We start from the raw sequence: 57,782 nt of genomic DNA, 5'->3' as shown, positions 1-57,782 counted from the left end.
CGCCGGACAGGCTGTTGGGAGAGCCCCGCTCCAGCGCCGCGCCAGCCAGCATATGCCTGGGAAGTCACGGAGACCTTTTCAGCTGAACATATGCTGGCCTGGAGCAATTCTGCATTATCCTCGTGACTTTTGCTTCTGTTGACATAGGAAGAAAGTCACTGGTGATCTGTCGCTGGGGCATCATGCGAGTCCATCTGCTCCATCTGACCTTAGGGAACCGGGCTGTGAGTTCCAGCACGGCTGAGGTGCCGACGGCAAACGGCAGCAGCAGACACGGCACGGAGGGGATGGCAGTCGTGTGTCTGCTTCACGTGAGGCCTCCTAAAGGAGCTCGGCTGTAATTCCTTTCTCCCCATGCTCTCCAACAGATTATCGGGAGTAATGCCAACGAAACGTTTCACATCAGTCTGTAGCTCAAGGAAAGGGAGTGATTTCTGATGCCAGATTAGAAGCCAGTCATGGGCCTGCCTGCTAGCAAGCAGAGCTGTCACGCTGAGTTAGTTTAGAAGGCAAGCAGTTCTGCTGCCAGATGACGACAGACTGTGCATTAACATTATCATAACAAACTGCCTGATGGAGGGGGGCCCATGAGCCTCAGCGTGCTGTGCAGAGCAACAGGGATCTCGTCACCGCCTCTGAAACGCGGCTGCTTTTAGGCAGAGGCAAAGTCAAACCCCCCTCCCAAGTTCCAGCAGCCAGAACGAAGCAGTTCCAAATTATTTCAAAACAAACCAAACCAAAACACAACAGTTTACTAGATTGTGCTGCATATTTTGCATATTTAAACTGCTGACTGAATTATTTAGACCCAGCTGAGCAGGGTCCAGAGTCACTGTCAGGAGCAAGCACCCAGCCATCGCCGAGCAGGCTGTCAGTTCTCTAGAGGCAGGAGGTGCTGCCTGTTGAGGGTGCATGTGGCACCCAGTGCCTTCCAGTACCCTCAGCAGGGACTTCGAAAAAATACCTCCAGAAGGTAAAAGAGTGCTCACAGCAGAGCAAAAGAGGAGAGTCCGTGCAGCATCGCTGACAGTGGGATTTCTGTGGCTGGATCTGTGGAGTCCTAAAGCTGATGGCATCACCCTTGGCCTTAGTTTTCTGATGTCTTTTGATAACCTGGCTGTGTTTTTTATCTTTTTATTTGCTTTAATTTATTGCTTCCCTTGAAAACAACATGGGACCTCACTTTTGATGACTAGCTTCTGACTGGAAAAGAAATGGAGCCAGGGAGAACGTCTCCCACATGGGCGGGGTGAGCAGAGAAGGGAAGAAAGGGAAAGCACTCAGTGGGGTAGGGAGGAAGTAGAGACATGTCCATCACCTGGCATCGCTGTGCATGGCTGAGCAGATTGTAGAGCAGATTGTAGAGCAGAGGGAGGGAGGGTGGGTGCTCAGTGAGGAACCCCCAGGAGGTGCAGGTTGTGCTGGGAAGGAGGGTTGTGGAGCCGCCTCTCCTTCCCTGCTGCCTGACTGTGTATCTGCCCTTGACTTCCCCTGGCGTCTTTGGCAGCTCTACCCAGCTGCCTGCTTCTCTTTGCCTCCTGCCAAGGGACATGTGTTGAAAGCAGCAGCTGGGTTTGGTGCCATTAAAAGCAGGGGGAGGAGGAAGTGACCAGCCCAGCTTCGTCCTTGGCCATGTCCTGGCACGCATGTCTGTGGCTTGTGAGCCCTCCCAGGAAGGGCTGGTAGTGTGGGCAGCACGAACCCCAGATTGCTCAAGGTCCTGCACAGTAACCCTTGCTGCAAAGCAGTCTTGATTGTCAGGGACTTGTGGACAGTAAAGTGATCCACACATCTGATCTAACTTTTTCCACCTCTGTCAATCTGTCCATCCATCTGTCCATCCATCCACTGATCCACCTTCTTCCCTCTTTACCTCTCAACTAGCAGCTGGCTTTGCCAGATGTCTTGGAGCCTGGTATCACTGAGTCACCCCTGTGCAGCTCAGGGCACAGCACCACGACACAGATGCCACATCTTGCTCCCACACAGGCAGAGGTATAGAGTGGGAACCTGGACAGTCTTAGCATCAGTAAGCAAGGCTGTCTGCCCTAAGAGCTAACGCCAGTAAGATGGCATCACTGAAATGTTCTTCTGAAAGTGTTGCTTTGGCAAAGACTGTGCCTCTGCCTGGCCTGGATCTACTGCTGTGCACAGCAGGGCCCACTGCAGGCTGCTCAGCGAGGCAGGGATGGTGTCTCAGAGCAGTTTGTGCAAAGGATGTGGATGAATCCCGTTTCCATCTCACTTGTTTCAGCCTAAAAGGGCACCAGTGAATGGGAGGTGAAGCCCTCCTGCCCCTCCTCCTGTGCATGGCATGGAAGCTGCTGGCAGAGCCCACGCTTGCACAGGCAGAGCCTCAGACTGCTCCCCAGCTGCTGCGCTGGCTGCCCCGTGGCCACATCCCCTTCAGTTGCTGTGCTTGTTAAGTAAGAACACGTCAGTGCCCTTGGGACAAGAGAGCAAACACTTGGGGAGGAACCAGGCTGTTGACTCAGCGTGGTTTGAATGGGAGCGCTGCACTTACAGGACTACGTAACAGGGTTGCACAAAAACCAGAAGCATGAGATTGCTAAACTGCCCTGGTGCTGGGACTCTGTGCTCAGCCTCCACCAGTCACTGGAAAGATCCTGATGGAGTTTGACTCCAGGAACAAGAAGGAAACGTATTGCAAAAGTATATTAGATAACCAGAGCCTTCCTTCCTGTAACCTTTACTCACCTGCAAATAACTCTCTTCAGAAAGTAACTGCATTACCTGCTCAGAGGTTTGCTCCAGCCAGCTGTGGCTTGATGGTCCCGTTCCTCAGGTTCTCAAGCACTTTGCAGGTTTCAGGCCCCACGCAGCCTCTGCCCCCCCTGCAGGAAACATCCCTGTGGTCTGTAGGTGCCTCGGGACACCCAGCCCTGCCCCTCCTCACACATCCAAACCCATTCCTCAGCTGTGCTTTTTAAAGACCTGCTTTCTCTGAGCTTGTCTTACCTCTTCCTTGAAAAACTGAGCCAATTATTTAAGCCCACATAAGACACAAGGCTGATTTGGCATGATCCTTATCTGCATGAGGAGCACCACACAACCAGCCTGTTGAGTGCCAGGGCCTTCTTCTCCAGCTTCCTAAGGGAAAATGGGCTCCAGCATCTGCACTGGCACTTGCTGGGGCTGAGCACAGGAGCTGCTTGGAGAAGAAAAACGGGTGTTTCCACCACAGAGCAATGGAAATGTACTGACAGTGCTGGGGCAGGGCAGGAGGGAGCGGTGCAGCCTAGAGTGCTTTGAGCACAAAGATCGTTTCTCTTGCAAACAACTCCATTCTTGCCCAAGGGATGAGGTCCCGGTCTTGCCTACAGCAGCAGCATGACGGGCAGAGCCAGCAGGCAGGGGCTGAGCTCAGCCAGGGGGCTGGATCCATGAGCGAGCTGCCAGGAGCAGGATGTGAAACCAGTACCCAGCTCTTTGGACACGTGCAATTAATACCCAGTACTCTGGGTGTGTGAAATCAGTACCCAGCTTTTTCTTCCTGGGTTACCTGTGTGGGAATGGAGGGTCTGGGTGGTTTGGGGTGCTGGGGAGGATGCTGAAGTATCTGGAATTGCAGGATGCTGGGGTACCTGGAATCAGGTGCCATGAACTCCCCAGCTCATCCCCTCTCATTGCACAGCCTGGCTGGAGCTGCCAGCATGTTGCAACCAGCTCGGGATCTCCTCCAAGTACCAGAGTCCAGCAAAAGGTGAATTCTTTTCTTGGCAGGCCTCACTGGCCACTGGAAAGAAAACATGCCCACCTCAGCAGGCTAAAACCCACACGGGGAATATGTCTCCATGAAATAAACAGTTTCTCTCTCTCTGTTTCTTCCACTATTGATTAATGCCTCTTAATGACTCCAGCTAACAAAAAAAACTTGTAGTTGCTGCCTGACACAGAAGATCAATGGAGCAACATTAGAGAGAGATATAGAGGCAAACTGTCCCGGGTGAGTTCTCTGCAAAAGCCAACTCTGGGAGCAGCCCCACCGCCTGCTCAATCAATAGTTCATCATGACCTGTCTCTCTTGCTTGCTTTTTTTCCCCTTGAGCTAGCTGGGCAGCAAAGGCTGCTCCAAGCTTTCACAAGGACTAGATTATAACTATCCTGATTGATCTGATATGTAAAGAATAAAGGGGCCTCTTAAGCCAGCTGTCTGCACTGGAAAAACTCAAGTGGCTGCGCAGACAGGGTCAGACCCTCATTAATTCCTGGATGTTCAGGACCTCGCTCACGCGACGCATGGAACCTGTACAGCAGCACTGGAGGGAGTCGATTAGTCATGACAAATCCAATCTGACTTGGCCCCGGAGTTTTTCCATCCAGATGCCTGTGCTGCCTGGGCCTTTCCACCCCACCTGCACACCTTGGTCTCCTCCACGGCCAGCTGAGCCCTGTGCCTGCTTCCATGGGACAGCCCCCCAGCCAAACCTGATTTTGGGAGCCAAATGCCCAGGGAGAAAGCTGTGTCAGGGCTACCACAGCAAGGGGAGGGCTCTGGCTCGGGGTGGGGAGCTGTGTGGAGGGGCTGGGACTGGCAGGGACTGTGGGCAGCGGTGAGGGAGGATTCCCCTGGGTTTTGTCTGCTAGCACAAGCTGTGAGGTTGACTAACTCTGTAACCAGTTAAGCCTGTGCAGGGATCTGCTTGCTCAGCCTTCTTGTCCGTGCTCCTTTGCAAGCTCCTTTTCCTCCTTGGCTGGGAAGAGCCCATGGTTGGCACATGACAGAAATCCTAATGAGAGCAGCTCCGCTTCCAGAGCTGCTGGGCTGGCAGAGCCACAGGCTTCCAGCCACAGCCACCACCCTTTGCCTTTAACCCTGCTGCTGCCTCCACCCTCTTCCACCCCACTGTTTAGTGCTCAGGCTCTTTGCCCAATCGAGGGCAAGACCCCCAGACCATCCCCAACAAGGCAGGAGCTCTGTGGGGGCTGCACGCCTGGCAGCCCCACCTTTTAACCACCCCCTAATTCCGTGGTGCTTAATTACAAGTAGCAGAGATTTGGAGAGGAAGAGGATGGGGTGAGCACAGGACAGACTGGAGGGAAGATTTTGCTGGGCGTGGCAGGGCCATCAAGCCAGAAACACCGGGGCTAATTAGCTTTTCTATTTATAACTGCTGCATTCAGCCCCAGCAGGTCCCTCAGGCAGCTGCTGGTGCTGTGCAGAGCCAGCTGTGGGTGCCATGCAGGAAGTGCAGGCAAGCAGCCTCACATCCTTAAAGGATGGACAGAAAATAGCATTAGAGCCCAGATCCATCATCTCCTGAGCTGCAGCAGTGCCTGGGAATGCCAAGTGCCAGCACAGCATTCGGGGCAGAAATCCTTCTGGATTTGTGGCCATGGGGCTGATCCTGATGGCATTGCTGGGAGAGTGGAGGGTGTGGGGAAGCATGTGCCTCTCCTTTGGTGCTGGGTCCTGGGCACTGCAGGCCATGACATCAGGCCATGCTGTCCCCAGCTGCCACCCGCCACTGACATTCCCCCCAAAGGCAGGTGGGTGCCAGAGGGTGCTCTGGAGGGGACAAAGGGACGGGTGGGTGGAGGTCCTGGCTCACAAGTCAGCGCTGCTCTGTCCTTTGCTGTTAGCATTAGCTGCCCAGATAATTTATGCAGGATCGAATAACGTTATCGTGTAATTGGGTAAATATTATGGGCCAGCGAATGACCTACTACGGGGCTGCGGGTGCCCTGAGAGCTCCCGTGTCCCCAGGGCACAGCGCTCCAGGGGATGTGCCCACAGAGCCACCGCATGGTTGGGAAGTGGTCAGAGGCGAGTGCGCCTCAGGCTGCGGCTTTGGTGGAGATTAGCAGGGCTTTTGTGGGCTGAGTGAGCTGGGAGGAACTGAAGCAACTTAATCAAGGGAACGGTTCCTAGGGAGGAGATCAACATCGGCTGCTTGCAGCATCTTCTGGATACTGACAGCTCCTGAGGGACCACCTTCCCCATTTCCTTGCCACACAGAGCAGCTCTGGATGCCTGGCTGCTGCTCGGAGCCTGGTTTGGCAGTGCTGGGAGGGGCATCCCTCATCTAACATTCTGCGATTCTGGGAGAGACCCTTTGGACAGGGGTGGGAGCAAGAGCAGCAACATGAAGATCTCTGATACCAGGTCCTCCGTGTGCCTGGGATATAAATGGGAGACAGGCACCAGGGGGAAGAGATCTTGCTGCCCTTGCGCATTGCATATAAGATTTAATCACACCTGCAGAATTTTTATTACTCTTTTGATTGGGTTAATTAATCATTCAGTGATAACTGCTCATTAAGCATTCCAACGATCAATAATAATCACTTAATTACTTGGCATATTACAGCTCGGGAAGGTCTGCTTATTCCTAATTAAATTCTCTGGACAATCCACCCCTGAATGTTGCAGAGCCCTGCAACAGAGATCTGTGGCATTTCAAGCCTCTCTCAGCATTGGCCCGGGCGTGTAATTTCCCATCTCCGATGAGGGTCTCATTCTGCCTGCATGCACCCTGCTTCTCCCCCAGAATAGGGGCTCAAGGTGCAGGAGGGTGAGCTGGGGAGCGCTCGTGGGTGGCATGAGGTGCTGCTGAGCAGAGGGAGCAACTTCATGCCACAGGCACAGCGGGGACTTCACTGCAGGCAGCCACCTTGCCAGGATACATCCCAAAAGGCATCGTTGTGCTTAATCCTGTTGAGCCACAGCAGGCAGGATCAGAATGGAGGTGAGGGGCCTGGGCAGGCAGGGCAGGAAAGCTGCTCAGCCCCCTGAGATGGTACCAGGGGTGGTGGGAGAGAAATCCTGCTGAGGAAGGCTCAGGTGAGTGTGAAAAATCACCTTTGAAAATCACCTGGGAGGGAAATAAGGAATTTATTGGTGCTTGAGTAGAGGAGATATTTCAGCTGTGAAGGAAAGCAGCATGTCACACAGCACCCAGATCCTCCTCATCCTCACAGCAGGCTCAGCTACACAGTGATGCATCTTCCTGTCCCCACTGTTTCCCAGATTACCAGCCCTATCGCAAAAAAAACCCAAAACCAACAAACCCCAAATCACAGAGGCTCTTCCTTTTACTGGGCTAATTAAAACTAAAAATAAGCAGTGTAAGCCCCAGAGAACCATCCCAGCTTCAGCAGGATGTAAAAGCCTGCAGGAACATGAGCTGCAGGCAGAGCAGGTGAGGAGAACCCGCCGGTTACTGAAGTGATGCTGTGGGCAGTGTCTGCTGGGAGGGGAGCGTGGAGGTCACTGCTCTGCTCTGGCTCTGCACAGCCTGAGAGCAGCAGGGAGCTCCTCCGTCTGAAAAGAAGGCAGCAAACAAGCAGCAGGATTCGGGCTGTTTTGGTTCCGTGTTGTTGTGATGCTCGTTATTCATCACCACTGGTCAGACGAGGCCAGCACAGGGTTTTGCTTCATTAGTCCCTGCGCACCCGGTGCTTGACACCACAGAATCATATAATTCCTCAGGTTGGAAAAGACCCTTGGGATCACTGAGTCCAACCATCATCCCTACTCTACAAAGTTCTCTAACCAGGAGCCAAGTGACCAGCTTGTTTTCAAAGGTCATTCTGAGCCAAACTCAAGTGGAAGGAAGCAATTTGAACCATGAAAAGGAGGCAAATGGATAATCTGAAGAGTTACTAATGAGGAATTGTCTTAACAACGGCCTCATGACTGACTCTCCCAGACTATTTGCATCATATTTTTGTCTCCCATTCCCCCTTGCCTATGCTCGCTGCACCCCCCTGGCTGAGGGGCTGGCCCTGCCTGCCTGACACAAAGCAGCCCCTGTCTTGCCTTGAGGTTTCCCTGCCCAGACACAAATGCAAACAGGGAGGACAGACACTGCTGCTGCTGCTCGGGTTTAACATTCAGATGGGAGACAGCGAGGGGACGAGTGACCAGGAGCCATGGCTGGTCTCAGACCTTGGTGGGGGGGATGCAGCCCCCGGGCTGTGCTCATACCTGCTGCAGACCCACGGGCTCTTCCAGGCAGCCACCTGAAATAGCTTTAAATAAAACTCGAGCTGCAGTGAGCGCTGCGGGCCAGGGGCATCACAGCATCCCCATGAACTCCCCCTCATAGAAAGGCCAGGGACAAACCAGCCCCAGGGCTCCCCATCTCGGGATCCCCAGGATCCCACCCCACAGCTCCAGTGCTGGGAAACCCCTGCGTAGGACCCCCCCTCCCGTGGGGTGAACCTGAGGATGGGATCACCGGGAGGGTGAGACCCCTGGGCTGTGGGGTAAGCCTGGGGGTGGGCTTCCCGGGCGGGTGGGATTCCCGGGTGGACGGGACCCCAGCTGGGATGCCGAGATGGGGATCCCCGGGATTTGGTTGGCCGGGGGTGGGTGGGATGATGATGGGTGGGGGCTGACGCCGCGGGGCCGAGCCGGGCCGAGCCAAGCCGAGCCGAGCCGAGCCGAGCCGAGCCGAGCCGAGCCGAGCCGAGCCGGGCCGGGCCGGGCCGGGCGGCCGCCCCCCGCCTCCCCCAGCTGCGGCGGAGCTGCGTGCGCCGAGCCGGGCGGAGCCGCGCTCAGCCCCGCCGGGCCGGGCACGCTGCGGCGGAGCGAGCGGGCGGTGAGCCTCGGCCCCCGGCCCCCCGGGCTCCCCCCGGGCCACTCCCCGGCCCCCCGGGAGCCGCGGCCGCCCCGGCCATGCCCCCCGGAGCCTGAGGCCCGCGGCCGCGGGGCGCCCGCAGCATGCGGAGGATCCGGCGGCTGGTGCATCTGGTGCTGTTCTGCCCCTTCTCCAAGGGCCTGCAGGTACCGGGGGGGGGGATGCACCGGGCTGGTGGGGGGGATTCGGTCGTGCCCGTCTTCGCATCCCCGCACCGGCCGCGCACAAAGGGACGCGCCGCAGCCGCTGCCCGGTGGAATGGGCTGGGGGGGAGAAGACGGGCCGGCACCGGGGGGACCTGGACCGGCACCGGGGGGGACCTGGGCCGGCACGGGAGCCGCGGGCGGTTGCATAAGCCGCTGCGCGGTGCGCGGTGCGGAGGGAGCCGCACCGGCCGGGAAGCTCCAGGGCAGCCCATCCGTCTGCCCGCAGCGGGGAATGAAGAAGCCGATGCAGCAGTGCCGGGCAGGGATGACTCCTGCCATCTCTTCATTTCTTTTATTCTTTTTTTTTTTTTCTTCCCCTCCCCCTCTTCCCATCCCTGAGCTGCCGGGAGGTGACTGGGGACCTGTCTCCCCGTGCTCCGGGGACGTGGCAGAGATGGAGCCGGGGATGCTGTGAGATGGGGCGGGGGGATGCTGGCCTGGGTGTTTCCTCTGCAGCCATGGGATGAGAAACCCTGACTCTGGTGAAGGTCCTGGACCAGAGAGGTTATCCTGCCAGAGGGGAAGAGGGGGGGACACAGAGGAGGGTATCTGGTGAGCAGAGGATGCTGGCAGGAGGTGGGTGCAGAGCAAGGGCAAAGCCGGGTGCTGCACAGCCAAGGGGAGTGTGGAGATGGGGGGCTCTGTGCATCCCCAGGGCAGCTGAGAGCTGGATGGGTGCTGCAGCTCTGCTCCCAGGGGAGACGGGCCTGAGGCTGCTGAGCCACCCCTGTAGGCTGTCTTCTTCTGAGACAAAAGGCCTGAGGAGCAGTTGTGCGGGGCCACGGCAGTGGGCAGGGGCTGGGGATTGGGATTGGGTCTGGCAGGGAGGTAGGGAGTGAAGGTGGATGGGAGCTGCCAGTGTGGATACCCCATGGGAGGGGGTGGTGACAGCCACGCCAAGCTGTCCCTGGAAACACGTCAGCCCTGGCACTGTCCCCACTGCCAGACCCACCTTGAAGCAACCTCCATGTTCCCAAGGCATTGCAGGGGAACTGTGGGGATGGAGCAGGATTTTGTCCATTTTGCCTTTGAACAGCTCCAACCCAAAGTCACTGCCAGGTCCCCCAGGTCACCCTAAAACTAACACAAGCCAAGGGCAGCACCCTGTGTTGCAGACTGCTGGCTGAGGCAGCAGGCAGGGAAGGCAGCAGGCAGGGAAGCCCCTGTGCCTTGAGACTCAGTCCCTGGAGGAATCCTTAGCTCCAGCGACGAATCCAGCGTATTACCAGTGGAACCTCTTGTTGCAGTGCATCCCCCACCTCCTTGTTTCTTTCCACCATTTAGGGGATGGTGAAGCTGGTGCTTCCCATTCTCAGGTCACAGTCCTGCCCCCCTTCTGCCCTGGGAGCCTGATGGATTCTAGGTCTGGATAAGAAAAAAGGAACATTTTGGCCATTCCAGGGCTTTGCTGCCTCACAATGTATCTCTGGAGTGGCAAGTCCATGGAAAGGCCCCCTTTGCTGGGGGCAGGGGGCCTGATGGGTCGTGTACCCACTACTGGGCAATTTTGGGGGGCTGCTGTGCCGGGAGGCTCCACTGCCTCCAGGTCCTGCTGTGGGACAGAGCTCAGCAAGTGGCCAGGGAGGAGGTATATGGGTGGTGGAAGCAGCCTTGGGATACAAGACCCAAGTGAGGATCTCAGGCAGGCTGTAATGTTGCCACATCCTCTCAGATTCAGCCCTATCCCCACAGCAGGTCATGGTCTCACTGTCTGATGTGGTGCAAGGGGAGAGGAGGGTTTGGAGGTGGCCACTGGCCGAGGGCTCTCTTGGCCTGGCGTGAAGCAGGAATTGTCTATAGGAGCTGGAGGGAATGTGATGTTTGCTGCAAAGATCAATTCCCTGCCCTTAGGAACTGCTGGGGATCCATGCTGTGTTATATGGGTCAGGTAAACAACCTATATTGCAGGGAGGCCAGATGGCAGCAGCGCTGCAGTTACAGGGTCAGAAGGGAAGAAACGAAGCCAGGGAAAGAAAATCACGCTGTGAGCCGCCGAGATGTTTGCACGGAGTATTATCCATGTGCTTCCAGGCTCATTACTCGCCCGCTCCCACGCGGGAGCTGGTGGCAGCAGTTGTGGAGCTTTGCAAGGGGGGTTCTGCTGAGGAGGGCCACCCCAAGGCAGAAGCAGATCATCATCTCACAGCCCTGGTGGTGAACCCTGAGGTTCCTGCACTGGCAGAAGAGCGGGTGTACATAGACATGGCTCCTGGGCACAGGGATGCACAGCAGCCCACTCTTCACAGCCCAGCGCTGTAATCTCCCTGCTTTTAGGGAATTTTAAGTGACCTACTTGCAGCAGGAGTTTGCATAATGGACTGGTGAATATATATATATATTTATAAAAGGCTGAAGGTTTCATCAACGCTCGGGTTGGTTTGTATAGAAGAAGTCATCCTTGTCCAGCCTCTGCTGACCCGTGCAGAGCCCCGGCCTTCACCAGTGTTTTCTCTTCCTTCCAGGGTCGCCTCCCAGGCATCAAGGTGAAATACCTGCTGGTGGTGTGGCTGGGCATCTTCGTGGGCAGCTGGGTGGCATACATGCATTACTCCTCCTACTCCGAGCTCTGCCGTGGCCACGTCTGCCGGATGATCATTGTGAGTGGTGGCCAGCAGCCCTGCTGGTGCTGGGTTGGGGTATGGGGGGGGCAGCAGGACCCCCATTTCCAGCCCCTCTGCAGTGCTTTGCAGCCGGGCAGGCGACATCCAGGGAGCCCTCCTGGCAGCTGCTTCCCCAGCATCACACAGAGCTCAGAGCAGGAGAGGTGACCTTATCCTGCCAGAGCGATGGTGGAACAATTTAATGAGATGTTGGAGGGAAGCAAGCCAGGCAGACGTGGGCAGATTAATGTCTGTGGAGACGAAGTTGCAATGTCAGGGCAGAGATGAGGATCTGTGGGTAGACACAGCATCACACCAGTCCCCCCCCGAGCTCCGCAGAGGCAGAGAACAAAAGGGGAGCTGTGGGTACCTGTCTGTGACAGCTGGTGTGCCCCAAAGGGAGCAGCAGCCTGCACAGTGAGCAGACCCTGCGTGGCAGCCTGACTTGGTGCCTTTTGCCCCTGCCTGGGGTTCACAGTGGGGTGCAGCCTGTTCCCCACAGCATCCCTGGGGCCAGCAGCCATGGGGCTCCCCCAAGACTGTGGTGTGTGCCCGTGGCAGGGGAGCAGGTCTCCAGCCCAGGCGAGGAGGGGGAGGCCAGGCTGTGGCTGAAAATGCCTCGTTCATCAATCCCTCAGCAGAGGAGGGAGGCAGGAATTGCCATAACAACAGCGACGATCGTTTAATTTGATTTTCTGCATGACTCTGACCATGGGGTCTCGGGTGCTAATTTCTGCTCTGAACTCGGGGTTTAAGACACCGTGTCTGGCCGTGTCCCCAGGGAGCAGGTCTAAGGGTTAATTCCCATCCACATCAGGGGAAAAAAGAAAAAGAAGGAAATGATGCAGTGGATTTCTGCATCTCCAGTTTCCAGCCCTGGGCTGTTTTGCCCTTGCTGTGGAGCTGCAGAGCTGCTGCCTCCCCTGCCCAGGGAGGCCTCCAGCTCTTGACCCAGTCATTCTGCTTGGGCAGAGCCACTCTCTCTCCTTGTCCCTGTCACCTCCTGGACTGAGGCCAGCCCATTTTGCAGCAGGGGCTGCTGCCTGAACCTGTGCATCCTCAACCTCACTCACGCTTCCTTCTCCTCCCATCTGGCTCCAGCCCTGGCAGCTCCTTGTAACCCCCTGGGTTTGCAGCAGGGGCAACCAGGAGCAAAACCCCTGTGGTCCCTCTGCAGCCCAGGGATCCCTGTGGTCCCTCCAGCAGTCTGGGGGGACCCTGCCAGTCCTGCCCCACCGTTGAAAATCCAAAGTGCTGGCACCAGCCCTTCTGCATGAATGGGGGTTGAGGAATTTGGGCATGGCAGGTGACAGGCATTGGGCTGGTGGCAGCAAGGGAGGCCGGGGGTGCTCGCACACGGGGTGCCTCAGATGATGAGCTGTGAGACTGAGCCTGGATCTGTCAGACTTCTTTGGGCAAACAAGGAACTGTCCCAGCTGAGCTCCTCTCTCTGCCTTCCCCTCCCCAGTGCGACCAGTACAAGAAAGGAATAATTTCCGGCTCCACCTGCAAAGACCTGTGTGAGGAGCACAGCCTCCTCTTCCAGCACTGCCTCTCCTCCTCTCCCACCCAGCAGGTAGGTCTCTGCCCTCTGGGGAAACCACCACACAGGTGGATGCAAGCATTAAACCTGAGAAATGTCCTCTTCCACCCACTCACACATCTGCTCCTCACCACATCCCCAGTTCCCATCCCAAACCAAACCAGGAAACAGTTTGCTGTTGTTTTCCACCTGTCTCTGCCGTGTCCCCTCTCCTCTTGCTGTAGGTTTATGGTGGGCTCTGGAGGGAGAGGGAGGTGATCATCAAATGTGGCATCGAAGAAGCCTTGAAGGCAGACAGCCACCCAGACTCTGTGCCCAGGAGGGATGTGGTCCTCTTTGACAAACCAACACGAGGAACATCGATGGATGAGTTCAAAGAAATGCTTCTGAACTTCCTAAAGGTCAGTGTGGAGGGTCCCTCTGGGGTGCTGTGGGCCTGGGATGCCACTGCTGGTTTAGGAAGACTAAATGTGTCTTTCCTTCCCCTTAAATGAGAGCTCCTCTGGCCCACAGTCCCCAGCAGCTGCTGGGCACCAGGCTGGGCTCCTTATCTTATACTGCAGAGCCAGGGACTGGGCTGGCTGAGAAAAACCTCCCTTCTCACACAGGAACCCTTGTTTGCAAGATTGTAATAGCAGCAACCCTGGAGGCTGCTGTTGTACCAGGGCTGCAGGTGGCATCTGGTCTAGTGGGAGATGTCCCTGCCCATGCAGGGCGGTTGGAGCTAGATGATCTTTAAGCTCCTTTCCAACCCAAACCATTCTGTGACTCTCTGATCTCTGCGTGGTGGAGCTTAGTGACCAGCCCTGTGCAGGCCTCCTGCTGCAGCCCTGGGAGCCCAGCCCTCACTCTCAGTTTTCTGCCACCCAGGTCTAGAGCAGCTCTGAGATGGTGAAATTCTGGAGCTGAATCCATCCCCAGGGTACAACATGGGATTTGCTGGGGTGCAGTGGCTGTTTCCTCCTCTCCCAAGCTCAGCTCTTTCCTTCCCCAGCTCAGTTTCGCCATCCTGAGCACAAGCACAGGGAGCTGGGAAGGCCTGATGCCACTTTTTGTTCTCTTTGCAGTCCAACCTGGGAGATCAGCCCTCTCTTGCAGGCCTGGTGAGCCGGATCATCGCCATGGCAGATGTGAACCGGGATGGGAAAGTGTCTTTAGCAGAGGCCAAATCCATCTGGGCGTTGCTTCAGCTCAATGAGTTCCTTCTCATGCTCTCCTTGCACGAGAAGGAGCACACTTCCAAACTGCTGGGGCACTGCGGGGACCTCTATGTCACCGAGAAGATCCCTCACACCTCCCTCTACGGAGTGGATGTCCCCCCTTTCTTCCAGTCGTTGCTGCCTTCAGTTGTCCACCAAATGATCCAGCAGTGGTTCGCACCAGCCTGGCCCCGGCGGGCAAAGATCGCCATCGGCCTCCTGGAGTTTGTGGAGGAGATATTCCATGGGACCTATGGGAACTTCTACATCTGTGAGACTGGACTCGGGAACGTGGGCTACAACGACAAGTACGACTTCAAAATGGTCAACCTGAGGAAAGTGGCAACGGAGATGACAATCAGAGGTTTCCTGAAGGGGCGTCACTGTGAGCAGAACGTGGACTGCACCTACGGGAAGGACTGCATGGCTGCGTGTGACAAGCTGCTGAAGCAGTGCAAAAGTGACATGGTGCAGCCCAACCTGGCGAAGGTCTGTGGGTTGCTGCAGGACTACCTGCTGCATGGAGCACCACTGGAGCTGAAAGAAGAGCTGCAGAAACAGCTCCGAACTTGCATGACCCTCAGCGGCCTGGCCAGCCAGATGGAAGTCCACCACTCCCTCGTGCTGAACAACCTCAAGACCTTGCTCTGGAAGAAGATTTCAAACACCAAATATTCTTAATGAGGGAAGCATGGCCTTGGAGTTTAGAATCTGCAATGTTGGGAGACAAGTCCAAGGCTTGAAGGCCTGTTTCTCCATCATCTCCCCCACAGGAAAAACACACAGGGAGTTCAGCAGAGCTGCAGCCCCTTCTCCTTCATGGAAAACCAAGCATCATGACTTCCACCGCCCAGCAGGATCATCAGTGCAGTTGGCAGGAGTGTGCTACAGAGCTGGGACACTGGGAGCCAGGCTGAACAGGCGTGGGGGAAGAAGATACCATGGAAAGCCATACGGAAGTGGAGCCCAGCTGGATGGATCTAACTGTTCCTTGATTAACAGGAAAGCAGTGCAGAGATGGGAATGAATCATTCATGCTGTACTTGTCACATCTTCTTTTGATGAACTTCTCTGATGTAAATAAATAGCTTTTACGTGAATCACACCAGTACATCCGTAGTGGAACAGCAGCCTTTTAAGTACCAGCTTGCTTGTCATCTCAAAAGGAGAAAGAGGTAGATTTCCCTATTCGAAAGTCTCTCCTTAAGTGTGTGAGTCAGATCCAGCTGTAACTTAGGAAGCAGATAAGTTGTCTTTTCCATAGCGGAGAATCCTGGCAGTTCTTTTCCTTCCTTTTTGAAGTGCCTGACCCCAGACAGTGATGTGGTGGCTTTTGTGAGATTCCTGCCCACAGTGAGACTGGCAGCACAAGCCATTCCCTCACGTGTTGGCTCTGGAAGCATCCAAGGCCAAGGAGAGCTTAAAGGAAAAGGGCTAAAGATGAGCAATCCTGAGCAGTTACTGTACATGCTCCGGGTGTTACTTCCCACAACACACAGTGCAGGGGTAAGTCACCCTCTTGGTTTAAGTCTCCTGAAACTAAGCTGGGCTTGGACTGCAGAGGTTAAAGATTAATACCAGAATAATCCAGTGCTTCTCCCATAATTAAAATGAATTTCCATGCAAGCTTGCAGCAGGTTCCAAGACACGTGTTTGGCTCTGTAGATACTCCTAGGTCTCTTAACTCCTGTCTGTTTCCTTTAAGTGCTCAATTATAGCAACCTTTTAAAACTATGGGTGGAGAGGAAGTTTATGTAAACCACCCCGACCTTGCTCTGTTCCCAGCACAGTGATATTCCTGCTGATGGTCCATATGCTGGTGCTCTTGCCAACAACTGCCCAGTGAAGAGCAGCATGTATGTGAAGTTCAATCACTGAGGAAAAAAAAAAAAACAACACATCTGACAGTAAATACAACCTGTGCAGGCACTTGGTGGTGTCATGGCTGCAAATTTATGAGCCCTTTGGAGGAGATACCAGTATTTCCTTCTACTAGTTCTCTAGGGTCATCATTGCTTCTATTATTTATGGAGGAATGTCACCAGTGCTCTAAATCCAGCACGGAGCCAGCGCCGCGCTTCCCGCAGAGTTGGCTTCCCAGCAGAATTCATCTGTGGTAAGGCTGAGCACTTGTAAGGTTTCTTGGGTTTGAAGGGTGGCAAGTTCTGCAACCCCTCAGGGTCACCCTTAATGGGCTGCCGAGCTGGTCGTGGCCCCACCTCCAGGCAGGGCTCTGGTGGGTGCAGGTGCAGCTCAGCTGGTGAAGGAATTCCCCAACAAGGCTCCATGCAGCCCCCCCAGCTCCTGTATTGTCTTGCATTCCCATGGCAACCAGCTCCACCAACAAATTAATTTTCTTTTATTGAAAAAAAGGTAACAACCATGCAAAATCCTTTTCATCAGATTTTCAGGAAAGAAACCTATCACCCTCCCCTCTGTGTTTGAAATCTGCTAGTAAATTTAGTCCAGGAAGTGGCATCCCCCCTGCACTTAATCCCTGCTCCCTTCCCCAAAAGCAGCACTGGTTAAAGCAACTAGGAAAGTGGAGGAAAACACCATTTCTTATCCACTTAACCTGCAATACCAAAATCTTTTAACTATCAGAATCTCTTCCAGCATTTATGATAAAAGATGAAGAAGGCAGCCCCTGTACTTTTAAGAGCTGGCCAAGAGAGCTTTATCCACCCAGTGGCAGCAGGAACACTTCAGGAATTACTATGACTCACCCACCCCAAAAGCAGTTTTGTTCAGAACTAATAAAAAGCACAAGTGTTTTCAGACACGTGCTTATAGTTTACAAGCTACACAGCAAAGCAGGAGAAAAATGACTAAAGGCAAAGCTATGATACACTCCTGCCTTCTCCAGATTCCCACATCAGCTGGAAAAAAAAGAGGAAAAGCCAGAAAATTGAGACTGACAATCTGACCTCAGAAGACACTGCTGCTCCAGCAGCATCAGAAGTTTGTGGTACAGGGAGAGGTGAGCAGTAAGACTTTGGCCTTTCATGGTTACAGGTAAAAAATCATCCCAGTTCTTATATCCACAAATAAGTCTTAAATCCTAGAATGATTAAGAAATATGACTCTGGGTACAATATTTTCAGATTTATTGTAAGCATGGATTCAAACACCAGTGCTTTAGAATCTGGCTGGGAGAACAGTGTTTTGAGCAGAGCTGCCCAGGAGAAGGAAGGTCACAACTCTCAGGGCTTCAACAAGAGCACAGCAAAAGCAGGAAGGACACTCTGGGGCAGAATTACAACTTTTTTTAAACTGACAACTGAGTACACAGGTTGCAGCAGATGTTCAGAACCAGAAGCAGCACTGCCTGCACTTTGGCTGTAGCCTTCTTGAACCCACAGATAACAAAGATGAAACTTCAGGAATCTTCTAAGTGCAGACACTGCCAACTGTTTCTTCTCCTGTAGCTAGGTTTGCTTAAACTTCTAGCATTCCAGGCACAATCTGCAAATAAAAAAAGGCCCAGGATGTTAGACAACTTGAAATACAGCCAGCACAAGTTAGCAATCAATGTCAGTACTAAGGAGTTAATTAATCCACACCATCCAGACTCCCTGCTGCTCACTGTGGTTCAGTATCTGAGCCAAGGACAGAGAGTTGCTTTTAATTTCTGAGGTAACATTTTCAGCTAATTGAAGAACTACATCAGGCTTGTCTTGGATTTTTCACGTGCCAGAGGAAATTAAAAAGCTTCATAAAGTGAAACAAAATTTTAGGGAAGCCACGAGCTGGGCTCAGTTATCCTGATTCACAGGGAAACTTCAGGAAACAGTTTACTTCAGAACCACAGGAACACCTTAACTGGCACGGGCTGTACTACCTGCAGTCAGTGGAAGCTGAGTGCCTGCAAACTTGTGTGGATCAGGACCTAAAGCAGATGGTACTAAGAAATTAGGCTCATTTTAGGTGAGGTTTTTTACCAATAGATCAGAAATGCTTTGAAAAAAAGTAATCTTTCTGGGTAAGGGATAATTGAGCAGCTCAACAGCTGGAACCTGCTCTTGGTTATCCCTTCTCTCCCAGGCTCCTTAAAAATCAAAGGTGAGTTTGGCAATCTCAGTGCAGAGGCAAGGCATTCACAGTGCACAGAAAGAAAAGCTGAGCTTATTCCAGCGTTCAAAGCCATGAAACAAACCAGTTCTAGTGGTGAAGGGCTAAGGTCACATGCAGGAAGATGTTTTAATTTCTCTCACAAATGCTTTAAAACAAAATATTCATCTTTGCCACAGTGAAAAGCCAGGGAATTCTTTCAGTAAAGCAATATTTAGTCTTTGGAAGAAGGTTAGCTGCAAATGCCAAGAGGAAAATGTTAACAGCTATCCTATGCCTCACACAGTGAAGTCCTAAAGAGATTCATTAGGCACTCACCAGCCCTACAGGACCCTGGGTGGGAGTCGTCTGATGAAATAACTCAAATATGTATTCCAGAGTTAAAAGAAGTCAGGCAATTTCAACAGAAGAGTCACCTCTTAGGGCAGGCTTCTCTGCATAACCAGATCCCCAACAAGCTTATTAGCATTCTTTTCCAAAGCCACTGCTGGTAGGCAGTGACTTTTCCCAATTAAATGGCTCATTTTGCAGCCAGCAGCACCCGCCGGGTTAACGGCACCTTGGGCCCTCATAATGCCCATTTAATGAGGACATTACCCACCATTTAGCACTGCCAGGTTTCCTCAGGCGAGTCTCACAACTCTGTGTGGAGCCACAGCTTCTCTCCCCACCAGCAGAGGCTCCTGTGCCCCACACCCCCCAGGGAAGGGCAGTAAGAGGTGAAGCCATGAGGATATATCCAACCTGTGCTCCCTGGCAGCTCCTGCCTCTGAAGTCAAGCCCCTCTGTCATCTTGGCAGCATTGACACAGCAGAAACAAACGAAAAAACTCACACTGAGCTCAATTACAGCTGTGCTTTTTTGTCTGCTGTGCTACCAGCTAGAGCATGATGCTCAGGGAAGCTTGATCTGGTCTTGGGAAAGAGGGGAAAACATCTCACTGGATGCTGGTTTAGAAGCACCTAAAAAAGACTTTTATGTTTTGGCATTAATTGTTGATTTGATTCCTGAAATCCATTTTTTTGTGCCTTTCTTCATTATGCCCAAGACACACTCTCAATTTTGTGCCAGGCTGCAGCAGTTAAAGAGCCTCTTTGGACAATCTCAGGAACCCCAATATACATAAAAGTGTGTTGTTCTGACCAGCAGCTGCCTTTCAAAGGAGGCACTTTGGGAGCTGAGAAAGGCAGTTTTGAGGAAGTGAAATATAAGAAATTCATCAGAATTGTGTTTAAGATTGCTTGCAAAAATTGCTGCATTAGCAAAACAGAGGAACCTGAATGTGCTTCACCTGAAATAGAGGCTTGTCAGCAAAAAAGAGGAAAAAAATACTGAATTTTAAGTTCTTTCTGCTGGTGTGCACTAACAGCATTTTATTTGTCCACGTCTCACAAGAAGTCAGAACTACCAGGAGTTCCAACCCAAGGACTTCTAACTGGACCCTGTTTTAAGAATACATTGAGGTTTAGTATGTTTCCAAGACATGACATAGTAATACTGACCTTCAAAGTCATCAGTCCCATCCCTCATCTGTCACAGAAACAAGGTGTTCACTGAGAGGATGGTGTCACACTGAAGAACAGGGGTAGCTTCTGTAGCTGTCCCTCCACAGCTGTCCACCCTTCACTGATTAAGATCAACATTAAATGCTCATCATTTATTATTAATGATATTTATGTATTGATGTCATTAGCATGGTAAGTCTATTAATATGTCGATGATATTACTATAGCAGTTATGCAATTATTCATCATAATTAATCAAAAGAACAGGAAAAGCAAGAAATAACTGTCAGGTTGCTGATCATTCCTGAGTGCCCACAGGTCTCAGAGCACCAGCACAGACACAGCCTGTTCCTCTCTGCCACCCAATGACACAGACCTGGCACTGCAGCCATGGCTGCAACACGAGTTGGGGCAGGGGGAGACTCAGGAGGGGACCCTGCACCCACTGCTGCTCACCTCGGGTCTCTGAGACCTCCTGGACCTGTCACATCACGTGGCTTTCTCTGAAAAATAAGTGGGAAATAGATATAGCATTTATTTTATCAATTCAGGCACACTTCAAGGCCTGGTTATCTGGTTACTGTTTCACTGGTGACAGACATTTTAAAGGCCCAGTAAGAGAGGGAAGCTGAAGAAATAAATGCACAGCACAGGCATATTTTTACTTTGGGATAGAAAAAGGGTTGGAGCTGCCAGCATGCAGTTCCCAGGATGTGCTCCCAGTGGTGTCACTAACTGGCCATGTGGCCTCAGATCTCTTCAGCTCACTCTTCTCTAACACAAGTCCACATTACCAACAGGATCCTGTTTTCAAGGCTAAATGATCAGAAAGCCACACACCCTTCCTGCTGCACAGCCACTAGAGCTCAAGCGGGACACCTTTATATTCCTGTTGCACTCAGGTCTTGTATTTGAGAGAATTAAAAATAACAGCAAAGGTTTAGTTTTTTAAGAACCTGCTCCTAACCAGGCTGGCCACAGATAATGTCAGGCTATCAATCACTCGAGTGCCCACGGGTTTTTCAGAACACAGGAGCGTAGAACACAGCCTGTCTCTCTCTGCCACCTAATGACACAAGAGGTGCCACAGCAGCCACCTCTGCAACGCCTGTGGCAGCTTGTGCAGGGAAAGAAAACCCACCAAGGCTGAAAAAGGTGGTATCTTCAGGTACTTGTAAGAACAAGATTGCATCACTCATTCAGAAAGTACTATTACAAGGGTAGCTGGTGCACGTGTAAGCACCCCATGCCAGGCACGCCTCAGTGAGCAAGATGGCTGAAGCTTGCTTGGACAGACTGGTGCTAAATGCCTCTTACCTTTGACTTCTCAGGAGCACCATCTTCTTCACTTCACTCTTTATCCTCCGCCAGGCTGAAGACAATAAAGAGTGCAGTTAGTAACAAACAAGCGTTCAGCTGACTGCACGACCACCGTCTTGGCGACCCACACCATTCAGCAGAAAACCAGATGAAAACTAACACAAACCCTTTAACAGATTCACTTCAGCGACCCAAACCTTTCAACACGTTTCCCCCAACAAGGTGGCAGCCCGCAGTTTTACCCCCTCCTTCACTGGAAACGCATCCCTTCGCTTTTTTTACCTCCCCCCCCCCCGGCACCCCTGTACCCCGGCACAAACCCCCCCGACCCCCCCCCGACCACAGCGAGGGCTGGAGCAAAGAGGGACGGAGCTCGGGGGCTTCGTGGTCTCTCCCCGGCCTGGGCCGGCACGTTTTGTCCCGCCCGAGGCCCCAAAACCTGGGGAGGGGGTGCACGGGAACTCAAGGCTGGCGATGCCGAGGGTCCCCCGCAGCAAGAACGGGCAGGCAGCCCGCCTGGCTGGGCACAGGAACCACCCGCACCTGCTCGGACGCGGGCTCTGCCGCTGCCGTCTCCTCACGAGGCCGCCCCGTCCTCAGCCGGCGCGGGGCGCGGGGCCGGGCCGGGCCGCGGCCGCCATCGGGGCCCGCCCTGCGGGGGCTTCGCTGCGACATGGCGGGCAGGGGCACCTGCGGAGAGCAGCGGGCGCTCAGCGCGGCCCGAGGGCACACGCGGGCCCCCGCGGCCGGCACCGGCTGCCCGCACCAGCCAGCCCGTCGGCAGGGGCAGCGCGGGGCAGCGCCCCCGGCCCTGCTCGCAGGGAACAGGGACCCGCCCGTAGCCCGGCAATGGGGGGGGGACCCGCCCGCAGCGCCGCTCACCCCCCGCAGCCCCGCGGGACCCGCCCGCAGCGCCGCTCACCCCCCGCAGCCCCGCTGGACCCGCCCGCAGCGCCGCTCACCCCGCAGAAAGGAGCGCGCAGCTCCCGCCTGCGGCTTTTATAGGGCAGGGACGGGGACAATGGCGCAGGGCGGGGACAATGGCGCAGGGCGATCGCCCCACCAGCGCCGTCTGCTGGGCGGGAGGACACAGAGCAGAGAGCGGTTGGGGCCGGGGACACCGGGACAAGGACCGGGACAAGGACCGGGACAAGGACCGGGACAAGGACCGGGACCGGGACCCCTGGCCCAGGCCTCACACCGAAACAAGGACCGGGACCGGGACCCCTGGCCCAGGCCTCTTCCCTGCGCTGGGCCTGACACCAGCACTGCAGGACGGCTCTAGGTGCTCCCACAGAGACACAAGGTGCGTTAGGGCCTCGATGTCCCTTTTCTCACCTGCACCTGCAGCCCCCTGCTCGCAGTGGCAGAGGTTGGACGCTGGGACAAAGCAGGGACCCTCCACTCCTGTGAGGCACCTGCCAGATTTGCAGCCTCCTTGCTCCCAACCTGCAACGCCCCGCGGGTCCCTACGCTGGGAACACCCTCCATCCCCTATTCCGTGACCATAAATGTTTCCCAGAGAGCCTCCCGCACCTTCTCACTTCATCAGGAAGGAAAGAAAAAGGATCTCAAAGCCCTTTATTTGCCGTGTCAGGAAGAGGCATGAGATACAAGTGGTTTTGGGTGAGATCACAAGCTCATGAACAAACAGGCCGCAGGACAGAGGAGCCTCCTTGCAGCATGGACAAACATAAGGACAGGAGCTGGGTCTGGCCTGACTCCATCTCCTCTTGCATTGCTCTGAACAATTTGGTTTTTGAGCTAGAGTCCCACTGCTGCGGGATCCCTACTCATCTTCCACAACCAGCCCAGCTCTGGCTGCAGGGTCAGTCCTGCAGCACCCAGGGGAGCGGAGCAGGACCCTGTCACCGAGCTGCTGGCCATGGCCTGTCCCCAGGGCTCTAACTGCCCTCTGCCTTCCTCCGCAGCTCATCAAAGGCCTCATTCTGCTTCCTCTTGTCCTTGGCACGGGTGATGGTCATCCTGAAGAGCTTGCAGTAGAGCTCCACGGCGGTGGGGCTGTCGTCGTTCCCCGGGATGGGGTAGGTGATCAAGCAGGGGTTGCAGTTTGTGTCCACCACCCCCACCGTGGGGATGTTCATCTTGGCAGCATCCCGGATGGCCACGTGGGGACCAAAGACGTTGTTGAGGCTGCTGAGGAAGATGATGAGGTCGGGCAGGCGGACGCCGGACCCGAACTGGATGTGGGCGTTGGTGAGGAGGCCGCCCTGCCAGTAGCGGGTGTGCGCGTACTCCCCGCACTCCCGCGCCGTGCTCTCCACCAGGTGACAGAACTGGCGCTTGCGGCTGACGAAGAGGATGATGCCCTTGCGGTAGGCGACGTGGGCGGTGAAGTTGAGGGCCAGCTGGAGGTGCTGCATCGTCTGCTCCAAGTCGATGATGTCCTGATCCAGGCGGCAGCCGAAGATGTACGGCTCCATGAACCTGCGGGGGCAGGAGGGAGACACAAGGGAACGCTACAGGCACGGGGCAGCGTCTCTGAACGCGGGGCTGCCCCACAGAAACCTTCCCACACCCCATCTCCCAGCGGATACCAGAGGTGCCCTCTGCAGAGAGCCCTTGTGTGCAGCACCTGTCCCAGCTGGGTGCAGGGGGCTCAGGTCTGACACCCTAATCGTGCCCAGGAGGAAATGTGGGTCTGCGTGGGTGTCTCCAGCCCCAGGCTGATCTGGTACAGCCCCCGAAGGCCGACACGGTGCAGGGAAACACTCCTGGTGTTGGATCACGAAACGGGGCCACTCACCTATGCCGACATCCCTTTTTGTGCCCCAGGTGCACTCGGGCCTCAAAGAGATCTTTCAGGGAGAAGAGCTCCTTCACGTTGAAGAAGTCGGGATGCCTGAGAGGCTCGGACAGCATCCTGTCACCCTCGGCTGAGAGCAGGTAAAAAATAAACAGGGGATTTGCAGGGGATGAGCAGGGACGGGAGAAATGCTCCTGGAGTGCCCATGGCCACTCGGGGTGACAGGGGCCTGGGTGCCGGGGGTCGGCTCGGGACCACCACCCTCCCCAGTGCCGAACTCACCGCGAGGCCGGGCCGGGGCGGCCGCCGGGGCCGGGAGGCTGCTGTAGAACCGGGGGGCGGCTGCGGGAAGAGAAACACGGGGTCACACGGCCGGGCCGAGCCGAGCCGAGCCGAGCCGAGCCGAGCCGAGCCGAGCCGAGCCGGGCCGGGCCGGGCACGACCCGCTCACCTGCCCGCAGGAGCCGCGGCACCGCCATGCTCCGTGCCCGGCGGCCGTAGGGCGAGCGGGAGGAGGAGGAGGAGGAAGGTCAGACGGCGGGTTCCGCTTCCCGCGGGGCGGGGCCGGGAGCCATCGCCGCCCCCGCCGCGTCCCGTCGCCGGGCAACGCGCGGCCCCGCTCCCCGCCGCCATGTCCGGCCCGGAGGCCGCGGGCAGCCCCCGCACCAGCGATTGGTACCGCACCAGCCCCGGCCTGCCCGGCCGCTTCCAGCAACCCTCCTGCTTCCGCGGCTACGGGTGAGCCCCCGGCCCGCCGAGCCCCCCGCCCCGCCGAGCCCCCCACACCCACCGCTCCTCCTGTGCTCTCCCCCCGCAGGCAGCCGGTGCAGCCTAACCCCCGGTACTGGACCACCAACCAGACCTACGGCAGGAAAGCCCCCACGGTGCACGAGGTGCCGGTAGGTAGCGGTGCGGGGGGCGGTGGAAGCACCTTCGGGCTTCGGTGTCTCGGTTTTGGCCTCTGCGCCGTCCCCTGGCGATGAGCTCCCTGGTCCTTTACCTTCATCATCGCACCCAAACCTCCCCAGGCGGCAGGTGCCACTGATGGTGGCGTTAAAACACCTCCCTCCCCTTCTCTGGCCCTCGCAGACCTCCTTCCATGTCACCTCGCACGCCTTTTCCAACACTTTGGCAGAGTTTGGCATGTACAGGGACAACGGGCTCAACACCTCCCTGGAGAAGAGCCTGGTCACCGGCCCCGACAACTTCATCACCACCTCCGACCGCCTCAACTTCCACCCCAGCTACAACCCAAGCAGCCCCTCGCACTGCTAGGTCTGCTGCAGGGACAAGGACAGTGTGAAGCCACTTCACTTTGCTGCTGGCTGCCCAGATTTAAAAATAAAAGCAAACCCAAAAAAACCACCAGCAAGCAAACCCCAGCCCTGACCTTCACCTAAATCTGCTGCTTGAGCCTCATCTGAAAGTGTGACCAGAGGCTTTACACCCTTGCAGTGCAGCTGCTAAACGAGGTTACAAGCCACTCCATCAAGAGGAAGGCAGTTTCTGTTGCAGTCGTTTATTTACAGGCAGGATATAGTTATTACAATATACATTCCATATCTATTCTCTCTTCTTTTCTCTGTCACTAATGATCCTTTAAACAGCTGGCTCACGTACCACATATCATTAAAAATTAAGATTTTAAAAGTGCTTCTGTGCTATTAAATGAATAATCACACCTTTTTCAGAGGTATTCATTAAGCCTTTGTATTTCCTGTACTGGGCATGTCCATCTTGCCTCTCAAAATGAACACCTTTTTAAGAAATTACTCAAATAAAAACAACTAATCCAAAATAAAAGATTTTCATAAGTTTTATTGTAACAAGTGTAGTTAAACAGACAGTGAAACTGCGTCATTTAGACAGTAACTGCACAAAAACCTTGGCATTTTGCTTAGAAACTAGTCTTGAAGAGGAACCAGTCTTCCTGTTCAGATGAGAAATGGTCCTACCTTACCAGTGTAACAGTCATAATCTCTATTAAAAATGAGCATAAGACTATTTTTTAGCTGTCTGCTAAAAATAAAAACCAAATTACTATATCCAAGTACCACAGCAAATGATAACTCTTCACATTAGAAATATTCCCTCTGTGTCATTTTTATATAGTCTTATTATAAACTGCACAGGAAGCATGGCAAGATGATCTATTTAAACATGGGAGGCAGAGACATTCTGTTTAGTCAATAACATCCCTAAGCAAAAAATCTGAAGTCCAAAACTTAAACTTTTTTTTTTTTTTTAAAACATTCCAACCCCAGCAGAGCTCCATGTTCCTGGCCCCAACAGGATTTCCATCACTCCCACCAAACAATTCCAGTTTTCCCTGCAATGCTTTTGGTTCTCTCAAACAGAACAGTTGGCTAAATTAACTTTTGCTGAAAACACACCAATAAATTGGAACAAGGAAATAAACTAGGCAGAAAGGGACCTGAAAAGGTAATTTAAAAAATACTCAGCATATGAAAATAAATAAGCAACCCTCTACCACTCACTGCTGTTCTTCTATTAGACTCTAGAAAATACCTTGAACTTCTTTTAACTTTCCTTTCTTCTCCTGAAATGAAAAATAACAAAGAGCTGAATTAATACAAACAGTTGTGACATTTTTTCCTATATTTTTACCCACAAAATTTTCTGCAGGTGGAATAATTTAGGGACAAGACTGCCTCTTGGAAATACAAATTTAGTGGCTTTCCTCAGATATTTTCCACCTGTTTTCACACTTCATTTAAAAACACCCACCCCTTTTCTTCCATCATTTCTTCCCTTTTTTGTTTTATGCTTATACTGAATCCAGTTCCTTTGAACAGTCTGGCATGCAGTGTGGCTTCTGTCACCCTCATACAGGCTGTACCCTGAGATACCCTGGGATAAGGTTTTCCAAGTCACTGCCACTGAGGTCTGCTGAGAGAAGGGAGAGCAACATCCAAGCTTCAGCTGCAGCCCAGCCCAAGACTGGCCTCTATACACTTATCATACTTAGGTCAAAAAATATTCGCCTTGTATTTACTTTCCTACAATTCCCTGTTTTAGTGGGCTTAAAAACATTGACCTGTTTCTTCAGGTCTCAGACACCCAACACACTTTTTTAAAAAAGAAGTACCAGTACAAATTCAAAATATCATCCTCAAGATGGCACATTTGACTGTAGAGAATCTACCTGAAACATTCTCTTTCTGCTCTGTAGAAAGCAAGATTTTCAGATTTGCAGATGAAGTTGTGGGGCTGTACTATCAAACCACAATAAACTGCAGTTCCTAAAGGTTTGAAAAACTTTTTAAAAGTACATACTTTAATAAAAGACATGGCAGCAGAGTTGATGTGTTCCTTCCCTGTACAAAAAGCAGCTTCATAGGAAAACACATTTCTAAAATAGCAGCAAAGAACTGTTTATAAAATTTAAGGCAGTCCTTGTGAGTCCCCTGAGCACCCTTGAAGATTGCCCTTCCTGAAGACTTTTATAGTGGGAAGAATCATGAGCTAATCCTGGAGGCTGCAGGAGCTGTGCTACAGAGGGTGCTGTGTAGAGACACCCTGAGGGCTTTCCAGTGGAACTGCAGATCTCACCTGCTAAACTGCCTCAAAAACAAGGAGCCCCTTTTGCTGCTACTGGAGAGGGGCAAGCACAAGGGAAACCCACAAACACCAGGAAAGGAAACTGCTCTTAGGGTTCTGCTAAAATGACCTCTCAACCCCCCAGAAGACCCACAACTTTTTTATGCCTATGTACTTTGCAGATTCTCCTTCTTAAAGAAAGTTTTTGGTTTGTTATTAAGAACAACATTCCCTTCAACAGCCACATCTTTAAAGATCCAGATTCTGTTACACAGCCACGAGGAAATGCCAGGCTGTTGTCCCAGAGGAGATGACAGTCCCAGGCAGTGGGTGGCTGCAGACAAGAGGAGGCAAGAAGGGAGAGCAGCAGGTGAACAGAGATCCTGTTCCCAGGCTCAGCTCACACCAACACTGCCATTGCCTGCAAGGGTGACATCCTTCACTCACAATTACTGCCATGAGCTAATTACATCTTCAGACTGCAGGCAGGAAGGAAAAAAACAACCCAGAAACACAAAAATACCACCACTAAAGACGAGGACACAAACCATAGGAGCACTCTGGTTCCTTGGTCAGAACTCCGTTTATTAAACATTATAAACTTATCAATGTACACCATTTCCTATATACAAATCAAGTTTATCAATTTAAAAAAAAAAGTGCTGTTTGAAATTATTTTTATTTTCTTTAAAGCACAAGGTAATTGGATCTGCATCTTAACTGAAAGTGAATCAGTTCACAAGTAGTACTGAGAACACCGACACGGACAGGGGCACAAGACACCTTTTCAGTCTTCATGTTGATTTACTGAAAACTTCTGAGCAGAAACATTCAGCTTATTTTATATAAACAGTACATGGTGCTTCCATCATCTCTATTAAAATTAAGTATACAGTTTACTCCTTTTAAAGCAAGGTACTCTGAAAACTTCTATTTTAAAGAACCAGCCTATTTACCTACTCCAAACAAAAGGCTCAAATCCTGCAACTGAACCAAGGCAGACAAAACTAGGTGCCTGTGGAGGCAGGTCAGCTAAGTAAGAAAACACTCTTCCAAGGTAACCTACCACAAAAATGAGATGATCTAGCATACTGATCTCTTAAACAAACCAACCAACCAGAGGACTATAAAAAGGTGGCTGGACAGTAAGAAATGTCAAGTGACCACTATAAACATGTTTAAAATGTAACTGCACAACAGTATAAACACACAAGGGATGTTGTTTATTTCTCTACATGCCACAGTTATTCCTTCTAGTCTACCACACGCTGCAGTCTGCCAACATTCTGTAAACACCAGGGGTAGGATGTGATACTGGATCCGTTCTTGACTGGTTTTGCTCCATTTTGCAAGTTTAAGGCCAGCCTCCTGGAAGACTGTTGAAGTGAGTGAGGAACCAAGGGATACCAAGTGGTGGTTTGGCTGAGAGAAGTTCTGTAGAAGACTAGATAAAGAGAGTATCAGATCAATCCACACGGACAAGATGTAAGAACAAACTACTCAAAGGACTTCACCACACACAAATGAAAAGGAAAGAACCAGCCAACAGCTTAAATTCACACTTCTTGGATTTTTTTAGTGAATCCAGCATGAGGACACTTTTTATTTGTGGTATGAATATGCTACTTCAATCCCGTTTAAAGTTAGTACAAATAAAAAGATAGTAGTGAAAAATTGCTTTATTCTGGCTGCTGGAAACAGAGGCAGATAAAACACTACCAGTATGAAAGAACAGTGCTGAAAATATCCTTGGCATTTACATCAGGGACTTCCTACAGCAACCCTAGCTTTGCTCTATTGCACAGAAACTGTAAATGAAAATAAAAGTTCACAGAAATGTAACATTTTAGAAACCACTTCTCAAAAAGGGAAGTAAGGGCACTCAACTGAAGAAAGTTCATTCAGAAAACCAAACCCCATCTCGGGGTGACTGCAGAGCATCAAAATCAGACTTGAGAGTAACAAGGGACTGTTTCAGCCTTGCAGGTCCAACAGTACATAAATCTAGTGAAACCCACAGAAATCACGTTGCCTGAATGGACACGTTCCTTCGCTTTTCTCCAATTGCATCATCTGTCAGCAAGAGGTTTCTGGATTCAAAAGGTACTTCCAGCAGCTGCCGAGATCACTTTACACAGACGTGCAGACAGACCGATCCACTTCATTTACCTGAATTTGCATTTGTATCTTCAAGGATGGATTTCCACACCCAGAGCTGTGCTGACTTTGCTGGAGTTCTGCTCACTGAACTCGCCCAACCAGCCTTGGGGTGGGAGAACTGAGACCCCAGCATAAAACCACTACACAGGATTGTCCTAAGGCAGCTTGAATATGAACAGGTGCCAGATAATCTGCTTCAAAAGCACAGCACTGCTTTCAAATGCTGCATTTTCCTAGGATCTCTTAACAGATTGCCAAATATATTCTGAGCACAAACAGGTTTCCTTTTGATATGTGATTAGAGGCCTCATAATTTAGAGAGTGATTAGCCAGTATCTTATCTACAGTAACTACAACACCCTGTAGTAATTGTGAGCCCTAAAAATCATTATAAAAAAATATTTCCTTAGAGCACTTTAAATAATTTACAAAATTCTACAAAAAACAACTATGTATGTTTATCCATGATATCCCTGTTAAATAGAAGCATTTTTCACATTAGTGTGTATCTGATATACAGGTATCAGCAGTTCCCACTGTCTCTCCTTTCATGTCTCAAGTTTTAGCAAGGTAATTTTAATTATAGGTATTTTCTACAAAGACTGTTACTGTAAAGAAAAAAGTGTACTTACATACTTGAAACTTTTCTTTTCAATCTGGGCAGACCCCTGCAGGTACGTCAGTAAATTTTGCAGTTTTTGACTGAAACTTCTTGCCCTTGGTCCACTTCACAAGCAGTTTCCCTATTCTGCAGGACAGGTATTTTTCCTTCCAAACTGGGGCTGGATACCTGAATTTCTTCCTGCCTGTCACTGTCCTGGCAGGTCACTTTTTCTTTCTTTATGCACACTGGCACACTGTTATTTGTACATGCTCCTCCACTAGTTTTATCCACTGCTCCAGCTGCCACATTTAGTTCCTGCAGTGGGCAGCCTAACCTTGGATCTGGCCTCTTGTCCTGCTGGTTGTCCTCTCCCTTAGCACACACTTGTAGGCCCTGCTGAGATGTGTCTCTGCTAACTTGATCTGCTTTTACCACCTTTGCCACACTGTGCTCAGGGTGTGGGGGATCTGAGTTTGAACCTGCCCAGCTGCCTTGGTGGAGATCTCCTTCCTCAGTCCACATTTGTGTGTTCTCAGCTTTCAGTGTCCCTCTGCAAACCTCATCTACTTTTACTGCTGCCACACTCTGCTCCTGCAAGGGGAGACTCGGGTGTGAGTCCGACTGTGCTGCTGAGACATCAGCCTTTCCACATCCTTCTGCTTCCTCTTTGATGCACAGAGGAGCAGCCTCCAGTCTCGCACAGGTTTCTGCTACATGGGGACTTGACACTTCCACAGCGAGCTGCTGAGAGGAACTGGATTCTTTTATTGCTGCTGTGCACTCCCCACTAAATTCACCTTTTGCCATAGGGGCTCCTCTTCCCTGGCTAGGCACACCTGTGTCCTGGGAAGCCACTTCTGTTCCTAACGCACTGCTCTGGGCCAGCAGAAGCTCTGCTTTCTGCCTTTTGTTCATAAGCATGGATTTCTTCCTGTCCCGAGTGTATTTTAGACCTGCAATAAATTTACTTGAAATTTTTAGGTGAAAGGTGTTCTTCCTTTTAGATCTGGACTTTGCATTAATTACTTTCCGCACTTTACAACCTTCCTTTTTGCTGGCTTTAGGTGGAAGCATTTTCTGCACGGCCTCTGTGTTTGGGACACCCTTTTTACCTGTTGTGTTTCCAGGTAACTCACCACCAGCAACACCTTTAACCCCCACTAGTCCTTGCTTGGCTTTTGACTGACCAGTAGTCTGACGATTAACATTCTCTGCAGAGGAAGATTTCCCACTGCCAGGTAACATTGCACTTTTCCCTTCTGTTCTCTGAGAGTTCTTCAACTCCTCAGTTTGCTGAGACACCTCAGTCCTTTTACTCTGACCCAACATGAGCTCAATCTCATTTTCAGCTGGCTGTTGCTTCACTTTTCCTTTATTAGCCATTGGTTTGGTCACTCTCAACAGGTCCAGAGCTGCCTCATCTTTTTGCACCTCTGAACTGCTTGCAGAATCTTTAGCCTTTTCTGCCAAAAACCTCCTAATTTCTTGTTCAATGCTGTCATCACTGTCCACTGAACTGCTGTCATCAGCATCTGATGCAGCTCTGAAAGAACACTGTCTATTTTTAGCCACCCGCAGGTTACTCTGGTTTGAAATGGGCTTAGGTTTATATCCTTTTTTAAGCTGCAAGTCAGACTCCAGGTTCTTTGTGGTTTCTGGTTTTTCATTGGAAAGTTTTACATTTATGCTGTCTGAAGGGTTTCTCATTGCATTTTCTTTCACAGCTTTTCTAGGTTTTGAGAGGCAGCTTTTCAGTAGCACGGGATTTTTACACTTGCACTCATTCTGTTGGAAGCTACTAAATTCATCAAGCAGCGGAGTTTCTGCCTCGCTAAACCTGACTCTCTTCTTGCACTGAGATTTCTGGTCCTTGGATTTCTTCTTTAATTTTCTTTTAGACCGTAAAAGATCCTTGATGGCACTATCAAGGTCCTCATCACTGTCCAGAGAACTGCTCTCATCATCCGAACCATCCCTCTCTTGAGTCGGGGTGGGATTTTTCATGAGCTTTCTTGTGCTGCTCTGAACCTGCATAAAAGGGTTTACAGAGTCCAAGGCCACACATCTGCCAACAGACCCAGGTAATTCGGAAGACATCGGCTGCTGCTGCCTTGTCTCTTTGCTGCCAAGCCTTTGAGCACCACAGAGTTCTGCAGGGCTGCTCAGGGCACATGCCTCTTGGAGCACAGGGAATTTTGAGTAGTTACCTGGCTGGAAAAGTCCTGTCTCCAGCTGTTCAGGTAGCTTTGATGCACCTTGTTTTGCCATTCTGTCTTCCCTTTTAAGTCTCCTCTTAGGATGCAGTGATAGTTTCAGTGTTTTGGGAAGAGAAGGCTCAAGGGTACCTGTGAGGCTGTTTCGATCAGAAGGCAAAGGCATCTGGATTGAGTGTGACAGGCTGGAAGGCTTTGATCCAAGGCTTTTGGACTGTGCTTTCAGAGCCAAAAAAGCCCTGATTTCTTGCTCTATACTATCATCACTGTCCACAAGGCTGCTGTCACTTTCACAATGGGAGGAGGAGAGAAGCTGGGGAGAAAAGAAGGAGTCTGCAGCCAGCGATTTGTTGTCACTTCCCATTTGGGATGGCATAATTGTTTTGGAAATATCAAGGATAGCTTCTGCACACATGAGTTCTGCAGAGGAGTCTGCTCTGCAAGAGGCCTGGAACGTGAGCTCACAAGCAGCAATCTTGTTTTCTGGAGGTGCAAAATGTCTGGCTTTTTTCAGGGGTTTAAACAGCTTGTTAAATTCATTGCTGGTGCTTTCTAATTCTGTTGACTTGGAATTAGTTTCTTTTCTCTTGCTGCCTACGGGGCTTTTATGGATTTCTGGTGAGGCACTTTTGGTGGAGCTAATAGTCAGGCTTGCAGAAATGTCTGCCATACCCTTTGCATCAAATTGTTCCCTCTGCAAAGGGACACAGTTTGTTCCATGAGCTGCCTCTTTCCTGATTTTCTCCAGCTGATAAAGCTGAATGGCTTCTTCGATGCCATCATCACTACTGGAGTCGGACATGTGTGCGCTCTCGTTCCTAAGCACTCTCCTCGTCTCCCAGTAATTAGCTCCACTTTCTTCACTTTGCTCCACTACCCAGGGCTGGCTGACAGTGGCCATTTCTAGATAGGCTTGGTTCACCTGGCTGAAATCACTGGGTTCTCCTCGGATTTTAGGCTGCAGACATTTGGACTGCGTGCTGGTTTTCTGCAGCTTGGGATGGTGCCTCAAGAGGAGCGCATTACACCCTTGCTTCAGGGCACCACAGTCTGGCGGGTTTGGTGTTTCCTTGTTGCATTTTAGGACCGTTCTCACGTGAGAATCTTTTTTATCCTCCCCGATCACACATTTACTGATTTCTTGCTGCTTCTTCTCATTCAAGAACTGCACTATTTCAGCTTGTATGCTCTGCTCAAAAGAGTCATCACTACTGATGCTCTGAGGGGATGCAGGCTGCAGCCTTTTGCCAATTCCCAGGTGGTCAGACAGGTACTCTTCAGAGAGCATCTCAGCTTTAAATTTGACAGGCAGAAGGTTACCAGCCATTTTGTTCTGGGAGAATTCCCTCTTAAACCTTTTGTCTCTACTTAGGTTTTCAGAACACTCCGCATTCCTTTGCTCACTTTTGCTTTTTGCTTTCAAGTACTCTTGAATGGCCTCCTCTATCCCTCGGTCAACAGAATCATCACTATCAGAATCGAGCAAGAGGGTCCCAAACCCCACGTTCTCTTCCACTTCAGTGTCATCTGAATCAGCAGGGCGACTGCACTTGGTGTACTGAGGATGCTTCCGTAGCAACGTGGCACTAGAATTGACTCTGTTACTAGTGCCCTTTTCTCCCTTTTGTTTCTTCTGCATAATACAATCATACTCATTGTTCATACCCAGGGGAGACTCTTGGGTTTGCAGGTTGTTTATGATCATCTGAACTTTTGCACTTACAGAGGTTCTAGTGACGTCCCCTTCAGACTCAGAGAAGCAAACAGGGTATCTACAATTCCTTGCTGGTCCAAAGGACTCCCATTTTGTCTGAAGAGCTACCAAAGGAGACGCATTCATAAGGAACATTCTAGCAGACAACAGCAAAGTCCACAATGGAGCAGTTTTTCAGACTGGTCTGTCTTCCATCCTACAATAAATGAAGAGAAAATATTTTTCATTACGCATCTCCCCTCTAGAAGTTCCATGTAATTACGGTGATAATATCAACTGTAAATTATTGACACTCAGACTTCCTGTGCCAGGCAATCACAAGAGTCAGTCCTCAGCATCAATTTAAGGGGTAAATCAGTCACTACTGCCATTAAGACCGAATACTCAGCATTTGTGGTTTTCAGCTATTTTCTGGCACAACCATAAGCCTGTTCAGGTAATTATCTTCACTTCCGAAACTCTTCCTGCCTTTCTGCCCTGAAGGTCACACTCTCTTTTGCACACACTCCTAATTAACCATCTACTGTAAAGACCCACAAAGAACCGCTGATGATAGCTCAGTGTGACCCCGTTCTGCACTAACATTGCCTGAATATTTCTGCAACGAACTTTGTGGCAAGAGAGAATCAACAATTTTAAGGGAAACTTTCATCATAAAGTGGAACTGGTGGGAGTGGAGAACACTGCAAAAAAAATCTGCTCCATGTTTCCTTTGGCATAAGTGCCCTTTGTAAAGAACTCTTACCACGCACAGCTCAGCTTTTCAGTTTTACAACAAAAACAATGTTGGCTATGTCCACATGGTACATAATGGGTGGATGTGAAGGAAGCTTGTCCATGATCTTAGATGGTGGAACGCGGACCAACTCTTATTTAAAGCACAGAGGAACTCTGTTAGCATGATGCCTGAACTCACACACTAGCCCAAGACAGCTTTTACTAGTTCTGGCTTGGTACGAAACACACAGAGCTGAGGGACTTGGGGCAGCTCACAGAGAAGGGAGCTTATTTTATTTCTTCCTGAAACATACTATACAGCAATAACCCTGAGACATCAATCATTCTGCCCTCACTGCAGGGTAAAAGCTCTTGGCAAACACAAATCATGAGGAGTTTGCAAAAGCAGGATGAAGAAGATGAGCTGTTCTTCGTATTACAGTAAAAACCCCCAACAGAATGAAGCCCTGTTTTGTGGAATAGTGAAAAAAGCAATCCAGAAAATGGCAGACAGCACCCGAGAAGAGTCCACCACTTCCACGCTGTCCCTTCTGGGCTGAAGGTTTCACCTGCAGCATCATCTGTTGGGATCAAAACCGTAGCTGGCAGACACAAGGCATACAGCAGCCCCAACAAAAAGCTTCACCAGTTGGGCAGTTGTTCAAGCCCCATTTCTAAAGTAGCCTCTGACACACTCACTAGGGCAAACATAAATTTAACACATTTCTCCTTGTAATAAGCAGCTAAGGATTAAAAAGACAGAAATTAGAATACCTAATCATCCCGAAGAAATGCAATTAACGCGCTTAAGCTCCCAGCTTCATTAAAAAAAAAAAAAAAAAAGGAAAAACACACACAAAAACCAAACCAAACTTCTTTCCTATTAACCTATTTCCACAGTTCCCGTGAAAAGGGCTGGTGCCTTTGCTACAATACACCAGGGCTGCAGTTGCCCTCCAACAATTACATGGGACTGGGATAAACTTTCCTGCCCCAGCACCGACCAGCCCAGGGAGCCCACCCGGGGATGAAGGCTCTGAGGGGACACCCACCTGGGGGCACCCACGGAGGGGCTGTGAGGGGACACGAAGGGACACCCACCCGAGGGAGGGCACCCGTGGAGCTTGCAGAGACATCCAGGGGCAACTGGAGGCTGCGTGTGGGGGGATTAAGAGAGGGCACCCAGCCGGGGGGGCACCCACAGAGGGTGTGAAAGGAGCTGAGGGGGCACCCACAAGGGCTGCGTGAGGGGACACGACGGGAGACTCGCTCCGGGGGGAGCATCGACAGGGACTGCGCGACGGGACAGTCCCTCCAGGGCACCCACAGAGCCTGCCTGAGGAGACAACCCGCCCGGCGGGCACCCACAGAGGGGCTGCGAGGTGACATCCCCCCGGGGGGCAGCCACGCAGGGGCTGTGACAGCACAACCCAGCTCAGGGGGCACCCACGGAGTTGTGAGGAGACACGAAGGGACACCCACCGTGGGGGGGTGGGGGGTGGGGGGAGCATCCACCGAGGGGCTGCGAGGGGACACCAAGCGTAGGGGGCACCCCCGGAGGGGCTGCGAGGGGGCACCCCCGCGCGGGACACGCCTGCGGGCGCGGTTCGCGGGGCCACCGCCGCGGGGCGCCCCGCCCGCCGGGCCCTGCCCGCGCCGCCATGGCTCCCCCTTCCCGCCTCCCGCCGCCCTCGGCCGGCCGCGCCGGGCCCGGGCCCGGGCCTGGGCCTCCCTCCGCCTCGGCACGGCCCCGCCGCCCCCCCCGGGCCCCCGGCGCTCACCTGCGGCCGCCGCGGGAGGACGCCGAGAGGTGGTTGATGATGGCGGCGGTTCCGGGGTGCTCAGCTCCGCTCCGCTCCGCTCCGCCGGGCTCCGGCTCCGCCGCTGCCCGCCGCGCTGGTGCAGGGGCGGGCGGCGCTTCCTTCCCTGCCCGCGGGGAGCGGGAGGCATGCGCCGCAGGGCTCCGCCGGGGAGGCGGGGGCGACCGCCCGGCCCTCGGCGGCCGCCGGCTCAGTCCGCGGGACCGGCGAGGAGGGGCCGGGCCTGGCCTGGCCGGGGCACAAAGGCAGGCGCGGCCGCTCCCCCCGGAGCTGCGGAGCCGGCGCGGAGGGAGTTTGGAGCCCGTTCAACGCTGGGGAGCGGAAGGTCAGGCCGGGAGGAAGGGGCGCCCCGCCGGCCTGCGGGAGCCGCGGCCTTTCGCAGCCTCAGGGCGAGAGCTGGGCCCCAAACCCCGGCCCTGCAAGTGCTTGAGCCGCTCTGTGCCAGCAGGGACTTTGAAAACACACGTAGCGGGTGTTCGCACCGATCGCTTTTGAGGCTACAGTCGAGTACAACGCACAGAAGGAGAGTAAATTTGTCACGCTCCCTTCAGGGTGCGACGAAGTTGGGGGAAACTCAGGACACCGGCAGAACGCGCTGCCGGCTGCCCCAACCCCGCGGGCTGGGGACGCAAAGTACAGCGGGGGTTAAAAGAGCCAAGGCCTGTATTTTTCAGAAGCTGAAGATGGTTGGGAGTACCAGAGTGTTGGAGGTTTCATAGAGAGAAGCAGCAAAGTTTTCGTGTGCTGTTTGTTCCAGGAACGAGGAGGCTGTCCCCAGGGTTGTGCTGCCAGGCGTCTCCTGTCGTCCCGGTGCTTCCCGATCAGAGCCAAGCTGCAGAGCCCTTCTGTTCGGGACACCCGTTTCAACCTGCTCATTGACTAAAAATCACAGAGTGAGTCATAACTCTGGGCTTGTACATCTTCACGGCCATTTCCATTCTTAGTTTCTGGTGCCTGAACCCAAAGTGCTGACTGTTTGCACTTCGCCAGTGCATTTTTTTTTTTCCCCCCATGGTGTTTGAACACTTGTGATGCTACTGAAGAAACCAGTATCTTTTGGCAGGGGGTTGACAGAATCACAGGAGAAACACTCAGGATAGAGAAGATGAAGGGAACAGCCATGTGGAGCAGCAGGTATGAAGGGTCCCAAGCTGAAAATGGGGTGACAGCTCAGATGAGGCATCATCCTCACACCCCACTGGGCTCCTCTGCCGTAAAGAGATTTATTCCCGGTGCACAAGAATGGGATGGATGTCAGGATCAGGCCCGATATCCTTACTAGGTGTTACCACATACAATTACTCATTGTCTGTGGCACTCTTCATTCAAAGCTCCAGACACTTTTATTTGACTGATGGTGCCATTGGACAGCACGGCGCAGCACCTCAGCACAGCTCACAAGAAATTCAGCTCTAGAGTTGGAGGGCAGTTTCCTGATGCAGTGCTGATCATCAGAGTCGGGCCCCAAGGTGAATCCTTTCTGTCCTTGCAGAAAGAGAAGGAGCTGCTGGAGCTGGCAACGTGGCTGGACTGAACCTGCCCTGCTCCTGTCCCTGGCAGGGGTGCAGGGCAGGTGATGGACACCGTGTCTCTGAGCTGCAAGGCTCTTCAGATGTTCTCGTGCTCACTCTGTGGGAACACATCTCAAGATGTGGGGCTGAAGTATGTCGAGTGCTGTGGAACAGAGTTCCAGCTGCTTTTCCCCCCAGGGACGCTTGTTTTGGGGAGCACACATACATTCATTCCCTGAGGAACTGTGCCTTTTCCTGGACTCCAACCTCATATTCTAATTATTATTTTTTTGTCCCCAGGAGTCTGCTATCCACCAAACCACCTCTAACCCTGGGGATGTGGGACAGGACCATGTTTCAAACTGTCAGACACAATTATAGACTCATATTCATTTATCTGCTGCTCTCACAATAGATCAGACAAGTCAGATAAGACTTCTACCTCTGTATTCCTGTCCCTGGGATATGTAATAGGCCTTTATACTCTGAAATGGCTCACTGGAAGGAGGCTGCTGAAAACAGCACAGCCAGCATCTGTGTGCAGAGGGAAACAATTATCTTGCTTTTCCTTAGCTGCAGAATTACAGCCCAGAGGTGAGGAAACTTTGCTCCTTACACCATATTCCCCCTAATGCCACACCAGAGGGAAAAAAAAAAGGGTGCTTGTATTCATGTATCCTCTCAGACCAGGACAATTTACATATGAATGCACTTGAAAAAGAAAATTAAAGTCAAAGCTATGTCCAGAAGCCTGGCAAATGTTCCTGTGCACGTGCAGTTTGCTTGGAAGGGGGGAGGCTGGCAGCTGCTGGAGAGCTCTGCCTTTATCAGTGGAGGTGGCATCTTATGGCTCTGCAGAGCACGTTGCCTTGGACTTGAAAGGAGAGCAGAGCCTCTCCCCAGGGTCCCAGTAGGGATGATTTCTCTTCCTGACCCGTGATCTTGGCGGAAATGACAGCAGTGGTCCCTGTCCCCTTATGGATGGATGACAAAGTCACAAGCACTAATTGGACCCCTTGTTAGGATGGCCGGAATGGCAGGGAAACATTCATGTCTTCAAAATGAAACATCTTCCCCGACCTCAGGATCTGCTCATCCCATTTGTGGCTTATTGCAGGGGGTCGGAACGGGTGCTCATTATTGCTGCCTCTGGATACATTAGAGGTAAGAGCTGCTGTGGCTTATCAGAGGCTGAAACTGGAGCTCAGGTGATGGCTTTTTAATTTTTTTATTTTTTTTTTCCCAGCAAGGAAAAGGGCAAGATCAAAAACGAAATAGTAAGAACAAAAGGACTTGCCTGTCAGATTTTCCTGCTGTCAGGTAACTTGTGGCTTTGCGGCCAATTACAGTTCTTACATGGAGCTGTGTTAAAACACCAGGCACTGCTGCTGCTCTGCTGGTCCCTTGGGAATGTGAGTCATACCTGACACAGGCCGAGGGCACAGCCATGTCTAGGACATGAGGGAAGTTGGTAGCCTCAGGTTCTGCAGAACTTTTCCTCTGCTAGTGGTGGTTTTGCATTTCCCAAGCACATCTTTAGGCTTTGGGGAAAACCACTCCACAGAAGTGAAATCCTGCTGAGACCATTGAGTTTCTGGTGGAAGCAGTGGCAGGGAAAGGAGGTGGATGAAGTCCAGCCTGACCCTTCAGCTCAGTCAGTATTTGGGGCCCACATATCATGTGGCTCTATGGAGCTTCAACAGGCTCAAAACCTTTCAGGGAAAGGTAGTACAAGCGTTGGCTTTACAATAAATCAAGTGGGCTGCTTTCCTCTGGTTCAAAACAGGGCTCAGGTGATGCTTGAGCAGTTGTTTCCCTCTTGCATGAAGTTGCTCGTGAGTGAGAGCTGGATGTGTCCCATGGTGACAGCAGGTCATGGTGGTGGCCCTGCTCCTGTGTCCTCCCACCCTCTTCAGCTCTTTCAGTCTGATCACAGGTGGCACATCAGATGGAGAACAATGGGATCATGTAGTAACGTGGTAAAATGAAGAGTTTAGTTGTTATTTAATAAATGCCAAGGAGACTCATGAGGCCTTGAAGTTATAATAGAAAGATCTAATTTAGAAGAAAAGGAACAGAGATGCCTGTGAAAGCTGCCAGCAGGCAGTGCTGGACATTGAACATTTCTATTTTCTCTGACTGGAGCAGAGATGGTGGGAGATCCCTCACAGCAGGGCTGGATGCTGCCCAGGGAAGGAGCATCTGGGGCAGGAGAAGGTTCTTGGTGGAGTTGGGTTCCAGGAAGCTCTGCTCTGGCTTCCCTTAGAAAAGACCTTTGCTGTAAATCACCTTGGGATGCCAGCTATTTTAAAGAAAAGAGATCCACCAGCTCCCTGAAATGCATCCAGTGGGAAGTGCAGCACAGAGGCACAGTTACAGAATGCAGCTGATGGTTTTGAGTCAAATCTGGTGAACTTCCCATTCGTTACTGACCATTGTACAACACGTAGCTGAAGGTCTCTGTGGGGCACTACCATCTGGTTTGGAATTTGTCCTTTCCCAGCTGTGATTCCCAGTGTGTCTGGCATAGGAATACAACCTGAAAAATACAATTTAGTGCCAAGATTGCCACCCTGACCTTTCCTTGCTTTCATGTGGCAGAGACCTGTAAAATGTCAAAGGAAATGATGGCACCTCCCTTACATTTGTACCTAGAACCTTTTACTAGTTTTCATACAACTCATTCCTATCTGGGTTAAATTATAAATTTTGCGTGTTTATAAACATAGAAATGTGCTGTACGGGCTCTTAAGAGTTTTCTTTACCAATTCTTCCCTTTCCATCCAGCTCGGTGGGCTTTGCTGTGAGGCAACGCTGCCGGCATTCCCATGAGGACACTTCCAGCCTGTTCCTGTCACAATTCTGCTTGTGCCCATTAGGTGTCAGGCTGTTATCGGCTCAGTTTCCTCCAGCCTCTGGGATTTCGCAGAGGAGGGAGGCGAGAGGAAGCCAGGAGCTGGTGTGGGGCTTGTCTAGGTTGCATGCTGGCCTATGGGTCCTACCCAGAAAGGGCAGACTGGGTGGTGTGGTGCTTACTGGGCCACCAAACGGGGACCTGCTGCTGGTCTTGGCCCGGGTGTTAGCAGCTGTGGTTCCTCCAGAGACACTGCTAGCTCACCCCAGGGCTGCAGGCTGAGCAATCACGGGCAATGACTCCTGCCTAAATACTGCAGGGTTTTGCAGTGTGTTTATATTTTAGATCCTTTGCATTCCTCAGGCCAGCCTTCCAAATTGCAACAGCTCCTTCCTTTGCTCTTGGATCTGCAGGGTCATGGAGATGCTGCCAGAACAGTGACCAACCTCTTTCCACTTCATCCATCATCCTCTTGGGGATGAGCAGCTGAAGTTGAGTGTTGAAGGCTGGTGCCAAATCATGCCAGCAGCATGAGTGCAAGGTGCCAGGGCAGCTCAGATATTTCCTGCAACTCTAGGGCTTGGGATGCATTCAAAGATGGAAAGTCAGTCTTTTTTTCCTCTTCTAATGAACCACGTGCAGAGTTTCCCACAGCAAGACTTTGATTTCAGCCACAAGCTGGGATTTAAATGCAAGCATTAGGTGCCGTGAGCTGAGGTGGAAGGTGATGAAAAGGGGTCTGTGAGCTTCAAAAGGGCCCATTTAAAGGGCAAGATCAGAGATGCACAGTGGGATAGGTACCTTCCATGCCACAAGAGGAAGAGCTGTAATGAACCTGAGATGCTGTGCTCCCTGTGTATTTCAAAAGGAAATTGTTCTGGTTTGGCTTTGCAGTGCAATTACTGAGCTTTAAGGGGGAAAACACATTGTGCTCCAGCTCCCCTCATTACTGCTGCTCTAGCTCTTCTGTTGACAAGTCCCAGCACAGCCGTGGACTTGTCTTTCTGCAATTATGAAGTCTTGCATTTACGGAGCACTTTTCCTGACCAGTTGCTTGCTCAGGAGCATCCCTGCAGCCACCTGTGAGGCAAGGGACACCAGACAACTTCTATGGAGCAGCTCCTGATCCCCAGCAGAGCCATCCCAAGCACTGTCCCAGCCCCCGGGAGCTCTAAGCCAGTGTTTTTAAAAGGCATCTTCACACGTAGGAAAGCTTTGCTGCTCACCTTCAAGGAGTGCTCTATTTTTAGCATCTGTGGACTCTCTTGGCTGCAAACAAGTGAAACTTCTCCGCAATGAATTCACAACAGGGCAACTGGCAGGGCTTCAAAGTCTCTGAAGTGTGGTACAAAGAGAGCGACGTGTCCCCAAGGTCCCTGTGGAGCTGGTTGAGTCCACCCTGCCTGCCTGGTCACGCTGGGCAGGCAGGGGCCAGGGCCAGGGTGCACAAAGAGTCTCGTTCACCAACGCCTTTGTGATTGCAAAATGCACTTTGGGCTTTGATTAAGGATTTTCAAACAGCTGCTGTTTGGTTCACTGGTCAAAACACTTCCTTAAGTGAGTTCTGGATCAAACTGAAGAGCAGCACTGTTTGGAATTTTCATCAAACTGAAAAAACATGCTGGGTCAGGGAGTCTGTGCAATCCTTTGAGCTGGGTTCTTCTCCAGCAAACCAGCACAGAGCAGATCACCTTGAGCAGAGGAGCCATGCAGAGCAAAAGCTGCCCTGCTCTGCAGGGTAGAGGGACCTCCCAGGTCCCTTTCAGGCTGGTTGAAGCAACATTTGTCAAACACACTAATAGTAATTTATTTCTTCACCAGGCCTCATTCTGCTATCCCTGTGGGCTAAAGTCACCTCCCAGTGCTCTAGCCAAGTGAGGTGGAGGGCAAAACCCTGAGCACCTTCTGCTTTGTGCTTGCTGCAGACACAGACACAGTCCACATTCACGCCCACATTCCCTCCTGCTTTTACACAGGGCTTTTAGGGCCATGGCATGTGTCCAGGGATGGTAATTTTGGACTAAGTGCAGTATCAGGTTCACCCTCCCATTCTGCAGAGCTCTCTGGGGGTGGAGGTGTATTGACTGGGCAGTGCAAATACCATCAGTGCAACAGATCTCTAACAGCTTTGGAAGCAGAGGAGATCAAATCCTGTCCTTTTGGTAAGCATTAAGAAAAACATGGTATTCAGAGAAGCACTTTCTCCTGAATGGGGCTTGTGCTGCTGGCATTAATGGACAGCCCTTGTGTTTCCTTGCCCTGGTATTGAATCCTCTGACACTGGTCTGAGCCCCTTGAAGACCATCCCAAACCCCCTCCTACCCATCCAGCACCCTATGGCAGCTGGCTCCACGGCACCAGGAGGTTGGGAGCTGCCAAGCTGACACCGTGGAGGTACCAAAACATAACTCGTGGAGAAGGTCCAACAATGCACCAATACCTGGTGCTGCCCTGACTGGCCTGGGACAATCAGAAAGAAAAAAAAAAACAACCAGCCATGATGTGCTTTGTGGTTCTCTTGCTCCTTACTGAACCCTCCACAGGGTGAGGGCTGGATTTGAGCTGTGGCCAGGCTTCCACCCAGCTTGGCCAAGGCTCAGAAAACCCACGAGTGTGGAAGGGAAGGAGTGGAGGCAGCATCCCAGGCTCCCAGCACTGCCCCGGGAGAGCTGTGTGTGCAGCTGGGTGTGGGATGGGAAAGCCAGAGCAGCTGGTGGATGGATCTGCTACAGAGTGTGGGGAAGGAACCTGCTGCAAGGAGCTCGTGGGAGGAGGAGAAGGAAACTGGGTGTCAGCAAATGAAGCAGATTGAGAGCTTGAGAAGTGTTAGTGGTTGTATTTGGGATATGATCAACATTTCCTTGTGACTTGCACAATCTGCAGGAGCCTGAGTGGTACAAAAAAAATAATAATTTAAAAAATCAATCTGTGGGAATGAAGCTCCTACATCTCCTTGTGCTGCAGGAGGCTGCAAAGGAGGGTGAAGCCCCAACACCCTGTGGGAGGGCAATGCAAGTCAGAGCATGGGCTCATCTGGCTGCTGTAGGGAAGGAGGCAGGTGAACTGGCAGGTGGCCAAAGGCAGCCCCCCGGTACTGGGACCTGTTTGCAGGGCTGGTGGGTGCTGCTGGCACAGCCCACCCACAGTGTGCATCCTCCTTTCCCTCCAGATACCTGTGGGGATGGCCCTGCTGGTTTGGTCCTCAAACCTCCCTGCAGGGAGATCTCCAGCATGAGGGAAGAGCCACTTGTTTGGAGGGCTGGGCAGCAGTGTGGCCTCAGCACCCAGTGGCAGGGGAGCCGGAAGGGCAGAGAGGAGTAGCACTGCTGCCAGGGCAGGAGAATGGTCTGATCATCATCCCCTCACATCTCTGCTGTGGTAATCCCTGTGTCACTGGCACATCTGTTCAGAGAGAGAGGTAATACAGGTCCAGCTGAGCAATGAAATTGCTTTCAGGGCTGTTGATTCCTGGCTCAGGGGTGTGTGGTCAGCTTGACTGCAAGCTGGGGATTTTTAATTTGTATTTTCCCCTCTCCCTTTCCCTGTTCATTGCAGCCAGCAGAGATCAGTCACACATAAAGCAGGCGGTGCCAGCAGCTTTGAGTCCTATTCCCCCTGTTCCCATTCTCTGGGAAAGATGGGCCATCTGGGCTCATTCCTGAGACCCTGAAATTGCTCCCACCGTGCCTCGCTGAAGGATTTGCGTCTCGCTTGGGACCTGCTCTGCCCATCCTTTTCCTGCCTGGATTTGGTCTCTGCTCGGGGACCGGGACCCGTTTCTCCTCTAGATGGTGCAACTGCCATTGGACACCAAAAAAAGCACCGAGATGCGGCCAGACCCCAGCTCCTGCGGCAGAATGTGGGGTGCAACCGGCCCTGGGGGCTGCTCCCGGCTCCCCCCGACCCCTTCCAGGTCTCTCCCGCTGACAGGACGGGGCACAGGCTCCCGTGTGCCTCCCGCCCCGGGGCTGTGCTGGGCAGCATCACCCGCGGCACAGGGCCAGGTGGAGCCGAGGGATGAGAAATCCGTCTCCTGCTGTTCCTGGCTTTTCTGTCCTTGGCAGAGCACGGCCCGGCAGTGCCCGGGGGAGATGCTGGCAGAGCGCAGCGGAAGGCGGAGGAGAGGGGACAGTTCCTGGGGGTGGCCCCGTGCCTGGTGGCAATCGGGCTCTTTCCGTTCCTGCTGGGTGCGGAACGGGCCGGCTGGAGGAGCCGCGGGGCCAACACAGCCCGGGGTTTAGAAACCCCGCTCGCCTGCCAGCCCCGGGCTCACCTGCCAGCCCCGGGCTCACCTGCCAGCCCCGGACTCACCTCCAGGTGAGGAGGGTTGCGGCTGCCAAGCCCGCGGGGCTGCCCGGGAGAACGGAACAGACCGAACCGCCCCGCCCCACCCGGGGATCCAGCCTCTCCACTCATCCCACGGCAGCAAGAAGGACACAGACAGAGATGCTCCTCTCCTCCAGGGCCACCACTCTAGAGAGCCACCTCCTGGTCGCAGCAGGGCGTTTATGGCTTAGGGGTTGTGTCAGGGCAGGGTGAGGTTGGCCAGGTTTGCCAGCTCCCCTGAGCAGGTGAGGACAGGTAAGGGCAGGTGAGGATAGCCCCTGGGAGCCAGGCAGGTTGGATCTGGGACCCTGCAGGCACAAGGGGAATCCTAAGCACAGTTCTCATTGTAATACTCCCCATTTGTTTAGGATAAAACCAAATAAATACAAGCTTCATGATTTGGGTGAAACAATAGCAGAGCTTCCAGCATACAGAAAGGTTTCCTCCCGTCAAGCTTTGCTGGCAAGTTTTAGAGCCTGGATTTTAAATAAATGTTACGAGTGCATTTTAAAACACACCATATGTTCTCTGGCAGATCTTTCTGGGAGCTGCTACAGTGTGGCTCTCGACTGGATCTTCTCCTCCTCCCTTACCTGTCAACTCACTGGGGTGTGTTTTACAGACGAGTTTACAGGCAGAGCCCCAGCTCCTCTTCACACTGGTGAAGCCACATGCAGGACTTCCTGTGCCCTATGGCACGGGCACCAGCTTGCAGTCTCTGCTGTGAGCATGGGTTGCAAAATGAGCTCATATTAAAGGTCAGGGTGTTTTTGCTGGAGAGCTGAATAACTTGCTGGGGACCTGTGCTGCATCCCTGCTGTGTTTCTCACGGCTCAGGCAGTCACAGCCTCATCCTAAATTTTGGGAAGCACCCCAAAACCCATCCAGGCTTTTTGTGTCTCCAGCAAGGTCAAATGAGCAGAGGGAAGGAAGAGCCTGGAGCTGCAGCAGGATTTGGGATTTCTTAGTTCCCCCAGACCACTGTAGATGGCACTCGGGCCCCACTGCCCGCCCAGCTGCCAGGGAGCTGTAATGTGTGCTGGCAAGGAGTCAGGGCATGAGCTCTAAGCTTACAGCAGATTTTCTCTTCTGACAGATTACTGCTTCATTTGTAAGAGGAGAACTTCTCATTAAGTACATTTTTGACATTTTGTTGGGGGGGGGGAATAAAATCCTCATGATGCTGAGCACGCTGGAGCACGAGTGCGGCTGAGTCTTCACAGGTTTTGGGACTGAGGGTGGGTTGTTGGTTTTGGTTTTTTTGCTTTGGCATGAAAGTCCCTTTTCATAATTTTTCAGCTCTGAGCACAACTGCAGCGGGTGGGAGGCATGTTTAAAGCAGAACCCAGCTGAAAAGGCAGGAGAACTCTGGTGGAGAATCCGCAGCACTCGGTTCCAGCAATGCTCAGATTTCAATGCCAATCCAATCAGGTTTGATGAAAGTGTGTTTTCAAGGCAAAATCAAATCTAAACTGCAATTATCATTGCTCTCGGTGCTGTGTGAGTGTCTGGGCATGCCAGGCTTGGGCTGCACTCAGGGTTGGTGATCACAAGGCATGAAGTCACTCATGGCTTTGCCAGGGACCTGTGGCTGCATGTTGGGGAGCTGGGGACAACCCCTGTGGGGACCTGCTTTGCTTTGGGCCAAGCTGGCCAGGCTCCCTTTACAAGCTGTCCTAATCACTTGGACAGAACAAAGACTAATTCTAGTGTTAATTATGCAAATCAGCCTTGATGGGAAATTCTGGACTGAGGTTATATTATTGCTTTTTCTTTTCCGGGGTGAGGAATAGTCCTTTTGGAAAATCCTTCTTTTTGCACAACCACTTGCATTCTTACATTTCTTCCCCTTGGGTTTCTTTCAAGTGAAAAAATGCTGAGCAAGGTTATTGCTGTGAGCTCCTAGGACATTTTCATTGATCCAAATCAGACTTATAGAAAGAGCAAGCATCAAAAAGCACTGGGTGACGTTATAGATCTATTTTAATTAGGAAAAATGGTGCAAGCAGCTTGAAGGAAGCAAGCACTTCACAAGGAAAAAACCCAAAACATTTCACTTCTTTTCCCTTAGAAAACACTCTTTCTCATTATCCAAGCTGCTGAAACCATGTGCTCCTCAGGGGCAAGGACTGCACTGGCCTTTCCCAGCTTGTGCTGAGCACAACAACATGAACAACAAAAATTGTATTAAACTGCCCTGAGATTTTTCTCTCCTGCACTAATTGCCCAGACTCTTCCCACTCCCAGCACAAACACAGGTATAAATCACTTTGCTGTTGTTGCTTTGTACAGCCCAAGGAAAAAGAAGTCACCCTGGCAATGCCCAGCAAGGAGACTCTTGTTTAGGTGCTTCTTTGAGGAATACTTTTTAATCAGCTTTTGAAAAGCGTTTGAAGCCTGGTTTCCTTGCATCAACAGCTGCAGATGCTGATGCCTGGTTCCTCTTCTTCCTTCCTGGCTGCCTTTCAAAGCTGGGACAAACCCTCAGCCACTGGTGGTTCAGACCCTTCCCCTGGTCCCAGGGGATGTCACCCTCAGGAGTGACACGGGCCGGCAGAGGTGGCCAGGATGGAAGGGGCAATGGGCTCAGGGCTGAGCTGGTCTCCAGGTGAGCTACCCTCTCCCTGCCCCTACCAGGTTTGTAGCTCCCCTTTCCCACAGGTTTCTCACTCAGTGCAGAGCACCCGGCTGAGCAGCGTTGATCAGATCTTTCTCCCTGAGTGAATGACATTCTCCTGCCTGAGAAAATCAGGTTACAGTCTTTTATCTATGACTTGAAGTGCTGCTGCCTACTTGTTTCAGGGAAGGAGTCCTGAGATGGAGATGTTCCTATTGATGTTTTACCCTGGAAGATGGTGTTAGTGCTGAGCACTGAAGACACACATGAGAAGGTGCTTTAAGCCATGGACCTGGTCACCTCCTCACCCACAGGGCCATGGCTGCAGACGTGAAGGGCATCTACAGGGAGAAAAAAAGGAACTGCTTGAATCCCTGGGAGAAATACAAGGACTGCTGAAGTGCTGATCTGTTACACCCCGAGACAGGCTGAGTGGGCCCAGGGAAGGGTTTGAGGGTCTCTGCAGCGAGGGAGGGATGTGGCCCAGCACATGGCAGCCTGGCTCCCAGCAGATGGTGCACCCGTCTCATGGCACTTGACAGGATGGTGGGAGAAGTTATTATGAAAGACTGCTGTGACATTCACAGCACAGATCTGCCAAATGGTGTCTAGAGGAGATGGAAGGAGCACGTTGTGATGCTGCATAAATTGGTGCAGAGATGGATCTGATGCCGTATTTCAGAGCAGGGTGGAAGGAAGCCTTCCACCACCAGTGGAGATGGTGTGTCCAGCCAGCTGAAGGCCAGCACTGAGCCCTCAGGGAGGCTGAGCTGTTGAGTCCCTTTTGGTGCCTTTTGCCATTGGGATGTTCATAACTCCTAAAAACCAGGTCCTTCTGTGATAGTGCCCAGCAGCCTCAGGTGAATGCAACTGGGGGATCCTCCCAGTGTCCCCCCCACTTCTCAGCTGCATGGAGCAGATGCCTTGTCCCAGCTTCAGCTGAAGGTCCTGCAGAACCACATGGATCCTCCATCCCATGGAGCAAGGGCTGCCCATCCCAGGCTGGTGTCCCTCACCAGCTGCACTGCAAACCAGGGTCAGAAGAGCTGTGCTGGTGCTTTCTCTATTGTGTAGACACAGTTTCTCCCGCAGTTACCATTTCTGCTTTTTTTGGGCCAGGAAGCACAATAAAATTCAGAGAATACCAGCCCCAGTGAGAAGATGGTTCAGCTCAGACTTAGGTGGGATTAATTTCCCTGCTTTTTCCATTGCTTTGCTTTCAGGATCAGCTTGCCCACCCTGTGTGTCAGAGCAGAAGCACCACGAGGATCCTCCTGCCTCGTTTTTGATACTTGTTAATGATTTCATTAGCTTCCTCTGAATCTAAATGAAGGGTTTTATTTTTCCATGGCAACTGCATCGGTGAGACCTCTGCACCCACAGACCCCCACAGTGCAGGGGTGCCAGAGGGCCTGCGCAGACCCCCAGCAGGACCAAAAGCACCTTCCCTATGGATGCCAAGTGGTTGGGGCATCGGAAAGACGTGTCCTTGGTGGGACTTTTCCCACTGTCACAGCAGAAGCAGGTAGATCCACCCCTGAGCTGCTGCCTGGGTGGGCTCCACGATGCAGGGGAGGCCAGGTTGGATTCCCTGTGGTGAAGGCAAGGTGTTCCTAGCAGGATATGTGCTTTCCCTGTGGTGTCTTGGCAGCTGGGAAGCAGAAACCTGGGAGCAGAAGCTCGCCCGTTCACATAAACAGCCAATGAAAACTAACGCCCACGAGGGCGACATTCATACCTACCAATTATCTCTGCCATGGAGCTGCAATTAAACATGTCTGTGCTGGAACAGCAGCGTGACAAGAAACTCATCCAGCTCCTTCCCCATGGTTCCTCCTGTTCCCATCCTTGTCCCCACGCCAGCCTCCCTGTATCCCGACCTCCCAGTCCTCCTCCCCCTCCAAGAGCTTGCATGGGCAGGGGGCTGTGGGTGCTGAGCTGCTGCCTGGGGTGTTTCCAGTTCCTCAAGGGGTTTTTCCGAGGGTTATTGGGAAGGAACCTGTCCTGCAGGTTGCAGTGCACATGATCTACAGCCACAAAAGAAGTAAAAGGGCCTGATCCTGCCCTGACAGCCAGAGAGCCACCAGCCTGTGGAAGGAGACAGAGCAACACCAACTCTTCTCATGGGACTGGGACCGATTTTGGACCCATTTTGCCCATCCTGGCAGAAAAAACCCCACAATTCCTGACCTTTCACCATCTCCCAACAAATATTGTCCAGCACCTTCCAAGTGGTGGCAGCTGCTTCCCCCAGCCCAGGGTACCCAAAATGTCTCTCTGCCTCAAAACCACAGGAGGAGATGGGGACAGGGGGTCTCAGCAGAGCACGTGGTGAGGGGCTCCAAGAGTTGGTGGTGGCAGGGAACCCCTGGGACACCCTAACTCAGCTTGGTGGGATGCCAGAGCAGAGGTGAGGTCTCCTGGGGGCATCGTGGAGAAGAGGGATTTAGGGCCAAACTCTTAACATTTGCTCATTGCAGGCTTTTAGGAAGAACTAATTAATGCTCTGTTTTTCACCAGGAGCTTCTCCCCCACCGTGCCCTCTTTTGCCAGGATGATGTGTCATCACCAGAAGCTGCAGGATCATTTCCATAAAATTAAAAAAAATAGAATAGCTCTTATTCAACACCAGCCTTTGTGCTAATAGCCCATGCTCTTTCAAGGGGGAGCGTGACCAGGGCTGTTCCTGCTTCCATCTTGTGGGATAAAGGATCTCTTTGCAATCCTATAATAACCTCTTTTATCTGATGTCCTCAGAATGCTTTTGGACGTAAATTAATTAAGCCTCACAACACCCCGTTGAGTTCAAGCTCACTCAAGGGTTTTCATCAAGCATTCAAACAATTCATCCCATCTTTGTATCCTGGGTTTTTGTCAGCCCAAGGGTCGTGTCCAGCTGGGGGTGAGGGGGCCCCCTTCAATTATTTCTGCCACGTGTCACCTGCTCCTGCCAGGGCTCGGGCTGCCCTTGGGGTTAATGGTCCATCCTTAGACCCTCCCCAAAAAGCATCTCAAAGCCACATGAGCTCAACTCATGGCACAGCAGCTCCCCGAGGCCACGCAGCCTCACCTGAACATCTTGGCAAGCACCAAAGTAGCCCCACATGTGTGACTTTTCGATATTTCCTCTTTTTGGGATTTATGGCCCATTGGCATCATTGAGGCTGGGGTCATACCCTGCCCAGAGCGGGCAGGAAACCAGCCCTCCATGCTGCTGCTCCAGGTTTGCTCCTTGTTTCCTGTTGCCCCTGAGAAAGCTTTTTCAGGGTTTGGGCTGCAGGGGGATTTGCCCTGTGCCCCAGCTCTGGGGGGCAAAGGGTCCTGGGGGAGGAGAGGAGGGAATGGGAGCTGCCTGTGTGGGGACTGCAGTGCTGGGGATGCAGAGTGCCTCATCAGTGGCTTCAGAGTCCTAATTACAGCTCTTTAATGAGCACCCACACCATCATCAGGGGTTCCTCTGGGGCCAAGTGGTGATCCAGGCTCTTCTAATTGCTTCTGACTCTTTAATTTTCATGTCTGTGCTAATCCTCTGTACTTCTCCTTCCTCACTTGCTGCAAAGGACTCATTCCCAGGAAGTGCATCCTCCTCCTCTCTGCTCCTTGCACCAGCTCTTTTTTCCTTCCTTTTCCCCCCAGGTCTTACAGAAAGAGACAGAGCAGGCAGAAGCTGCTCACCCTGACTGCCCAAAGGCAGAGGATTAGGTTGAGGGGTTTTTCCAAAGGAAACCCAAGAAGGTGGTGGGGATGGAGCTGAGAGGGTGCCGAGGCTTCGCTCAGGCTGAGCTGTGGGGTGTGCTCACACTTTGCCCTGGAGTTCCCTGCATCTGATCCTGAGTGGTTTGGGATCCTGATGGTCTTTGAGTACTGGCTTTGCTGCTTGGCATCCCGTGGTGCTGAGCATCCAGGCACCCTCTGCTGAGGAGCAACGAGGGCTTCCCCAAATGTGCTGTGGTGCTGATTTCCTCCATCCCTGCAGCCTGTGGGCAGGTCGGGCACTGCCAGGGCTGGGCGTGAGAGGGTACAAGTGTCTCCAGGAGGTTTTAGTCCTATTTTTGGATTTTTCTGGCCCATCCCACTGGCACAGGGAGGGGAACCGATGGATCCATGGAAGTGCTGATGTGCTTCAGGTGGACAGAGAGGAGGATGCTTGCTGGGAGGGAAAGCCCGGGCTCTTAGTGCTACCCCAGCTGTCTTTGAAGGCAGAGTGAGAGGTGTTTGATCTCCAACCAAGTCCTTGATGCTTTTGTGATTGTGGTGAGACCTCTTTTGCCTGGGGTGCTTGTGAAGGAAACCTTCTCCAGGAGAAACCCTTCACTGGTGGCTTTCAACTCCCCGCTTGCAGGCTACTCTTCACAGCAGGGTCCTGGGGAGTGCTTGAAGGGGGAAAAAGGTCTGTGGTGGCATTTCTGCTGCTGGCACCAGGGTGGGAGAGCAGAGGTGATGGGCTGCTACCAGCCGCAGGGCTGCTGGGATGGCAGGAGGGGTTTGGGGGGGCTCTATGTGCCCCTCAGCCAGGGTCTCAAGGCTGTGAGAAGGTTTGCTTCTGTCCTCGGTGACAAGGCCAGTGGCTCCAGTCCTAGAGAAAAGGACCAACCCAGCCCCAGGGGTGCATGATTGGAGGAAACTGAGACACAGAGATGCTCTGAGCCTCACGAAGCACTTAACTTACACACTTAATTACATGCTTAAGTTAAGCTGGTACTTTGGGGTCTGCACCCAAGCTTGTGTCCCCCCACCCTCTCTTACTTTCAGCAGATTTTTCCCTTGACTGAAGTGAAAGAGTTTTTCAAAAGTGGGACTTGGACCTTGAAGTGACAAATAATTGAAGGTGGTAATTAAAGGCACAGCCGAGCACTGAGTGAAAAAGGGAAAAACACAGGAAAAGTGCCAATTGCAATTTTGTGATTTAATTAGTTTCACTCTCCTTCATGGTGGGGAGGGGGGAGTGTACAGACAAACCCTGGAGCCATGGGATGTTCTCATGCTGCAGAAAACAGGGGTGGGGGGCTGGGGGGAGGTGGCAGAGCACTCTGCAATCATCCTTCTCAAGGATAACTGCTCAACTCCACCACAGTCAAAGGCAGAGATTAGCAAAAGGCCCTTTTAATTTTTATTTATTTTTGTCCCCCGAGAACGGGAGAGCTCCTTGAAGCAGAAATGTTCAATAATTAAAAAAAGGAAAAATGAAAAATAATAACTGTTGGGATGGAAAGTGTATGAAAATAGATCTCTGCTGACTCCCCTGCTCTGACATGTTGCTGGTTGGCAATATTTTAAATTTCTCTAATAAGAGAACTCTGGTCAGTGGCTTTGGCAGCACTGGGGGGTGGAAACCACTGACCTGAGGGCAGGGATCTGCGCATCCTTGGAGCCACCTGGGCAGTGGGTTGAAGCCAGGAGGTTGGTGCCAGCCTTGCAGCAGTACTCTGGGGTGGCAGCTTGGCTTTTGGGGGAACCTGGGGGCAAGTGGGACCCCTGGCAGAGCAGCTCTGATGGCTGCAGTTTGGCATCGGAATATTCTCACTTGTATAAATTATATAAATCATCCCCCCGGAAGAGGGAGTGTGCACATAAATATGTAGATTCAGGCTCCAGTCCTCATGACTTATTCACCAGCATCATCATATTGTTTCTAACTTCGGAGCAGTTCCTGGAAGCTGTTCATTCTTCAAATTAAAAAGAGATATATGGGCACTGCTAGAGCAGCTGCCGAGTTCTTCCAAAAGCCCTGGGCGTGCTGGGGAAGGGCTGAGCAGGCACATCCCATGAGCTTGGGATGGTCCAGGGGCTGTGGGATGGTCTGAGGGGCTGTGGGATGGTCCAGGGACTATGGACTGGTCCAGAGGACTGTGTGCTGTCCTGGGGGCTGTGGGATGGTCTGAGGGGCTGTGGTCTTGTCCAGGAGGTTGTGTGCTGGTCTGGGGGCTGTGAGCTGACCCAGGGGACTTCACACTGGCCCGTGGAAGGGAAGGGGGAACCATCCAGCTGCAGAGTGGAGGTTTGCAGGATCCTGCCCTGACCATCTTCCCCAAGTTTCACAGGGCAGCAGCTCTCCTGCCTTGCTGTCTGTGCAGGAAGCCCCTGCCCTAAACCTCTGGCTTGCAAAGAAATGGGTGGAAATCTTCACTTTTGCAGCAGCCTCGGTTCTCTTCCACTCAAAGCCCCTTTGGTGATGAGTCCCAGGTGATCCAGGAGCTTTTTCCACATCCTCCTGCCTGCCTGACACTTGTGGTGCCATGAGGCCCATGATGGTGATGCTCCATGGTCATGGTAACAGAGCATCCCCACCGGTGTGTGTGTGTCCTCATCCTCCAACCACCCATTACGATCAGCTCCCATTTTACCACATTTTCCTGAGGTTAGGGCATGAAGACGCAGTGGCAGCAGCATCCAGCCCTCCAACCAGGCAGTTCCATCCCAGGTGGGTGCAGGAGCATCCCCTCCTCCATCCCCTCCTCGGGCTCCCGGTGTGCGGGGCCATTGCCTGGTGAATGAGCAGCCCCGAGAAGGCTTAACGACAGCAATTGCTGCACATCACAAAACATCCTGCTTAATAGACTCCATCAAGGAAGTATTGTCCTAAATGGTTCCGAGCAAGGAGCGGAGGAGGAGGTAACAATGCGGCCGTGCCATTTGCTGAGGAATTATGCCTTGCTGAGATTTATTGGAGAGCTCAAATTGCTGTTAATAAAACCCGCTTTTGCTGGTGGAGGGAAATTGGTTTTCATGGAGGCTGGAGTGATCCGACTAGAATATTTTGGGTATCATCTCCAGAGTAGTAGGAAAATGAGCTCCCTCCTTTCCTCCTCTCACGCGGGGAGGGCCAGTGAGGCTGGATCCTTCACCCTGCTCTGCCCAGCTGGGGCTGGGGTTGGCAGGAGACCCTCAACACAGGGACTTCCCCTCCTGGCCAGCTGCTGGCTCCCAGCCATCACTTAATTCCTTCACACCGTTTTACCAGCCCTTAAAACTTGTGTTATACGTTTTCAGTGTATTTTAAATTTCTCTCCATTCCTACAGACTCCCCCAGAAACCCCCCTGCCCTCCGCCCTTTACAAGCTCGCCTGGTTTATTCCCAGATTTCTTTCCCTGTGGCTGGTGGTGCTGATCCCTGTAGTGCTGTGCTGCTTCCAGGAGCTGGGAGAGACCAGCCCCTTGTTTTGAAGCACAAATGAAGAAGCCATCCTGTAATTTCTTTGCTGTGACTGTGTTATTTTCCTTGCCTAACCTGCATGTCTTGTGTATTCAGGGGAGCGGGTGCTATAGAAAATGCTGCAATTTGATTTGGGAATCATTCTGCTCAGAGAAACCGCAGAGGAGGAGAGTGGAGATCTCTGGCATCAATAAATCATGGCAAGTTGGGAATTTCATGGCTCTGCATAGCACGTTTTGTGGCATGGGATGGATGTGGGGCATCCCTCACCCCCAGCCCATCTGTGGCAGGACCCTCACACAGAGACACGTGAAATGGGTGATTAATATTTATTTTGTTTGTTTACTAAAGAGGCAAACACTTGCTGATGTATCCTTGGCAAATCTAGGGCATTAATTACTGGGTACCAGAGCACAGGAGTGCCTGTAATCCATTCCACACCTCGGCAAGTCCCTGCTCTCATATCTGCCAATTCAATTCCCTTCCTTTTCTTTCCTTTCCCCTATTTTTCCTTCCTTTCCCTTTCTTTCCCTATCTTCCCTTCCTTTCCCCTCTTTCCCCTCCTTGCCCTTCCTTGCTGCTCTGTACCCTTCCTTGCCCTTCCTTGACCTTACTTGAACTTTATTTGTCTTCTTTGCTCTTCCTTTCCCCTGATTTCCCCTCCTTTCCCTTCCTTTCCCCTCTGTTCCCTTCCTGTGGGAAATGCCTCGTCCTCTCCCACAGGGCAGGGGCAGAAGGTGTGCAGAAGGTGTGCACGGGTAGAGGACCTTCTGCAGCAGGTGGTTGAACTGCAGGAGACAGGAAGAAGGCTGAGAAGTATTTGGGAGGCGGAAAAGGAGATAGATAATAAATCATTCTATGACTCAACGAGTATTTGGAAGCCTGCCCACACTGAGAGCCTCGTGGAAGAGGCTGAGATTGAATTTTGGGACAGGCTGTGGGGAAGCCCCATCCCAGGAGGTGCCAGGCTCTGCTGCCAGCCCCAGCTCTGCAATAGGACCTTCTGCTGCCTTAATGCCCTGCAGTGGCCCTGGGACACTGCCCCTTTGGGGGCATTTTTGCTCCTCTGCAAAGGGTGGGCTTTCCTTGGGGAGAGATGGGGCGGGCTCACCCTGGGAACAGGCACCAACCAGGGGCTGGGGAACCCCAGGACCTGCTGCCATCTCCCCTCCTGGGGGTGTCTCCCTGCACCTTCAGCAGTGACTGGGAGATTGCTGGAAAATTTGAAGGCAGTGGAAAAAAACATTCCTCCCTTCTCCTCCCTTCCTCAAGGAGATTAAAACAGAGATTGAAGCTCTGCAGGGCTGAGCCACCCTCACGGCTGCCACCGGAACAGCCATGACTGTGAGACATAATTAGTGGAGCTCCTCCAGTCCTGCTAATGAACCAAACCCCTCCAGCCCCGATAATTAACTGAGCGCCTCCAACCCCAATAATTAGCTGAGCCCCTCCAACCTTGATATTTAGCTGAGCCTTTCCAACCTCTGCTCACTTCTGAGCTCTCCCAGCAGCTCCTTGTCTTGGGGGGGATGCTGGGGGGCATGGAGGGTCCTGGGGAGCCCCTGGCTGGTTCCCTCAGCTCTGCCCACTCCTGGGCTCCCCTCTGCATCATCTGGGGCTGAACTCCTTCCCGATGGCTCCCAAGCCCCTCACATCCCAGAGGCAGCAGCCTTCTTCCCGACGCCGGCTCCTCTCAGCCAGAGGAGACTTAACAAAGTGCTAAGAGGATCACGGGGAATTTTTGTGCCGCGATTATTCGTGTATAACAAGAACTGGCAGCTTTTTTATTTTCTGCTCTCCCAGGCTTTTCCAGAGGCGCCTTCCCCCCTCGCCCTGCAAGGGCTTTCAGCAGGTTTCTAAAGTTTTATTGCTTTCATCCCATAATGTGCTGTTATGCAACCAGACAAGCTCTTTCCCGTCACTTCCTTGGCTTCAGCCAGGCCCTTTGCTGTAATAGGCACAGAGCTGGCTTGAAATATTAACGAGTTTTACCTTAATTACTTTTTGGGCTTCTCAAGGCTGTCTTCACATCCCTTCTCACTCTCTTTTTAATATCAGCCATGAGCAGAGCCAGCTGGTTGGTGAAGCTGGGATTTATCCCCCTCCTCTCCTCATCAGATGCTGCTGCAGCCAAGAACAGTCCTTGGAGGGGCTGGTACTCCCTGGGCACTGTCCTGGCAAGGTGGTGGGGGGTATATTTTTATCTTCCAGTAAAACATTTCCCCTTCAAAAATTGGTTGCTAAAAAAGAAGAGAATGCCTTATGCTTTCCTGCATTTCAGATAAATTAACTTCTTACCAAACATGGAACATGTTGTGCCCTGACCAGCACTACCCAGAAACGTCCTCTCCATCCTCCCTGGTGCAGGAATCTTTCTCCACAGCCCTGTGCCCATCACTGTGGCCTCAGCGGCCACCCTGAGCTGTGTGACAGGAGATCAGAGCCAGTGCCTTGTCTCCAGCAGGGCCAGGACTCCTCATGTGGAGAAATTGGATTGAGTCAGGCGATTAGCTTCAGCAGTGCCTCGGATACGCCATCGTTTGCTGCTGCCCCAATGCGCTTATCTAATTAACGCTGGTTTCGTTGGCAGGAACTGAAGTGTCACTGGCAGTGGTGGCAGTGCAGGGATGGCTGGGGAGATGCTGCAGGACCCTCAGTCCCACCTGAGGAGGAGCTGCAGGGCCCTCATGCCCAGCTGCAGGCACCGAGAAGCTG

The 57,782-nt window shown here is 52.3% G+C and overlaps 4 protein-coding genes, 2 long non-coding RNA genes and 2 other non-coding genes across 13 annotated transcripts; 3 read left to right on the top strand and 5 right to left on the bottom strand.

The window, feature by feature from the left end:
- Positions 1-8,517: 8,517 nt before the first annotated feature.
- DIPK1B (divergent protein kinase domain 1B) lies at positions 8,518-15,265 on the top strand. The gene is made up of 5 exons (XM_051636774.1): positions 8,518-8,752; positions 11,275-11,409; positions 12,881-12,988; positions 13,180-13,356; positions 14,023-15,265. The coding sequence occupies exons 1-5, from the start codon at positions 8,690-8,692 to the stop codon at positions 14,833-14,835; spliced, it is 1,296 nt and encodes a 431-aa protein (XP_051492734.1). The 5' UTR covers positions 8,518-8,689; the 3' UTR covers positions 14,836-15,265.
- Positions 15,266-17,244: 1,979 nt separating this feature from the next.
- Positions 17,245-22,014, bottom strand: LOC127392609 (uncharacterized). 4 transcript variants are annotated; one of them, XR_007891300.1, is made up of 6 exons: positions 21,973-22,014; positions 21,594-21,740; positions 21,048-21,102; positions 20,187-20,233; positions 19,728-19,851; positions 17,245-17,619 (listed from the first exon to the last, which is right to left on the bottom strand). It is a non-coding gene; the product is annotated as an uncharacterized LOC127392609 (long non-coding RNA). The 4 variants fall into 4 exon arrangements; XR_007891299.1 differs by having other exon boundaries at positions 21,933-22,012; XR_007891302.1 differs by lacking the exon at positions 21,594-21,740.
- Positions 20,013-20,146, bottom strand: LOC127392737 (small nucleolar RNA SNORA17). Its single transcript, XR_007891324.1, has one exon. It is a non-coding gene; the product is annotated as a small nucleolar RNA SNORA17 (small nucleolar RNA).
- On the bottom strand, positions 20,714-20,848 carry LOC127392738 (small nucleolar RNA SNORA17). The gene has a single exon (XR_007891325.1). It is a non-coding gene; the product is annotated as a small nucleolar RNA SNORA17 (small nucleolar RNA).
- A 600-nt stretch (positions 22,015-22,614) lies between the features above and the next one.
- Positions 22,615-24,365, bottom strand: MRPS2 (mitochondrial ribosomal protein S2). The gene is made up of 4 exons (XM_051636920.1): positions 24,269-24,365; positions 24,100-24,159; positions 23,818-23,947; positions 22,615-23,498 (listed from the first exon to the last, which is right to left on the bottom strand). The coding sequence occupies exons 1-4, from the start codon at positions 24,294-24,296 to the stop codon at positions 22,955-22,957; spliced, it is 762 nt and encodes a 253-aa protein (XP_051492880.1). The 5' UTR covers positions 24,297-24,365; the 3' UTR covers positions 22,615-22,954.
- A 55-nt stretch (positions 24,366-24,420) lies between these two features.
- Positions 24,421-27,119, top strand: PIERCE1 (piercer of microtubule wall 1). Its single transcript, XM_051636628.1, has 3 exons — positions 24,421-24,555; positions 24,635-24,716; positions 24,907-27,119. Exons 1-3 carry the CDS (start codon positions 24,449-24,451, stop codon positions 25,090-25,092), a joined length of 375 nt encoding a protein of 124 aa, XP_051492588.1. The 5' UTR covers positions 24,421-24,448; the 3' UTR covers positions 25,093-27,119.
- Positions 27,120-27,942: 823 nt separating this feature from the next.
- Positions 27,943-36,656, bottom strand: PPP1R26 (protein phosphatase 1 regulatory subunit 26). 2 transcript variants are annotated; one of them, XM_051636627.1, is made up of 3 exons: positions 36,568-36,656; positions 30,171-34,265; positions 27,943-28,822 (listed from the first exon to the last, which is right to left on the bottom strand). In XM_051636627.1, the coding sequence occupies exon 2, from the start codon at positions 34,202-34,204 to the stop codon at positions 30,218-30,220; it is 3,987 nt and encodes a 1,328-aa protein (XP_051492587.1). In that variant the 5' UTR covers positions 34,205-34,265; positions 36,568-36,656; the 3' UTR covers positions 27,943-28,822; positions 30,171-30,217. The 2 variants fall into 2 exon arrangements, with proteins under 2 accessions (XP_051492587.1, XP_051492586.1); XM_051636626.1 differs by having other exon boundaries at positions 27,943-34,265.
- A 122-nt stretch (positions 36,657-36,778) lies between these two features.
- LOC127392544 (uncharacterized) lies at positions 36,779-45,785 on the top strand. Of its 2 annotated transcripts, none has more exons than XR_007891288.1 (3): positions 36,779-36,931; positions 37,364-39,281; positions 44,527-45,785. It is a non-coding gene; the product is annotated as an uncharacterized LOC127392544 (long non-coding RNA). The 2 variants fall into 2 exon arrangements; XR_007891289.1 differs by having other exon boundaries at positions 36,779-37,740; positions 38,099-39,281.
- Positions 45,786-57,782: the final 11,997 nt, after the last annotated feature.

Source organism: Apus apus, chromosome 19 (genome assembly GCF_020740795.1).
Source record: "Apus apus isolate bApuApu2 chromosome 19, bApuApu2.pri.cur, whole genome shotgun sequence".
NCBI classification, from domain to species: domain Eukaryota; kingdom Metazoa; phylum Chordata; class Aves; order Apodiformes; family Apodidae; genus Apus; species Apus apus.
The sequence above is the reverse complement of the archived record's forward strand: the minus strand, read 5'-3'. Positions and strand labels throughout refer to the sequence as shown.

Excerpts from the sequence above, each read along its gene's own strand:
- PIERCE1 (XM_051636628.1), top strand. The coding sequence starts at position 24,449 with ATGTCCGGCCCGGAGGCCGCGGGCAGCCCCCGCACCAGCGATTGGTAC. Across the intron at positions 24,556-24,634 it reads TCCTGCTTCCGCGGCTACGG|GCAGCCGGTGCAGCCTAACC; the intron begins GTGAGCCCCCGG and ends CTCCCCCCGCAG. Across the intron at positions 24,717-24,906 it reads CCACGGTGCACGAGGTGCCG|ACCTCCTTCCATGTCACCTC; the intron begins GTAGGTAGCGGT and ends TGGCCCTCGCAG.
- MRPS2 (XM_051636920.1), bottom strand. The coding sequence starts at position 24,296 with ATGGCGGTGCCGCGGCTCCTGCGGGCAG. Across the intron at positions 24,160-24,268 it reads GCCGCGGCTCCTGCGGGCAG|CCGCCCCCCGGTTCTACAGC; the intron begins GTGAGCGGGTCG and ends CTCTTCCCGCAG. Across the intron at positions 23,499-23,817 it reads AAAAAGGGATGTCGGCATAG|GTTCATGGAGCCGTACATCT; the intron begins GTGAGTGGCCCC and ends CTGCCCCCGCAG.
- PPP1R26 (XM_051636626.1), bottom strand. The coding sequence starts at position 34,204 with ATGTTCCTTATGAATGCGTCTCCTTTGGTAGCTCTTCAGACAAAATGG.
- DIPK1B (XM_051636774.1), top strand. The coding sequence starts at position 8,690 with ATGCGGAGGATCCGGCGGCTGGTGCATCTGGTGCTGTTCTGCCCCTTC. Across the intron at positions 12,989-13,179 it reads CCTCCTCTCCCACCCAGCAG|GTTTATGGTGGGCTCTGGAG; the intron begins GTAGGTCTCTGC and ends CTCTTGCTGTAG. Across the intron at positions 13,357-14,022 it reads TGCTTCTGAACTTCCTAAAG|TCCAACCTGGGAGATCAGCC; the intron begins GTCAGTGTGGAG and ends TTCTCTTTGCAG.